A 72,089-nucleotide genomic window follows, 5' to 3' on the forward strand; every position below is an offset into this window, starting at 1 on the left:
TTCCATTGTGCTAATTTAGACAGACTGACATCAAAATATTAGCTTGCGCGAAGCTAAAACTCACAATATGAGAAGTGACCACAGCAGCTCATTTATAATGACATTGTTATATTGTGGACAAGTAAACAATATTTGGTGTTAAAGGTGGCAATCCTCCTACATAAATTGTAACTAATTAATCTTATTGACATTTTCTCCAGACTTCTATTTCATGTTTTTTTGCTGATGTTTTGTGCCCAGTATCCAACAAACCACAATTTGTCCCATAATCACAAAGATTGCCCTGTAGATTTTGAATGTTTGAATGTATCATTGCATTCTCTTACAAGTGTACTAATTACAGGAATTGGATGGTGCAGTGGGCTAGGCACTAGTCTTTCACCTCTCAGACCCAGGTACAAATCTAACCTAGGTTCTGTTGGCTGTAAGGTTCATATGTAAAATAGAATGGGGCAGTCTCAATTCAGCACCAAGTAAACATGGGCCTGCACTATAAACCGGTCTCCAATTTGGCATTCATTTGCAATCTCAGTCACTGGATGGCTGGTGTGGGAAATGTGCTGGTTCAATAGGAGTGCTTTTCTCTGGGGTTGGAGCTGAGGCAAAGTAGAGAGAGTTTTTGTGTGCATGTTATACCTGACTTGGGACAGCCTGATGCTGACACTGGGGCCAGAGTTTACTAACCTTGGCGGGTCCATGGCGGGCGACATCAGTGGCAGGTTCTGACCCTGCTGCTGGCTCCAGCTCGCTTTGTAGAACGACTTTCCGTTAATGGGGCTTGTTAAGCCCGCCTAGCGCGTTTCCCGGTCCAATTAGAGGAAGCGGGTCTGGTGACGTCATTTGATGACTCGTCGTCAACCAGTTTCCTTAAAGGGACCATGTCCAAATTGACTTTGACAGTTGTGCTGTCAGTGTTCTACAGCATTGAGGTGCTGCAAACACTGACAAGCACTGCACAAAGACACAGGGCTGCACCCAGGCTCTCCCATGAATCCTTCCATATGCTTATGGAGGGAGTCACAGCACACAAGGAGGTTCTCTTCCCTTCCCATGGGCACAAGAGACCTCCCCAGGAGATCAACACAGCCTGGTTGCACATTGCACAGCAGGGCACAAGTAGGGATGTAGTCAGGAGGACCTGGGTGCAGAGCTGTAAATGTTTCAATGATTTCAGTAGATCACAAAATGTTAGTACAAAGCCAAACTCAACCTCATCCTGCTGTGCCTCTCATCACATCCCCATCACTCTGCATTCGCTACCCTACTCCTGCACATCCTTACACCAACTTACCTTGCACCTCCACCCATCCCTCTCTATCTACATTATCACATCCCCATCTCACTAGCCACCCTGCACACTCACCCTCATCCTAGTCCTATCATACCAACTAACAACACACAAGGGTAGGCACTTGGAGGCTTTATGCAATGTTTAGAGCCATGTAAAAAATGATTTTCAGCTTACCTTTTGCATTTGACAACTTGCCCACGGGGTTCACGCTGATCATGGACCACGTCTGTCAAGCTGAGGCAGGAGTTCAGTGGCCATTGAATCAGCTGATGAGTTGACAGCTTCAAATGTACAGTAAAAGCTCCGACGTTACAGAGATATCTTCCCTCAGCCACAAGCTCTTCCCCGCTGCATTTCCACAACAGATACACCATGCTGCAAGTCTTTACACAAGTCTCTATCCAGTCTGACCTCATTACCTATCTCACCATTGACAGATCGCTTCTGTCATCTCAACCTCACCTGCCATCTAATACATCAGCATCGGTGCCCTTGAAAAAGTCTCACCTTGGTCCTCAGAATCCCACCACAATCAACCCCCAACACCAGCAGCAGCAGGCACATCAGCAGCATCAACAACAACATAAACCTTCTCCGCAATCAGCTGGTGCTGCACAGGACACAGGGCATCAGCACCTGAGCACATTGCTGCTCGGGACACCAGGGATGGCCTCACCATGGCCAGATTTACTTCACTTGGTGCTGTACACCCTGACTGCCACAAGATGTGCCAGGTTGGCACCACCCCACACCAACACCATAAAGCATCCCTACAATGCCCAAGCCATTCCTTTCACACTCATCAGTATTGCAGGGGTACCGTTATGTCTCACCATTCACTGCAACTCACTAAGCCACTTCCAAAGATGCACACGAATCTGTCCTAGAATGCAAAGTGTTGAAAATAAAGATTTCAATGTTTGACAGCACATTAACAGAAACTTCACAAGAACATTGGCTAAAACACCCAAGTGCCTACCCTTGTGTGTTGTTAGTTGATATGATTGGACTAGGATGAGGGCGAGTGTGAGGGGTGGCTAGTGAGATGGGGAAGTGATAATGTAGATAGAGAGGGTTGGGTGGAAGTGCAAGGTAAGTTGGTGTGGTAAGGATGTGCAGGAGTAGGGTAGGGAAGGCAGAGTGATAGGGATGTGATGGATGACAGCAGGATGAGGTTGAGTGTGGCTTTGCAGTAATGTTTCGTGATCTACTGGGATCATTGAAAGGTTTCCTCCACTGCAGCCTGGTCATCCTAACGACATCCCTGCTTATGTCATCCTGCGCAATGTGCAACCAGGCTGCGTTGATCTCCTGGGGAGATCTCTTCCACCCATGGGAAGGGAAAAGGGCCTCCCTGCGTGCTGAGTCATGTGAGAGCCTGGGTGCAGCCGTGCAACTCTTTGCTGTGTTTGCGGCAGCTCAATGCTGTAGAACACTAACAGCGGAACTATCAAAATGAATTTGCGCATGGTGCCTTTAAGGAAACCGGCTGATGATGTGTCATCAAGTGACATCATCAGATCCGCTTCCTTCAATTGGCCGAGAAACCCGCTGGGCGGGCTTAACAAGCCCAGTCAGTGTAAAATTAATTTCACAGAGCGGGCTGGAGCCAGCAGTGGGGTCGCACCCCACCACTGACCCCGGCCAAACCGGACTTGCCTCGGTCGGTGAAATCGCAGCCAGCGTGTTTATCAGTTTGTTGGGTGATCCCTCCAGTGGCCTCTTCTATTGTATACTAGTCCCAATCTGGGTAGCAAGATTTTCTTTTCAATAGTATTTTGACATTCAATAAGATGCATCTTGCTGTCTTTCCATAACACCTTTGTTATGAGTGTGGTAGAGTCTGAGGGGCTGAAATTGGTCTTGGCCAATATTATTGACATCAACGGAAGAGAAAATCGGGCGGGTGTAGATTCATAGAAAGTTACAGCATGGAAGGAGGCCATTTTGGCCCATCGTGTCCGCGCCGGCCAACAAAGAGCTATCCAGCCTAATCCCACTTCCCAGCTCTTGGTCCGTAGCCCTGCAGGTTAGAGCATCCCAAGTGCACATCCAAGTACTTTTTAAATGTGGTTAGGGTTCCTGCCTCTACCACCCTTTCAGGCAGTGAGTTCCAGACCCCCACAACCCTCTGGGTGAAGACATTTCCCCTCAAATCCCCTCTAAACCTTCCACCAATTACTTTAAATCTGTGCCCCCTGGTTTTTGACCCCTCTGCTAAGGGAAATAGGTCCTTTCTATCCACTTTATCTAGGCCCCTCATAATTTTATACATCTCAATAAGGTCTCCCCTCAGCCTCCTCTGTTCCAAGGAAAACAGACCCAGCCTATCCAGTCTTTCCTCATAGCTAAGATTCTCTACTCCCGGCAACATCCTTGTTAATCTCCTCTGTACCCTCTCTAGTGCAATCACATCTTTCCTGTAATGTGGTGACCAGAACTGCTCGCAGTATTCTAGCTGAGGCCTAGCTAGTGTTTTATACAGTTGAAGCATAACCCTCCTGCTCTTGTATTCTATGCCATGGCTAATAAAGGCAAGCATTCCGTATGCCTACTTAACCACCTGATCTACTTGGCCTGCTACCTTCAGGGATCTGTGGACATGCACTCCAATGTCCCTTTGTTCCTCTACACTACTCCGTGTCCTACCATTTAATGTGTATTCCCTTTCCTTGTTAGTCCTCCCCAAATGCATTACCTCACACTTCTCCGGATTGAATTTCATTTGCCACTGTTCTGCCCACCTGACCAATTTATTGATATCTTCCTGCAGTCTACAACTTCCTTCTTCAGTAACAACCACACAGCCGATTTTAGTATCATCTGCAAACTTCTTAATCATACCCCCTATATTCAAGTCAAGATCGTTGATATATACCACAAAAAGCAAGGGACCTAATACTGAGCCCTGCGGAATCCCACTGGAAACAGCCTTCCAGTCACAAAAACACCCATCAACCATTACCCTCTGCTTCCTGTCTCCGAGCCAGTTTTGAATCCAGCTTGACACTTTGCCCTGGATCCCATGGACTTTTAACTTCGTGACCAGTCTGCCATGTAAAACCTTGCGACCAATTCGCTATCGCCCAGTATGCACCTCTACCCAAGACCACTTTTGACCCCTGGTATTTGCGTGGTTCCCAGGAAATTTATGCAAAGCACTTTGTTTTTATTCAAATGATATGTGTTTTCCTTTGTTATTTCTCTCCTACCCTTTCTCTCCTGAAGATCTCCTGCTGGGGTTTGGTTACACAGTGGTGGAGGCCCTCAAGTATAAATATGCTATTTAAACTGGAAATAACTCTCTTTGAGAAATAGTTCATAGACGCTGATGTTCTGCATTAAGAGCAACTTGTAAGCGGTGTTAATCTCTACAATTCTCAAAAAATAAATAATTCAAACACAGTCATCCATCCAAATCTTTAGATAGAGGCATGCTTTGAGCAAAGCTCACACTTTGACACAGATTCTTGGGTCATGAGATACATGTGGAATTAGTTACACGGACTCTTTTCTCATGTGGTGCAATACATTTTGATGTTACTTCACAGAATGGCTGAGTTAAATAATAGTTAGATAAACACTGACACTTGAGCAAATTGAATCTTTTAGTACTTTATCTGGAAGTTGAACTTGTTTCGATAAGAATTGTCTTATTTTAACATTAGTTATTTAAAAAAATGTTTTAAAAGATGTGAACTGAGCTTGAGATAATAATAAAGTAATTCAAAGTAAGGAAAAACATGTATATTGTACCGGACATAAAGCTTCACAGTGAGTTGGAATATTATCCTTTCTGTCAAGGGATAGGACTTAAAGTTTAGTTTAAATTACTGATAGTCTATTGTCTCTGTAAGGGTTGCCTCTAAGGATCATGCATGAAATGAGTTTGGACAGTCCCAACACAGTTAATAATGAGTGTTTGTCTACAGCACAAAAAGGCCTATAATTTGACATTAAATCAGTGCTCATTCAGAGGTACCACGAAGGTAACTGGAGCAGGAAATGGAGCTGCCATGCTGATGCAGCTGGGAGCGTCTCTTTTTAGTCAGAGTCCAGGTGAGTAGCTGGGGTAGAATACAGGGAGCATTACCCTACATCTAACCTTGCTATATTTAATCTGCAGCACTGCCAACACTCATTACTCTCAAAGCGAGTCTAACACAGTATCTAGCCAGGAATCTCAAGGTGGTGCGGAAGTAGAGCCAAGGGGAAACATGAATGACCCCTTTGGGATTACCTTGAGACTCCTGGTTGGTTGCTGCATCAAGACGTCTTTCATAATCACGAGTATTGGCAGCATTGAGTAGAAAAGTTGAAATGTGTTGCATTCCTAAGTACCGGAATCCTATCCTGATGAGCACACAAAGGGGGAGACATTCAGTATCACCCCATTTGAGGCGCTAACTTTTGAAAGCTGGGAAACATAGCGCTAGGCGCTAATGATTCCCAGCTTTTTCAAAATTTAGTGTTTGTGCTCCAGGAAGGAACTGGAGCACTAAATCAAGCACTCCACTTCCTTCCTGGAGTGCTAAAGGATGCAGGCGGGGCGGTCGTGGTGCGGCGCTGCACAATGCCCCATGCAGCACTGCCGAGATCCGAGGCACCTTCCCTCTCTGCATTGGGACCAGTGAGCTGGTCCCCAACGGCAGCCGCGATCCAGCCCGATCAGCCCCATGCACTCCAGCAGAGTGCCGGGCTGATTGATCGCGGCCCAAGAGCAATCGAAAAAAATCACGTTGTTAAAACTTTTCTCCTACCCGCGCCAACATCCCTTTTTATTTGCGCCCCTGAAGCGCCCGGCCTCCCGAACAACGCCTCCTGCAGCTGTCGGCGTCATCGCCCGGCGATGCTGCGGGGGGCGGAACCGAAGATCGGGTCCGGGGCGCTACCAGGGCGATGCGCACGGCAATGACGTCACGATTTCCGGGGGCAGGAGTTCGTGGTGCAATGTGTTACTGCCGCCGCAAACCTCTCGGCCAATATAGCGGGAGTCGCTCGTTTCGCCGCGCCCGGTCGGTAAGTCGTTAGCCCCCTAGAGACGATAACGGGAGGTGCTAAGGTACCGAAATTCACCCGCAAAATGTTCTAATGAAAAAAAATGTCCTGCATGGTGAAAGCAAGTGAAAAAGATACTGTGAAATCATGGGCAACAATTCCCATAGTGTTTACACTGATGCATTAGTGTTTGCATAGATTATATTGGGCCAGAATTTGCAGTCGGAGGCGTACCTCCAGAGTACGCCTCCGACATGATTAAAAAAATCTGCACCTACCTTCTGGCTCCCGGGCTTCAGAGACTTCAGGTCCTGGGCCTGCTTATGCCTGCGCAGAGGCCCAGTCCTCCAATCAAAAAGGATTCCTAAGGATTCCATTTACAAATGGAATCCCCATAAGCACAAGAGGAATCCTGAAATAATTAAATCATTTATACAACTGGAATAAAAATAAACGTTGCCATTTTCAAATAAAAGTCCCTTCAATATGGTGGCACGGTGGCATAGTGGTTAGCACTGTTGCCTCACAGTGCCAGGGACCCGGGTTCGAATCCGGCCTCGGGCGACTGTCTGTGTGGAGTTTGCACATTCTCCCCGTGTTTGCGTGGGTTTCCTCCGGGTGCTCCGGTTTCCTCCCACAGTCCAAAGATGTGCGGGTTAGGTTGATTGGCGATGATAAATTGACCCTTAGTGTTAGGGGGATTAAATACGTGGGGTTACGGGGATAGGGTGGGATATGTGTTGGTGTAGGGGTTACGGGAATCGGGTGGGATATGTGTCGGTGCAGGCTCGATGGGCAGAAATGGCCTCTATCTGCACTGTGGGGTTTCTGTGTGATTTCTGTGTGAATATAGCATTTACAATAAAAATTTAATTTTTTGAAAAATACTTTTAATCCAGGCCAAAATTTACATAAACTAATTTTAAATGTTTGTGCAAGGTATTTTATTTTGAAATTTCTAATTTAAGATTTATATTAACCCTTACGCTGGTGAAAGCAGGCCCTGCTTTTACCAGGCGTAAGGGTTTTGTGGGCATTTGCTGGGCAGTAGTTGGGCAAATAGCCCAACTCTGCGCTAACGAAAGTGATTTTTTCGGTCGGTTCGGTAGCTCTGTCGAGGCGAACCTTGACAGATCGCAGGTTCTGGGTTTCCACGTGCGCTGCACATACAGAAACCCGGAACTTGCGGGGCCTTTCAGAAGGCTTACGGTGGCGTATGCTGAGCATACGTCGTCGTGGGGAACGCAAAATCTGGGCCAAGCATTATGGTGCATGGGTGTGTCTTCTACCACAGTGAAGAAATGGCCCAAGAGTCTATCATTTATTTAATACTTGATGTTCAGCTCAATTCCTACAGACTGGCTGGGTTTGTTCCTATTATCTCACACATCAAATTGTAGCATCCATAAATAAGCCAGAGATATAGTCAGGCAGTGAGAGTTAGAAAGATCGAAAAGCATTTCTATAGCGCCTTTCACATCCTCAAGACATCCCAAACCGCTTTACCACCAATGAAGTACTTTTGAAGTGTAGTCACGGTTGTAATGTAGAAAACGTGGCAGCCAATTTGTGCACAGCAGGGTCCCACAAACAGCAATGTGATAACGACAAGATAATCTGTTTTAGTGATATTAGTTGAAGGATAAATATTGGCCAGACACCGGGGAGAACGCTCCTGCTCTTTTCAAAATAGTGTCATGGGAACCTTATGCCCATCTGAGAGAGCGGACTGGGCCTTGGTTTAACAGCACCTCCGACAGTGCTGTACTCCCTCGGGACTGCACTGAAGTGGCAGCCTCGATTTTGTGCTCAAGTGCCTGGAGTGAGACTTAGAACCCACCGCCTTCTGGTTCAGAGGTGAGAGTGCTGCCCACTGAGCCATGGCTGAGTGTGTTGAGTGTCTGATTTTGTACTGAACTTGCATTCTCATCTCAAAGAACATGCAATTGCAGCTGTAAATACAATTTCAGATTCTGTGCTTGCCTTGGGTACATGTGTTGGATTTAAATTATATATGATAGCAATAACAGCTTACATTTTATATGGCGCCTTCCATAATGTGATGAAATATGTCATTCATCAGACTCTGTATTTAACTACATATATTGTATTGCCTGCTCCGGTGTTTTACCTTGTATTGTATATAGTGCACCGCCCCCTTTCTCCCCATTGGGTGTGTCGGCTCCGCCCATACCTGGCCCTACTTAAGACAAGCCCAGGCTTGTCTTGCAGCAGAACAGCAGAATGCTAGGTGAAGCTAGGTGAAGACACAGGCATCTTTCTTTGCTAATAAAAGCCTTGTTTTATCCAGTTAACTTTGAGCCTTGAAGTTATTGAGGCGCATCACATGTAACAACGAAATCCCAGGGTGTTTCACACGGTGAGTGGTAGACACCAAGCGGGAAGGTTGAGCATGCCTAAGTACTGATATTTCAACATGGGGAGGTGACTGAAAGCACAGTTGAAGAGGTAAGTTTTGAGGAGGCTTTTGGATAAGAGAGAGAGAGCAAGGCAAAGAGACTTAGGAAGAGAGTATCCGAGCACAGAGCTCTTTCACTGATGGTATCAGACAACGGGAAGCACAGGAGACCAGAATTGGAACAGCGGAGATAAAAATCAGAAAATGCAGGTCAGGCAGCATCTGTGGAGACAGACACGTTTGAGGCCGATGACCTTTCATCAGAGTAGCAGAAGTTGCATGTGGAGAATATTGCAGGGGCTGGGTGGAGCAAGGCAGCGAAAGGCATAAACGAGGAGGACGAGAACTCTGAAGTTGTTGTGCTGAGGGAGTCAGAGTCTGTGGCGATTGGCCAGGATATGGGCGGGTAGGGTAATATAGGATGTGTGCTGCAGAGTTGTGAATGAGTTGGAATTTGTATACAGCGGAGCTGGGAAGGCAGTCTAGGAGAGTACTGGAGAAATCAAGCTTTGAGGCTGCAAAGGCATCTGTAAAGATGGCCTTCAGTGCTGACCTCAAACCTCATTTCCTCCGCAGCATTAGACAGGAATGACTGAGGAACCATCCCAGTAAGTTAAGATGCCATTGCCCGCTCCTGTTCTAAAACAAAAGCAAAATACTGTGGATGCTGGAAATCGGAATTAAAAGCAGAAAATGCTGGAATCACTCAGCAGGTCAGGCAGCATCTGTGGAGAGAGAAGACAGCGTTAGTGTTTGCATTAACGCTAGCAAAAGTGTAACATCCCCACCGACACCTGGGAACCCCTGGCCCAAGACTGCACAAAGTGGAGGAGAGGCATCCGGGAAGGCACCGAACACCTCGAGTCTCTTCGCCGGGAGCAAGCGGAAGCCAAGCGCAGGCAGCGCAAGGAGCGCACGTCAACCCAAGCACCCCACCCACTCACCCCTTCAACCACCGTCTGCCTCACCTGTGACAGAGACTGTAGGTCCCGCATTGGACTCATTAGTCACCTGCGCACCCATTTTTAATGTGGAAGCAAGTCATCCTCAGTTCCGAGGGACTGCCTAAGAGAAGATTAACTCGGTTTCTCTCTCCACAGATGCTGCCTGACCTGCTGAGTGATTCCAACATTTTCTACTTTTATTTGTCTTTATGTTGTTTCATTAACAAACTTATTTTTCCTCCCATTGAACTGTGAATGTTGTCAAATGTGCACGGATGCATAATTATGGATTAATGGTCTTGGGCATTGGAAGCTGGCAGATGACTATCAAGAGACAATATAAATGAGGTGTGAGTGTTTACTGATGTACAGTATGCTTTGTAGCCATTGTCGATGATGAAGATGAACAAATGGAACCCTTGATTTAAAAATTACCTTTTGTTCATTATTATGCTATTACTAAGTATTCTGACTGGGCACACTGCCCCTTTGGACTTATCATCTGATGACATTTGGCATTTTTGGAATATTTTAGGAAGTTTAAAAATGTTAATATTGTTACAGGAGTTACATTAAGCTAAAAAGAACACAACCCGATTAACCATAGCATTTTTTAAATGTTGGCTTATTCATATCAAAGTATACTTTTTAACTGGTATTATCTATTTAACTTTATGGAAAGTTTTTTAAAAAATAAGCAGATAAAACGTCTGAGACAGAAACGCGCATTATCTTAAAGGCTCAACAAGACGTGTCTGTCTGTGGTAGGTCCTGGTACAGACCCCCTTGTTAGCCCCTGAAAAACAGCCACAGTAAAATGATTAGAAAATGGAAGCAAGGTCTGTTCTGTGTTAGGATATACAAGGGTGCAACCTTGGATGTACAGACCAAACCCTTCCTTTTAAATGTGAGACCGTTTCTAATAGTCGCTGTACATTAACACACTAAAAGTTACAAAAAAGGAAAATGGTCTCTGGAGTGACAGAGGAGATGAATGGGAAATCCCTGTTTACTGTGGCAGTTTTCCTGACATCTGTGATGTTTATAAGCAGCTGTCTCTGCTAATGACATACCGATAACTGACACTCCTCAGCGCACCGAAGGAACTGGAGTCCCTCAAAGTTCTGCTAACTGTGCAAAGTTGGAATGTTTTGTTGCTTTGTGTGTATTGTGATACCTTACAACTGTCAAATTGGTCCTTCAGGAATTCTGCATGGGAAACATATATTCCTCACAGTGTCCTGTAATTCTATGTGTCAGGAATCCTTTTCATTTTGTGGACCCAGCTAAAGATGAAAAGGATCCAGCGATTGTAAAGCAAAGAAAAGTCTACTTTTTAAAAAAGTAGAATTTACTAAGGAAACACCGAGGGTTGATGGAATTTTTCAGTTTCTGCAGAATATTTTTTTCCTTTAATTGTTTGCGTAACAAGGATATAACACATAGAAACCTCTACCACATACTCTAAAGGAAAAATGTAAATGTCTGGTGTTTTATTATTTCAAGATCATGCTTGAACACACAAGGCTATAGCACTCGACAAAGGGGCAAAACACGAGACAAGGACTGGCAAAGGATTCATATCATTGATGCCAATTGGCATCACTACAGATCTTTGATACTTAGTGCCATAGTTGCTAACTGTTGTCAAAGAGCTTGCAAGTGGCACTAGTTCATTGCCAGGGCTACAAAGTACCAGAAAAAGTTATTTTGATAAATTCTCCCTGAAGAGATTGCATGGAATCCTTTTCAAAAGTTATACATAGTTTAATCTCCATAATGATCGACTTAAACCTCAAAATTTGAAGAAATAAAGAACTAACAACTTATTAGTAGCTAAAGGTATTTAGGATCAGCTACTTGCTTTGCACAGCATATGTTAGCAGTGGCCTGACAAAGCAGGTATATACTGCTGTAAAAGCTATTTTACAGAATTTTTAGGCAAAATAGCCTGTTGATGCTTGATAGTTTAAATAGTTCTAAAATACAATCCTGCTAAGACAAGCACAGTGGAACTGCATCTTAAAGGTTACCTTTCTTAGTGCACGACTTTGTAACAGAAGGAATTCATAGGGTAATCTTAGGCAAGTGTGGCTTGTAATCAAGCGATGGTATTATCGTTCAGAGGACAAAGAGTTATCAGTTCAGGCATGTAAGCTTCTCTTGAAGTGTAAACACCATGTGATGTGACAAGTGCATGCCCAGAGTTTGTATTAAAGTCTTCTGTTTCCAAAATATACTTGGAATGCTGAGTTCACATTTCATTGAATCTAGAAAGTAATTGACTTGCTTTTTATTGATCAACATTTTAAAAAAATTGCAGGAACAAAGCTGTAATATCCACAACTTTTAAAATAAAACCTAAATATTACTTATTCAATAGTTAAATTGGAACTGTTGTTTTATTGGAGATTTGTTTTGGTCTGCACGGCAACAGCCTGTTCAGTCGTGTCAGCATTGCTTAGGTCTCAATGAGTTACACCACCTCCAAAAGAAATTCTAGCCCAATAATGTTAGATAGGCCACGGGACATGCTGCACTTGTATCACAAGTTAGTTTTGGATACAGGTGTGAAGAGTTTCAGGAACAGTGGACTTATGGTTGCTGAGAAGTCATTTTGTGATGCCCCCTATATGAAGCCTCACTGGATAGCAACAGGGCTCAGACATAGGGCTATAACACTATAGCTCCGAACCTCTGGCCCCGTACTTCCATCTAGTGAGACTCCATGTCGGGAGTGGAACCTCACAAAATTACCGCTATGGACTATTCAGCACAACCATGGCTGCTGGCATGTCTGCAGAACTCCTGCACCTGAGCAAAGAACCAATACAACAAGGCACATAGCAAACTTGGTACCCTCATTTGGCGTGCTGAAGCAATGCGTTTGATGTTTGAACTGATCAGGAGGGTGGGGACCTTATGATATATCTGCAGAATTATAGCAGCATGTTGTACAATATTGCCATGGATTGAGTCCTCACTATGGAACTGACTGAGAAACAGCTAAAAGCCATGGAAGACTAAGGGGTTGATGAAGCATAGCAGCAGATCATCCACTGCTGGCTGGATAACAGATGCATTGAGATCCTTGCTGCCAAATTCTTCCAGTGAGTTTTGCAATGGGGACTGTTACTTTGTCTTGGACATGTTTCCAATCATTGAACTGCTTACTGCCACCCCTGTTCAGCTCATGGCATATTCTTTCATTTTTCTGGACAACTGCTGCTTCACTTTCTTCACAAAAGAATGAGAGATTGCAAGATTTAATTAAATGAACTGTGAAACGATTATGGTGTATGTGATAAACAGTTTTACTCCTCTGTGTGCCCCTTTTGTTTGTCTTGAAATTCCTCTGGGGGTAATTTTAGGAATAGGAAACATGTAGCAGTAAGGCACACCCACAATCAACACAGATTGGGGGTAACTTAAACCCAACCCGCCCAGTAGAAAACTAATGAGATCGGATCAGCCACCTGTTTTACAACCCACACAATTTAACTTTAACTTCAAGATTGGGCAGGGTGAGAAATAGTCAGCCAGTCCTATCACGTCATTTTCCCACTGAACGGGCTTGGTTAAAATGACCCCCAGTCTGTGTTGATTGTGGATGTGCTTTACTGCTACATGCTTTCCTAGTTGAAGGAGTAGCACTGATAGATGGATTCATAACCAACTCTGGCACTCTAAGGGAAACAGAAGGTTCTAATTGTGATATCTTGAGGCACAGCATATATATACAACAGCACAACATGGCTTCCGGTAAGAACTGTACTGCACATGGCTTTATTATTATATACATCAATAGTCCACCAGGTGGCTCTATTACATTTTCCCCTCCTTATTGAAGAAGTTAATCATACCAACTAATCATTGTACATGACTTGTATGGTATACACAACTCTTGATATACATTTCTCAAATGGAACTCATTTTATGTTTCCAAATTCTACTACAGAATTCTGTAACACAAACAAAAGCTATGAACTTATTTTCCATATTTGCAGATTAAACTTAACCACTGGTTTTCTGTTTTGAAGAGGTTACGTTCTTTCTTGAAGAGAACTTTCAGATCTTGTTGTAGGACTTTGACTCATTCTAGGCTGAGCCTGCGGAGAATTTTTCTCCAAGGGCTGACCTTGATCTACATTAGGACTCTCTACACTTTCAGACTGTTTGTCTGCCTGACTTGGGCTCAGACTTAAATTCTGACTTTGTCTTGGGCTTTTTTCTGGTACGTCTGATGTAGGATTTGCTACTGGTACTCTACTTGTAACAAGACTATCTGACTCATGAGAATAAATTGAATCATCCCAGCTTTCAACGCCTTCCATATCTGTAGGTAAGATATGATCAATGTGAACAAACCTAACCTTTCCATGATCAAACATCTTGACCAAATATGTGCGAGGGCCACACATCTTCACTACTCTTCCTGGTAACCACTTTCCACTTTAACCATTTATGGTGATGGTGCTTCACTCTAACCTTCTGGTTCAACTTCACACTTCTTTCTCTAACTCTACCTTTATCATGACTCTCTTTCTGCCTTGATTGTTTCTCTTCTACGGACTGTGCCAAGTTTAGCTTTAACAACGAGAACCTGGTTCGTGGCTGTCGTTTGAGAAACAATTCTGCTGGTTTTCTACCAGTAGTAGTATGAGGAGTATTCCGATAGGTAATCAGAAAATTTGTCAGTTTGTGGTCCAATGACAACCGACATTTCTTTGGATTTGGATCCAACATTTGCTTGTTGAGGGCACATTTGACAGTTTGTACTGTGCGCTCTGCTGCTCCATTTGAAGCTGGGTGGTACGGTGGAACTTTGATATGTTTCACACCGTTTCTGCTCATGAACTTTGTGAACTCTTCTGAACAAAATTGTGGCCCGTTATCAGACACAATTTCTTCTGGGAGGCCATATGAAGAAAACAATCTTCACAAATTGTCTAGTGTTTTGCTTGTTATTATCTGCATCGGAAACACCTCTACCCACTTCGAGTGACTATTTATCATTATGAACAATTGCTGTCCTTCTAGCTCAGCAAAATCTACATGTAACCTTTGCCACACTCTGGGAGGCCATTTCCATGGTTGTAATGGTACTGATGGTGATTTCTTGCTCACCGATTGACATGTTATACACTGACTGACTATGTACTCTATCTCTTTATCTAAACCTGGCCACCATAAGTAACTGCATGTAAAGCTCTTGGTCAAGCACATTCTCAGGTGCTGGTCATGAAGATATCCTAACAATTTAGACCTGAACCTATTTGGGATAACCACTCTTGCTCCCCACATGATACAATCTTTATCCACTGACAATTCATTCCTACGAACGAAGTATGAATGGATAGCTTCCTCTGATACCTGGTTTGGCCATCCATTTGCTATGTAATCATACATCTTTGACATAATTGGGTTGCGTTTGGTTACTCGACCAATCTCTTCAGCTGTGACTGGCAGCTCATCAATGTATGAGAAATAGAACACTTCTTCCTTATTGGGTGTAACTTGTGATGGGGATGGCAACCTGGACATAGCATCAGCATTGCTGTGATCAGCAAATCGTCTGTACTCAATGTCATACGTATATGCTGACAAAATCAAAGCCATCTCTGCATTCAGGCTGCAGCTAAGGATGGAAAGAGGGACTTTGGACGGAGGATTGCTATCAGGGGCTGATGGTCAGTAACTATGGTAAACTTACAACCAAACAATTATTTGTCAAACTTCTTGACCCCAAAAATCAATGACAAAGCTTCCCTTTCGACCTGCGCACAATTCCACTCACTGGCACAGGGAGTGCGTGAAGCAAAAGCAATTGGTCTCTCCTCCCCACTATCCAGTACATGAGAGATCACTGCCCCAACTCTGTACGGAGAGGCATCACACACTAACTTGATCTCCTTAGATACATCATAGTGAACTAACATGGTACTCTCTACTAACTGGCTTTTACACTCTTTGAATGCTGTGTCGCATTCTTTTGACCACTTCCAAGGGACCTGTTTTCTCAACAGCTCATTCAGTGGATGTAACAGTGTAGCCAAGTTTCGGAGGAACTTTCCGTAATAATTCAAAAGACCCAAAAATGATCGAAGTTCAGAGACACTCTTGGAAGTGGGTGCATTTCTGCTTGCATTCAGCTTTCCCTTGGTTGGATGTAAACCATCTTTGTCTACTCTGTGCCCTAAGTACTCCACTGAGTTTTGACACAACTCACACTTGTGAGCCGTCACTCATACTCCGTGCTCCTCTAGCCGTTTGAGCACTTCATTCAACACCTCATCATGGATTTGCCTGTTTGGTGCTGAAATGAGTATGTCATCCAAATAACACACTACCCTTTCAATCCCTTGCAAAATTTGGTTCATCACCCCCTGGAATATGTTGGGGGCAGAAGACACTCCAAATGGTAGCCTATTGAACTGATATAGGCCTCGTGAGTATTTATAGTCAAGCATGACTTGGACTCTTACATAGGATTACGTAGGATATATGGCACAGAAACAGGTCATTTGGCCCAACCAGTCCATGCCGGCATTTATGCTCCACTCGAGCCTCCTCCTGTATTTCCTCATCTAAATTTATCAGCATAACCCTCTATTGCCTTCTCCTTCATATGCTTGTCCAGCCTCCCCTTAAATGCATCTATACTATTCGCTTCAACCACTCCCTGTGGTAGCGAGTTCCACATTCTCACCACTCTTTGGGTAAAGAAGTTTCTTCTGAATTCCCTATTGGATTTCTTGGTGACTATCTTATATTGATGGCCTCTAGTTAGGCTCTTCCCCACAAGTGGAAACATTCTCTCTGTATCCACTCTATCAAACCTTTCATCATTTTATAGACCTCTAATCGGTCACCCCTCAGCCTTTTTTCAAGAGAAAAGAGACCCAGCCTGTTCATCCTTTCCTGATATGCATACCCTCACATTTCTGGTGTCATCCTTGTAAATCTTCTCTGCACCCTCTCCAGTGCCTCTATATCCTTTTTATAATATGCACGCAGTACTCCAAGTGTGGCCTAACCAAGGTTCGATACAGGTTTAGCATAACTTCCCTACTTTTCAATTCTATACTTCTAGAAATAAACCCTAGTGCTTGGTTTGCATTTTTAATGGCTTTGCTAACCTGTGGCACAACTTTTAGTGATTTATGCATTTGTACTCTGAGATCCCTATGTTCCTCTACCCCACCTAGACTCGCACCCTCCAAGTGATAAGTGACCTCCCTATTCTTCCTACCAAAATGTAATACCTCACATTTGTCTGTGTTGAACTTCATTTGCCAACTATATGCCCATTCTGCAAGTTCATTAATGTCCTCCTGTAATTTGTTGCAGTCCTGCTCAGTATTGACTATCCCCCCCCAATTTGGTATCATCCGCAAATTTAGAAATTGTGTTTTTGATTCCAAAGTCTAAATCATTAATGTAAATTGAGAACAGCAGTGGTCCCAGTGATCCTTGTCTGACTTGAAGCCAGCCAACAATCCATTCTGCTACTTGTCCCCTGACTCCACATTCGCTGACCTTATTTATCAGTCTATTATGGGGTACCTTATGGAAGGCTTTTTGAAAATCTAGATAAATTACATCTACTGCATTACCATTGTCTACTCTCTCTGTTACCTCTTCAAAATATTCAATAAGGTTGGTTAAGCAAGATTTTGCACTTTGAAATCTATGCTGACTATTCTTTATTATAGTTTTCATTTCTAGATGTTCTTCTATTCTCTCCTTTAGTATGGATTCCATTATTTTTCCTACCACCGATGTTAAGCTGACTGGTTTATAATTCACTGGACATGTTATAGCCCCCTTCTTAAATATAGGTATTACATTAGCTATCCGCCAGTCCTCTGGCACTACCTTTTTCTAACGAATTATTAAATATGTGTAGTAATGCCTCTGCTATCTCTTCCCTAGATTCTTTTAAAATGTGTGGATGCAATCCACCCGGACCAGGGTTTTATCCTCTTTGAGTTTGATCAATTTATTTAATATATCCCCTTTTTTAATTTTAAATGCACTTATCTCATTACTCATCTCATCATCCAATGTCATGTCCACCTGTTCTATCTCCCTGGTAAATACCGAAGTGAAATAATTATTTAATATTTCTGCCATCTCCCAATTGTTACCTGTGGTATTTTCCTGTACATCCCTGAATGGCCCTATTCCCATCGCAACCTTCCTTTTTTTATTGATGTGCCTGTAAAATATTTTACTATTTTGGTTTATCTTCCTTGATAATTTAATTTCATAGTTCCTCTTTGCCTTCCTAATTGTTTCTTTTTTAGTTCTCTCCTAATCCCTTCATATCCTCTCTTATCATGCACTCCTCTGCTGTCTATGTACTTAATATATGCCTCTTTCCTTACCCTCAATTGTTTCCTTATGTCTTTATTCATCCATGGAGTCTCATTAGTGTTTAGTTTGCTCTTTCCTTTTAGCGGAATATATTTTTCCTGCACTCTGTTGAACACCATTTTAAATGTTTCCCATTGTCACTCTACATCATTGTTTGCCAATATTGTTGCCCATTTTATCTTCCCAAGTTCTATTCTCAGCCTCTCAAAATCAACTTTTCTCCAATCTATTAACTTGTTTTTTGTCATTCTTATGTCCTTCTCTATTGTCATGTTAAAGCGTATTATATTATGGTCACTGTTGCCGATATGTTCCCCTACTTTTACTATGTACTTAATGTAGGACTCTTCATCTAACTCAAGTTGTAGGTAGGCATTTCTAACTTTGAAAAGATCTGGCCACCTGTCAGCAATGTGAACAAATCTTCCACATTTGGCAATGTATTGGGTAGATTACACTCTAGAACCTAGATTACATTTACCTTATAATCACCACGCAACCTTACCCTACCACCTGACTTAGGTACAACAACAATGGGTGTAACCCAATTACTCAGATCTACCTTGGAGATAATGTTCTCAGTTTCTAGTCTTTTGAGTTCTTGCTCAACTTTCTCCTTGAGTGCGTATGGCATGGGACATGGCTTGCAATAAACTGCGCTTGCGTCCTTCTGCACGCGGACCCTCACCTTAACGTCTTGGATTGAACTGCCCGTTTCAATGAACACCTTCAAATACCGCTGATGCCATCATCTTTCGATGCAAATTTCGCTTCCACATGAAAAATCTCATTCCAATCCAGCTTCAGTGATCCCAACCAATTTCTACCTATCAAGGCAGGCTTGTCTCCTGCCACTACTATGAGAGGCAACCTCTGACACTGATCCTTGTATTTCACTGGTATGGTGACACTTCCTACTACAGGGATTTGCTCTCCTGAGTAGCCTCGCAGCTCTACCTTCGATTTCTCTAGTCGATAATCATGCAACTTGTCGCGATATAGTGATTCCGGTACTACGCTCACGGATGCACCAGTGTCGATTTCCATGGGTATCCTGGTTCCTGCGACATCTACTTGGATGACGATACCTCGCGAATCGCTGTTAGATACCTTTGTGTTCTGATGACGTGAATATCCAGAAACTGCTCCTCCTGCTGCTTCTCTTCAACGGTATGTAGTGTCTGCCGATTTCTACTTCTAGCATTGCCAGTCAGTTTACTTTTCTGTTGGCACGCTTTCACAGAATGCCCAGTTTTCTTGCAATAGAAATGCTCTGCCTTTGCATATGGACAGCTTTGAGCGATGTGTTGTCCCAGACACCGATAGCACGACTTCAATGCACTGTTACCTTGGCCAGTTGCTGAGGCCTTGGGGCCCAACTGCCTTTTACTTTTAACCTGCAGCCGATTCACCTCAGTTGTCTGACGACTGGAAATGGCGCAGAACTCTCAGGTGTATTGGGTCGGCCATATCCATCGACATAGCTGTCTCACAAGCGAAGTCAAAAGTCAAGTTAGCGGTTGTCAACAATTTACTTCTGATACGTTCATTTTCAACCCAGAAACAAAGCGGTCATGCAAAGCTCGGTCCTGAAAGTTTCCGAAACGACAGTGAATGGATAGCTTTTTTACAGCTACAATGTACTCACTGATACCCTCGTCATTTAATTGATCACATGTTCCAAAACAGTAACTTTCAGAAATTTCCAGGGGCTCAGGACTGTAGTGCTGTTCTTACTTGGTTAGGATCTCCTTCAGTGGCATGTCCTTCGGCTTGGCAGGAACAAGCACAGTTTTCAGGGTTTCATCCACCTCGGGACCTGCTTCAGTCAAAAAATAGCCCGTTTCATTTCTAAAACCGCCCGGTTATGGTTTACATCATCGGGGACTTTGACGATACTATTCGCAGTGAAAAACATTTCTAGCCACTCCACATACGCTCCGAAGGTCTCTCGGTCACGATGGAACTCACCCAAGCACCCTATTATTCCCATAGGCATGGCCATCTGGACTCTGGCAACATCAGCAGTTCAGCCACGTGTGCTCGAAATTTACCTCGGATTTTTAATTTTTTTCTGCAAAATGAAGAACTTCTAACAGTCCCTCTAATGGTTGGCAGGATTATCCTCCAACAAAAATTTTAGCTAGGGAATTCGCAATCGCATCCTCATCGCCAATTCTGTGATATCTTGAGACACAGTATATATACACACAACAGCACAACATGGCTTTCGGTAAGAACTGTACTGCATATGGCTTTATTATTATATACATCAGTTGTCCACCAGGTGGCTCTATTACACTAATGGACCAGTGTCAGTGGTTCAATGATACAGTCTTTGTGGGCAGTGCCTATTGTCATTTGTGCAGGCAGCAATGATGGCACAGAATTGCCACTAATGTGAGTGCCAATTGGCTGCTTCTGTACTACTCCACACAAGCCACCAGTGGAGTTAATCTTATGATCCCCAATGATTGTGCGTGGGTATAGAATATTGGGCACTATCAAAGAGGAGGCCAATTATTGGGCTGTTGGCTCAGGCCTACAGCTACAGATCCCTTTCGCTTCATCCAGGTCTGCCACTTCTTAATCCCATGCCCTACAGTCTTGTGCTTCCCCATCTTCAGTACCTTCTGCAGTGTGAGATCACAGGGGAGGGGGAGGGAGTGAGGGGGAAGTAAGATGATGGGGGGTAGACAGATTATGGGTGGGGGAAGAGAGATGACAGGGGGCGGGGAGATGAGTTGACGAGGTGGGAAGAGAGCTGACGGAGGGAGGTAAGAGAGATGATGGAGGGAGGGAAGAAAGATAATGGAGGGAGGGAAGAGAGATGACGGAGGGAGGGAAAAGAGAGATCACAGTGGGGAGGTCAGGTTTGCTTGAGGAGTTGGGGGAAGCTCCTCCTCTCCAGAAGCAATGCTGGAAAAGCAATTACCTGCTGCCGCCGGCAGTTCTCGACGCCCTTTAGCTGCCGGGTTTCCCGAGTGCTGGGAAACCCAGCACACAACTGTTAAATTTAAATTAATGACATAATCTGAGGAACGGAGCCTCATTTAACTATATAATTACTGACCCAGCTCTCCAGAGCAGATTACTTGACACCCAAAATGGTCCTGGTTAAACCGGGAAGTAGGCGTGGTAGGGTCGGGTTTTCCAAATTTAACCCACCCTCTCCCACCTGTCATGGGGGTGGGGGGTTAAATATCGGAACCAGTGTCTTCCAAGTGTCCTCCCAAATAATTCTACAAATTTTCCATCGTGAAAAATTTGTTTAAGTGTTCCGTACCTGTTATGCAATGTGCTCATCCATAATTTACTATTTATTTCCCTTTAAAGATAAAAGTAATGGAGATTGAGACACGGTGAGTTGGCCCATGGAAATGTTTTCTGAACTACATTCGCTCTTCTAACAGGGCATGTGGTGTATAATTTGTTTGGGATTAGCCCTGCAGTTTTCACTTCTCAAATCTTGCTTGTTATATTCCCGCTAACATTTCTCTGCATTGCTAGTTTTTTGTTGGGTTTATCAACCTGGAGCTTCCTCATGGACACAACCCAGAGCTTGCCCCCAAAATTGCACCCATTTTGCCACTGCCGGAAAAACACGCAAGTATCCTCCCAATCTCATTAGAATTCGCCCAAACTCAAAATGGGCACAAATTGGCATAAATCGGTGGAAACAATCAGGGCCCCAACGTATCGTGGAACAAACACCAGTATAGTTCATTTTTGAATCTTAAAATTTAAAGTTTCAATTCATTTAACCATCATTCATGCACATCAGGCACAGCTTGTTTAAGAACCTGCAATCGGGGCAGCTTTATAATTTTTTATATTACTTATACTTTGTCATAAAAATGCATTCAAATAAATAGATAATACAGAGCAGGTTTCACGGAGGATAAATTTTTAAAAAAGCACATGAAAAAAAATGCAATTAAAAGGACCAGAAAAAATGTCTCTGTTTCCTGTAGGATTGATGGCCAATGCCACTATTTCTTAAAAGTGGTGGTAAAACATGCTTTTCCGATGGTTTTCTGTCCTGAATAGAGGAATCTCAGCCCTCTGGACTCCAATGCAAAGGCACCAACACAATATGCGCCAATGCAATGATCTGGAAATAGCTTTGCTAGATGTAAAACTCTAAAGATATGAGAAACTTAAAATGCTGATGTTCATAACCCGGTCTCAGGAGAAATCTAAGTGAAGGATATAAATGTTTATAACTGCTCTGGTTGTAGTCAGGAAAGCTGATAATGTGCTCTATAATCCCTAAACCCTGTAATTTTAAAACAAACAGAATCTGTTTCCCAGCCAATGATGGTTATTGGGAAAGACATTAGGTCCTAATTGGTAAGATTGCCAACCCATCCGGGAAAAGAGGTAGGCCTAGAAATTCAGTAGGCCTAGCGCCCCATTTGGGGCGCTGGAGGGCCTAGCGCCGGAGTTATGGCCAGTTTAAAAATTCCCTGGGGCCCTGGAATCGGCGGTAGACCGGTAGCGCTGCGCCGGCACCGATGATGTCATCGGTGTGCGCAGTGTCCCGGTTGCCATGCCGACGGGCCCCAGCGCCGAAATTCAGTTGCGGCCGCCTCGCCCGTGGCAGCCGCAACTAAGACTCTGGCAACAGAGTCTTACACGACTTTGCGCCGGCGCATAAAGGTGGAGCGGCGGCCGGCCGCTTTCCCGCCGGCCGCCTGCCCGCACCTCCCTCCCCGGACTCCCCCACCCACCCCCCCCCGCGGAACAGATGCTTCTCGGCTGCGAGCCCGGCACTGCCCCGAGGTGCCGGGCTCATTTTTGTGGCGATTTTACCGGCCAGCGGGCGGGTGCAGGCAGCTCCTCCTTAACTGAAGGAGGAGGCCTGCACTTCCCGAGCCTGCCGCACCGCATCGGGCGCCGCAGCGCCGGAATAGCGCCAGTTTTCAGGCGCAAACACCCTTCAGTAGCGCCGGCAGCCGTTTGGGCGCGGCGCTACTGAATTTTTGGCGCGCGCAGGGGGACTTAGCGCCGGCGCTAACTTTCCGGCGCTAAAGCCCTGGCGCGGCGCCAACTGAATTTCTAGGCCGTAGTTCTGTAAAACATCTCCCTTCCTTGATCAAAAATGAAGCTGTAAAGTCTGTGGGTTGTTTAGTTAATTAATACACAGACTCCAAGAGTAACTTAAAACAGGACTTTACTATTCGAAGGTCAGGGCGAATCTGCCCAATAACTCCTGGCACAACACTTATATACTGGTGTGGTCACCGTCGGTATTACCGTATACAGAAGCCAAACAAAGTAGTGCCACACCTAAAATAGTTCTCTTAAAGGTGAACGGTTACATACAATAGTTCTCTTAAAGGTAGATGGGTACATACACTACAATCCTCCCTTTTTAGCTTACAACATACTTATTCCCCATTAAACATAACATATAATCAACTTCATGTAAAACAATTCACAGATATAGTCTCTGCGGGAAACAGTTCACAGATTCAGTCTCTGCGGGAACAGTTCACAGATTCAGTCTCTGGTCTTGACTCGGTCCGAACAACATTTCTGTGGTGTAGCCGGTTCACATTTCTAGCGTGACTCATCCAATAGTCTTTTCCTTGGCTTAACAGCTTGAACTTCCGTCCTGCTGAACCAGCAGTGCTGACTTTTACAAACAGCTGGACTGCCTTGGTAATTTTTCCTACTTGCCAACTGATTTGGCTCCCTTCGTAGGGCCCACGTACATGATCTGGTAGAAGTGATAATGATTTAGATGGTTATCACTTTCTGCTTTGTCTTTTTCTTTTCTGCTTCTTGGAGACTCTCGGGGCTCCCTTATCAGCTGCCAGCTGTAGCGCCACCATCTTCCTATGTTCCTTAGACTTTAAGTGCTTCATCCTGATTTCTGCACTTTGGGAGTTTTCATCACAAGCTGGGCAGACCAAGTCCTCGTAATATTCCGTGTCACTCAACAGGTCATGGTAATATTCGGTGTTGTCCTGAGCTAGTCTAGCGAGAGGGCCTGCTACTTCTTCCGTACCCAACTGGACGTTAGCCGACTGTTGTTCCCTCCCTAGACATCTTTCCTGAAGAGACTCCTTCATGCGTTCATATTCATCCCGCTCTTCCTGGGTTTCCTGTAAATCCTTCACTAATGACCTCGTTTGTGATTTCAATACTTCCCCTTCCCTCGGGGATTGATTGATCAGGCTATTCAATCCTTCTACTGGAGCAGCTGTTTCAACATTCTGCTGTTCACATTGACGTGATTCAGCGTACTTTTGGCATCCCTGTAAAATCTGTGTTGCAACCTCAGCTATTTCCATAACTTTTGAGAGCTCCGAACTCCTTCCCTTTGAAGATTGAAGCTCGTGTTCAGATTGTTCCCATGGTAGAGTCTTGTCCTTCAGCATATGAAGGAGTTGGCTGACCGTTAACTCTTCCACGGGAACACTGTGGGTCAGAGTCTTCTCCATTTCATCCACCTTTTCCTCCAATGCTTTCACCTTCTTTTCCTCTTGTACTTTGGCTTCCAGCGCTCGGAGAAGTTGCGCATTGATGCTCTCTAGCTCATGTTCAGAGGCCATTCTTACAGTCTCTGTGTTTCTTACAGTTCCCTTTTCTTCCACTGAAACTAGCTTTTCGGAGGTTGCCGAGTTAACCCCTTCCAGAATTGTAGCCTGGGCCTGTTCATACTGTTCTTTCAACTTCTCACACTCTGCTTGTAAGGAGTCGTAGAGAAGAACTGGAATAAAATCCTGGCTTCCTGAAGATTCCTCTTCATTTGCTTCTTCCTGCAAATATTCTAACTCCTGAACAGCATAAGGGAGATGTGATCGGTAATTGGTCACGATGGCTGTATGGTCGCTCTCTGCTTGAGCTAGCTGCTTCTGTTGTCTTTCCAGATTCTCCCATTCGGTGTCATAGAACTTTTTCATTGTTTTCATCTCTTGTACGAGACGGTAACTCAATTGTTCTAATTGTTGTCGTAATTTGAAATAAGTTTGAGTCCGAGCTCGGTGTTCTTCCGTCATGGATATGTCCGTAACTTGAACAGGCTCAGAATTTTCTGTCAAACTAGGTTGTCGTTGTTCGGTGGAGTTCTGCTCTGAAACTTTGTTCTTCTCTGGAGTATAAGCCTTTATGCATGCCTTCGTTTTTCCAACCTTCGTCGGCAAGTCCATTTCAGCCTTGTCTTTCATATTTGGGTTGGTCTTATCGTCATCCGTTTCAGAATCTGAGCTGATTGTCTGCACCAAGTCCTCACTCGTTATGGCTTTTAGATAGTGCCATTCCATGTCTATTTTCTTGATCCACTCCCGTCCTAGATGTGGTGGTCCTCCCTCATGTAGTACGTATAAGTTCATTCTTGGGTGTTCTTTACCCCTATCTCTCACTTTGACTCTTATCTTTCCCATGGGGTATACTTTATGCCCCGTGTATGTCTGCAATACGAACTTGGTATCTCTTAAGGGTATATGTGAGAATAGCCGGTGGTAATCCCTTCGATTTATGACTGATAGAGCTGATCCAGTGTCCAACTCCATTTTCACTTGGATTCCAGCTATTTTTAGCATGACCCAGATAGTTTGTAGGTCAGCTTCCTTACTCACATTGTGAATTCTCAGACTACCCAGCTCCTGGCCGTTTGGGTCTGAGTCTGAATTCTGTTCGTCTGAACTCTTCTCAGCCACCTTGTGTACCTTGTTGTACTTTTCCTGTGATGGCTTCCTTTGGTTGTTGGTTCTTTGGTTGTTGGTCTTCTTCCCTGACCAGCATACCTTAGCTATGTGACCCAGTTTGCCACATTTCCTACATTCCTGGTTCTTAAACCAGCATTGGTTCTGGTTGTGTGTTGTCTTCCCACAACGATAGCATTTTGTTGTTGTCGAGGTAATTTGATCCACACTTAGTGCTGCTGTCTTTAGCTGCATTTCCGCAGTTCCCTTCGCTGCGGCTTCGTGTGATGCTGCAATAAGGACAGCCCTGTCAAGTGTAAGGTCGTTCTCTTCGAGTAGTCGCTTTTGCGTTCCTTCCTTTGCCAACCCGCACACGAACTTGTCTCGCAATGCCTCTGTCAGATTCCCTCCAAACTGACAGTATTTCGCTAGTCTACGCAGTTCGACCAAGTATTCTGCGTTGCTTTCGTCTTTCCGTTGCGTTCTCGCATAGAATTTGAATCGTTCCGCCAACATCAACGGTGTGGGGTTCAAGTGATCCTTCAGAACAGCCACAATATCATCGAAAGTCTGATCCGCCGGTTTAGCTGGTGATAGTAGATGCTTCAAGAGCCCGTATGTCTTCGCGCCCATCGAGTTTAGCAAGGTTATAGCTTTGTCATCTTCTTCTATTTTATTGGCCTCACAATAGATCTCGATGCGTTCCACGTACGTGGCCCAGTCTTCTACCTCAGCATTAAAATCGTTGATGTTACCACGCTTAGGCATCTTCCTCTCTTTCTGATAACACCCCGAATTATTTCTTTAACTTATTTTCTTTTCTAAGATGGCGGTTTTCCCGCGAAAATGGCGGTTTCCCGCGCTTATCTTCTCTCCCCGCCCACTTCAATGGCGGTTTCCCGCTTCTGTCTTCTTCCCCGCCTAATGGCGGCTTCCCGCATTTCTTCCCTAGCGGGAGGGGTACACTTTCCCCCACAGGCGACGGCCGCTGGCTTCGGTCGCTGCCCGGCCTTTTTCGCCGGTCGCGGTCTAGCTGTCTCACGACGCCGTTGCGTCCCCCAGCCTGTCTGTACCGCGGCTTCCTTGCTCCACACTGCCCCAGTCTCAGCGCCTCTGGACCCGACTTCTGTCCGGCTCCTTTCCCCCTCGACCGTGGTCGAGTGCACCGCCCTTATCCTCCGGTTATTCTTTTTACTTTCCCTTACTCACAGTCACCGTGGCCGCCTTGCTTCTCGTGCTGATCGGCTCACTCCTCACCATGGCAGAAGGGACAGTCAGTGCCTGTTGCTGATGGAAGTCTTTGTCTCTAAATTCTTCCTCCTTTCTAGTTCTGCAGCCTCGAGTTTTCTCCCAGCAGAACGACGAGGGCGGTTGCCTCTTCTCGACGCTCGTTAACTGCTTCGGACGTATTGTTGCCGCAGGTGAACGGTTACATACAATAGTTCTCTTAAAGGTAGACGGGTACATACACTACAGAAGCAACTATTGTTCTTCAGATCAGAACCATAATTCCCTGAACTGGAAGTTAAACGGCCACTCCCATTTTGAAAATTCCCTTTTCTTTTCTCACCCTCACTCCAGAGACTTCAGCATATAATTTGGGCTGACACTCCAGCGCTGTCCTCAGAGAGTGCTGAACTGTCGGAGTTCCCGTCTTTTGGATGAGATGGTAAACTGAGATCCCGTCTGCTCTCTCAGGTGGACGTAAAAGATTCCATGGCACTATGGGAAGTAGAGCAGCCAAGTTCTTCCTGTGCCCTGGCCAACACTTATCCCTCAATCAACATCACTAAAAGGCAGTTAACTTGGTCATTGCTGTTTATGGGACCTTGCTGTGGGTAAAGTCAGGAGTGTGATGGAATACTCTCCACTTACCTGGATGAGTGCAGCTCCAACAACACTCAAGAAGCTCAACACCATCCAAGACAAATGCAGCCCACTTGATTGGCACCCCATCCACCACCGGCGTACCGTGGCTGCAGTGTGTACCATCTACAAGATGTACTGCAGCAACTCACCAAGGCTTATTCGGCAGCACCTCCCAAACCCACGACCTCTACCACCTAGAAGGACAAGGGCAGCAGGCACATGGGAACACCACCACCTCCAAGTTCCCCTTTAAGTCACACACCATCCTGACTTGGAAGTATATCGCCGTTCCTTCATCGTCGCTGGGTCAAAATCCTGGAACTCCCTCCCTAACAGCACTGTGGGAGTACCATCACCACACGGACTGCAGCGGTTCAAGAAGACGGCTCCCCACCACCTTCTCGAGGGCAATTAGGGATGGGCAATAAATGCTGGCCTTGCCAGCGACGCCCACATCCCATAAACGAATATTTAAAAAAAAATTACTGTTGCATTTCTCTACATTACAACAGTGGCTATACTTCAAAAGGGCTTCATTGGCTATGAAGTCCTTTGGGACATCCTAAGGTTGTGAAAGGCGCTATATAAATGCAAGTTATTTTTATTCTTCCCCCACCATTCCTCTCCATCTTCCTTCTCTTGTCTCTTTTTCAACTATTATCTATGGTCAAATCCTTCGGCAGAACTCATGCTTGAGCATTCAGTGACACCACCTGCTGTTGGCGAAACCAGCCCATTTATACCATGCCCGGTTTCACCAATAGAAAAACATGCCCGCTGCTGCCAGCTTATCTGCCTCCCGCTGTCAGTGTGAGCAGTTTTAATGGCATTCGAATCAGTGTCATTTTCCTTTCATTGTGCCGTGCCGTTGAAAAGAATGCACATCCGCAAACATTAGCATAGCATGTAACATATCAGTATTCGGACATCTCGAGAAAAACATTCACTTGTTGTCAGTTCAATCTTACAGTAGTAAGAAGAGTTTGATTTATGCTATGTCCCATTAAAACCATTTACAGAGAGCTGAGGCAGCAATGGGAGGCTGGAGAAGGGTAGAATTTTTTTTATATGGGCGAGAACAGCACATTTAGAACATTGAGAAGAAATGAAACTTAAGGTGGGCTACATTAATTCCAAATCGGTTAAAATCACCATGGTTACAGTCATACGCATGAGCTGAAGTGCCCATTTCCCTCCATTCATCTCCAATTTATAACTGTAAACATGATATGAACTGAATGTGATAATGTCAGGCCTAAGGCTTTGGGTGCAGGCTTGAGGATGTGAGCTGATGTGACCTGTGTATCTTCTGTAACACAGTAATATCTCTGCTAGGTAGCGTGAGATATATTGTGCATGGAAAGGGAAATTGTTGCTAGTTCATATTGCTATGTGTAAAAATATATCAAAGTGAAATCTGATGAAGGAGCCCTTTAAATCTGCTGTCATAAAGCACTTGTGTGTACGTAAATGCAGTGTTATATGTGTGGCGTCAGCTGTGGCTCAGTGGGTAGCACTCTCACCTCTGAGTCATGAAGGTTGTGGGTTCAAGTTCTACTTTAGACACTTGAGCACAAAGATTCAGCGAGGGCTGAACATACCTTGAATTAACCTCTTCTTAATATTGTAAAATTGAACTGAAAACGTGTCAATGTTTTTCTCAAGATGTCCGTATGTTGATATGAGTTTACAGAGCTTTTGCTGCACTGTTGGAGAAAGAAAGACTTGCATTTATATAGCGCCTTTCACAACCACCGGACTTCTCAAAGCGCTTTACAGCCAATGAAGTAGAGTCACTGTTGTAATGTGGGAAACGCGGCAGCCAATTTGCGCACAGCGAGGCCGCACAGCAAGGTCCCACAACAGTAATGTGATAATGACCAAGATAATCCATTTTTGTTGTGTTGGTTGAGGGATAAATATTGGCAGGACACCAGGGATAACTCCCCTGGTCTTCTTCAAAATAGTGCCATGGGATCTTTTACTCCCACCTGAGAGAGCAGACGAGGCCTCGGTTTAATATTTCATCCAAAAGATGGCAACTCCAACAGTGCAGCACTCCCTCAGCAAAGTACTGGAGTGTCAGCCTAGCTTTATGTGCTCAAGTCCCTGGAGTGGGACTATGAACCCACAACCTTCTGACTCCGAGGCGCGAGTGCTACCAATTGAGCCACAGCTGACACCTGAGGTAACATCTTTTGGATAAGATATTAAACCAAGATCCCGTCTGACTTCCGGGTAGACATAAAAGATCACATGGCACTATTCTGAAGAAAGACAGGGGGAGAAATTGGGTGGAGCCGCAAACGGGGCGCCAATCTCGCCTGGGCGCCAGATTTTGCGCTGCGATCGGAGCAGCAGCGATTGCCGGAAATTCAGCTTGAGCGCCCCAAGAGGGACACGGGACGAGGCTCGAGGCGCCCCGCGTCCCTCTTAGGGCGCTGAAACTGAATATCGCAGCGCAACGTGCCACAGTGCCACACGCTGCGGCACGGCGCGCTGCGGTACTGCAGGCCTTCCTCCCATTCTTAAGGGGGAGGGGCCTGCACCAGCGCGATGAGCGATCGCGAGTGCCGGCAAAAGAGCCCGGCACCGAGGAGAAGTGCTGGGCTCTCGGAAAACAGCCGGCAATGACACGGGGGGAGAACAGGAGGCCGGGGACGGAGGTGCTGGCAGGCGGCCGCCGAAAAAAACGGCCGCCCCGCACCTCCACCTTAATTTGCGCCACTGCCGCCACAGGTAGGCCCCATGAACCGGGCGCGATTAGCGAGCAGCGCTACAGAGGCAGTCGCTGCCAAGTATCGTGATCGGGGCGGTAGCGGGGCGCTGCGCACACCGATGATGTCATCGGTGGCGGCGCAGCGCAACAGGCTAACGCCGCCATTAGCGCCCCAGCTAATTATCGCGGGAGGCGTGGCCAGTGGCGCTAAAGCCACTGAGTGCCCTCTTTAGGCGCTAACTGGTGGCGCAGCCCACCAAATTTCTCCCCAGGATGTTCTCCCCATGTCCTGGCCAATATTTATCCCTCAACAAACATCATTATAATAGATTATCTAGTCATTATTTCCTTTTAAGGGTGAAGTCGCAGCAGAATGGGACTTCTGTCCACCTCTCCAACTCCAACCAGACCCCAACCCATTTTCCTGGGAAAGGAGTCTTTTGGGATTCACCGTAGGCTCCCAGTGGGACTTCTGCCACCAAGAGAGGACCCACCACTGGGCCCGAGAGAGGTGCACTGGAGGCCTCGGCTGAGTGCTGGGGACGCAATACAGGGGGGATGGGGAGGTCACTTCAAGACTCTCCCTCTCGATCAGGAGGCTACGGGGCCTTCCCACTGCTACGCCAGGGATTACCGCCAGGCTTCACTTGGTGGTCCCAGGAAGCAGCGAGAACAGCAGCAGACAGCAGGAAAACCCACCACGGTTCTGGGCAGTGCCTCCCCTTCGGCATTTGTATACAGTGGGTGGGAAAGGAGTGGGCAGCAAAACTCCTGGCTGGGGAGGGAATTAAATTTGGGGCGGGGAGGCAACGGTAGGCCTTGCCACCCAATTTTCACTGCTACCTCTACCATTATCCTGCCCGATTTGGGGTAAGACAGGGAAGGAAAATCCAGGCCGCAAACAGCAATGTGATAATGAGCAGGTAATCTGTTTTTTTTAAGTGACATTGGTTGAGGGATAAATATTGTCTAGGACACTAGGGAGAACTCCCCTGCTCTTCTTTGAAATAGGGCCATGGGAGATGGCCATGGCCATGTCCCCCTAAGAGGGCAGATGGGGCCTTGGTTTAATGTCTCATCCAAAAGATGGAACCTCTGACAATGCAGCACTCCCTCAGCACTGCACTGCTGTGCCAGCCTGGATTTTTGCTCAATCTTCTGATTCCAAGGTAAGAGTGCTACCTCTCTCTTAGGCAGTCCCTCGGAACCGAGGATGACTTGCTTCCACACTAAAAATGAGTTCAAGGGGCAGGTGGGTGGGGTGCTTGGGTTGACGTGTGCTCCTTGCGCTGTTTGCGCTTGGCTTCCGCTTGCTCCCGGCGAAGAGACTCGAGGTGTTCGTTGCCTTCCCGGATGCTTTTCCTCCACTTTGTGCGGTCTTGGGCCAGGGATTTCCAGGTGTCGGTGGGGGTGTTGCACTTTTTCAAGGAGGCTTTGAGGGTGTCCTTGAAGTGTTTCCTCTGCCCACCTGGGGCACTCTTGCCGTGTCGGAGCTCTGAGTAGAGCGCTTGTTTTGGGAGTCTCATATCAGGCATGCGGATGATGTGACTCGTCCATTGGAGCTGATCGAGCGTGGTCAAAGCTTCGATGCTTGGGATGTTGGCCTGAGTGAGAACACTGACGTTGGTGCGCCTATCCTGCCAATGGATTTGCAGGATCTACCAACTGAGCTACAGCTGGCATTCCCATTACTTTCTAATGTCTCAAGTTGCTTATACCAACAGATCATGGTGCTCTGAGCTCTGATTTATCAGCAAATGAGGCAACAGCACCAAGATATGCCCTTTGCAAATCATCAGGTCACAAAAGTCAAAAAGAGCATAAACAGCCAATAAGAAATAAGTGCAAATATAATTGCATTGCCTGTACTGAAAAGACCAAAATGTCAGTGGTGAAGGGTCGCACACTCTTGCTTTAAGTTAGTCAATTATTATCCAGGCGTATTTTAAAAATAAGATTTTTTGGTTTAGTGTTAAAGGAAGACTGTCTGGCATATTTCCTATACATCATATCCTGTTGAAAATAAGACCATACTCTTTGTTCTTTATAAACCTACCCCAGAGATAAGACAGTAGTATCAAAAAATAAGTGCTAGTGAATGGCGGTTCAGTCTTGTTTATCAAAACAGCAACAAGAAGCTTCCAACTGACGTCAATATCAGGAAATGGCGAATATTATAGTACAGTATAGTGCTGCACTGAGCCTATCCTATGCAGATTGTGCAGTGACTGGACAGGACAAATAGGCTGTGCATGAACCAGCACAATTACAGCCATTCGGCTAGTCATTATTCCCAAATCTACCTTCAAAAACCTCACAAAGTACTCCTCCTGCAATCCAACAAGAGTAAAGGGCTCATTAATGTGCTGCTTTCCCATTGGGCTTTATGGTGGCTGCCAGTTTATCCCCACACTGGCATGCCATGTACAAATTGAACAGCCTCAGTTACAAACAAGACAGCTGTTCTAATCAGCTGTTAACCTTCAGGACACAAATTAAAGAGCATTCTGTTGAAATTGCTTTTGTTGCATTTCTGGGAGTTTTTTAACCTACCAGTTGGGATTATTTAAGCACTGTGTTGCTGTTATATACCCAGCCTACTGCACAGAAGTCTCATTTGCATTAACTTTTGATTGAACTTTGGTGTAAAATGTCTAATGCAAAGCCTCCTTCAGTAGAATTTGCTCTCCAGCTGTTTTACTTTGGAGTGTATCCAAAGGCAATTCTTCCACTTTTTGAAGTCCACAGCTTGTATTGGAGTAATAGGGACAGCACTTTGGTGGTGGCAGTGTTGTGACTTGAGAACGTCTGTTATGTAAATGTATGGCTTTCGAGTGGCATATGCCCATTCTACTGTAAAAGCAGTGCGTCAATACAGACGTTACATCTCTCATCAAAATGAAGTTAGTTTCTAAGGAGTCCAACAGTAGAGTGTTGAGTTGGTGATCTGAAGGTGCTTTACATGGGGTGTGATGTGCCTCAATAAGTTCCGAGACTCGATGTTAGCGAAACAAAATAAGGCTTTTATTAACTTAGAAAGTAACACGTAAAAGAGAGAGATGTCTTCCTTCTGGAGGCTGAGGCCACACTGAGCCAGCTTACAAAAGGGGCCAGGTATGGGCGGAGCCCTACACACAGCACATTCCAGCACATTCCAATACATAATACAATGAGGACTGGGGGAAGGGAAATGACACTGAAACCGACCACAGTCACAGGCAGTGATGAATGGAATATATTTCATCACATTCACCCCTTCTATAGATTTAGTCTGTTCGGGGGTTTGATAGTCCTCTGCGACCGACGTGGTGCCGCGGGTGTCGGCTGGGTGTCCCCGGTAGCCTCCTGTGTCTCTGCCGGGGGTGCCGCCAGGGTTGTTGAAGGGGTAGTTGGTGGGGGTGCCGTTGGTCGATGTTCTTCCGGGGGTGATGAAAGAGTAGTGGGTGGGTAAGGGTTGCTGTGATCATTGAAAAGAGTAGTGGGTGGGTAAGAATTGCTGTGATCGTTGTCGCTGCTATTGCCGTGGTTGTTGTCGATGCCGGCTGGGGCGACGTCTTTTATGGACACGGTGTCCTCCCTTCCGTCGGCGTGCCGGACATATGCGTATTGGGGGTTGGCGTGGAGTAGGTGTACTGGCTCCACGAGAGGGTCCGTCTTGTGGCCCCTCACATGCCTTCGCACGAGTACCGGACCTGGGGTGGAGAGCCATGACGGCATGGATACACCTGAGGTGGATTTCCGGGGAAAGACAAACATACGTTCATGAGGCGTGGCATTAGTGGCCGTACACAATAGCGACGGTATCGAATGGAGCACATCCGAGAGGACTTCCTGCCAGCGGGAGATAGGGAGGCCCTTGGTCCTTAGAGCTAGAGTGACTGCTTTCCACACTGTCCCGTTCTCTCGCTCCACCTGGCCGTTACCCCGGGGGTTGTAGCTGGTGGTACGGCTCGTGGCAATCCCCTTGGACAGCATGTACTGGCGTAGCTCTTCACTCATGAAGGACGCCCCCCTATCCGTATGGATGTAGCTCGGCATACCGAACAGGCAGAACAGGCTGTTGAGGCATTTAATGACCGTGGCGCTGGTCATGTCTGGGCAGGGGAAGGCGAATGGGAACCGGGAGTATTCGTCCACAATGTTCAGGAAGTAAACATTGCGGTCGACGGACAGGAGGGGGCCCTTGAAATCTAAGCTGAGCCGCTCAAAGGGCCGTGTAGCTTTGATTAAGTGGGCTCTATCTGGGCGGTAGAACCGAGGCTTGCACTCAGCGCAAGTGCGGCAGTTCCTGGTCAGAGACCGAACTTCCTCAATCGAGTAGGGTAAGTTACGGGACTTTATGAAGTGGAACAGCCGCGTGACCCCTGGGTGGCAGAGGTCGTTGTGGAGGGTCTGTAGCCGATCCCCGGTGGCGCTGGCACACATCCCTCGTGAGAGGGCGTCAGGGGATTCGTTAAGGGCCCCTGGCCGGTAAATGATGTCGTACTCGAAGGTGGAGAGCTCGATCCGCCACCTAAGAATCTTATCATTTTTAATCTTCCCCCTCTGTTTATTGTTGAACATAAACGCTACCGACCGCTGGTCGGTAAGTAGGGTGAAGCGTTTGCCGGCTAGGTAGTGGCGCCAGTGGCGCACTGCCTCCACGATGGCTTGGGCCTCCTTTTCCACGGAGGAGTGTCTGATCTCGGGCCATTGGAGGGTCCTCGAGAAGAAGGCTACGGGCCGCCCCGCCTGGTTGAGGGTGGCCGCCAAGGCGAAGTCAGACGCATCACTTTCCACTTGAAATGGAGTGTTCTCGTCCACTGCCTGTAGTGTGGCCTGCTCAATATCCTGCTTAATGCTTTTGAAGGCGGCGTGGGCCTCAGCAGAGAGCGGAAAAGAGGATGCTTTCAAGAGGGGGCGGGCTTTGTCGGAGTAGTTGGGGACCCATTGGGAATAATAAGAAAATAACCCCAGGCACCTTTTCAGGGCTTTGGGAGTGTTGGGCAGGGGCAGCTCCCGTAGGGGGCGCAATCGGTCGGGGTCTGGTCCGATTTCCCCATTCTCCACCACGCTGCCTAGTATGCAGAGGCGCGTGGTGTTGAAAACGCACTTGTCCTCGTTGTAGGTGAGGTTGAGTTTTTGTGCGGTTTCCAGGAACCTCTCGAGGTTCGAGTCGTGATCCTGCTGATTGTGGCCGCAGATGGTGACGTTGTCGAGGTAGGGGAAGGTTGCCTGCAAGTGGTGGTCATCGACCATGCGGTCCATCTCCCTCTGAAAGACCGAGACCCCATTCGTCACCCCAAAGGGGACTCTGAGGAATTGGTAGAGGCGTCCGTTCGCCTCGAAGGCGGTGTACGGGCGGTCCTCTGGTCTGATAGGGAGCTGGTGGTACGCTGACTTGAGGTCGATGGTGGAGAACACCCGGTATTGGGCGATTTGGTTCACCATTTCTGATATGCGGGGTAGCGGGTAGGCGTCTAGTTGGGTGTACCTGTTGATCGTTTGACTATAGTCGATCACCATCCGTTTCTTCTTGCTACCCCTTACCACTACCACTTGGGCGCGCCACGGGCTGTTGCTGCGTTCAATAATGCGCTCTTTCAGGAGCCTGTCTACCTCGGTCGCGATAAACCGCCTGTCCTCCCAGCTGTACCTCCTGCTTTTGGTCGCTATTGGCCGGCAGTTAGGGGTAAGGTTCGCGAATAGCGAAGGTGGCTTTACCTTCAGGGTAGCCAGACCGCACACTGTGAGGGGCGGCTGGGACCCACCGTACTTGAGCGTGATGCTTTGGTGGTTGCACTGGAAATCCAGGCCCAAGATCACGCTCGCACATAGGTTCTTCATGATTAACACTTTAAAATTATCGTATACAGTTCCGTTAACGCCCAATTGTACCGTGCAGTAACCCAGAATGGTCGATGTCTGGGTTTTATCAGCCATAGAGATGGTACCCTGAGTAGGGACCACCTTTAGGGAGAGTTGCTGTGCCAGTTCAGGGTGGATAAAACTCTCCGTGCTTCCACTGTCAATTAAGCATTTAACCCGGCACCCGTTTACCTCGATGTCCACCATTGATTTGGATAGCGGGTGCGGCCTGGTCTGGTCCACTGTGACCGATGCCACTGTAGGGCCCTGATCGATACAAGATGGTGTCCACGCTGTCTGCTCATAAGATGGCGGACCCCACGAGGTCGGGCAAGATGGCGTCCAAGATGGCCGCTCCCACGGCGCACACGCGGCGGTTGCGGGTTTTCCGGCGGTTGGTTTTCCGGCGGGGTTCCCTCTGCACACCTTCCCGAAGTGCCCCTTCTTACCGCACTTAAAACAGGTGGTGCCTTTCGCCGGGCACAGGTTTCTGGTGTGCTTTGGCTGCCCGCAGAAGTAGCAGTTGGGTCCCTGACGCGTCGCGGCTGTCGTAGTGCTTCTGGGGGGAGAGCTGGGCCCCGCCAGTGTCGGGCTGCCGGGCGGGGAAGATGCCTTCCAAGATGGCGGCACCCTCGGTGCGCACGTGGCGGCGTGGACGGCGCGGGCTGAAGAGTAGGCGTCCGAGTTTCTCTGGGCCACATCCAGGGACCGCGCGGTGTCCGCAGCCTGTTTCAGGTCCAACCCCGTTTTTTCCAGCAGTCTTTGCCGGATGTAAGTGGAGCTGAGGCCTGTGATAAAGGCATCACGAACAAGCTCGTCGGTGTACACTGCGGCTTTTACATCTCAGCACTTACAGTCTTTGCCAAGCATTTTCAGGATGCTTAGGAACTCCTCCACCGATTCCCCAGGTCGCTTTGCGCGAGTAGCGAGTAGATGCCTAGCATACACCTCATTCGTAGGCTGCTGGTAATGCGCCTTTAAGATGTCGCAGGCGGCCAGGTACGTATCGGCGTCTTGGATGAGGGGGTAAACCCGGTGGCTTGCCCAATTCCGCAGAATTCCGAGTCTCATCCTCGCAGCGTCCGTAGCGTCTTTGACGGCTGCGGAATTGTCCAGGAAGAATTCCATACACTCAAACCAGTGTCCGAAGCGTGCTGATGCGTCCGGAGCATGTTGATCCAAATCCAAACGTTCGGGTTTCAGGAGTTGGTCCATAGTGTTGAAAAATAAGTTAATAAAATTGATGTGCCTCAATAAGTTCCGAGACTCGATGTTAGCGAAACAAAATAAGGCTTTTATTAACTTAGAAAGTAACACGTAAAAGAGAGAGATGTCTTCCTTCTGGAGGCTGAGGCCACACTGAGCCAGCTTACAAAAGGGGCCAGGTATGGGCGGAGCCCTACACACAGCACATTCCAATACATAATACAATGAGGACTGGGGGAAGGGAAATGACACTGAAACCGACCACAGTCGCAGGCAGTGATGAATGGAATATATTTCATCACAGGGTGCTTCTGTAGTCCTCGGGGGGGCTATGAATCTGCCATCGGAGAAATGAAGGCACTTCTAGCACTGCAAGTTTACTCAGAGTGGTGAGAATGTGGAACTCACTAACGCGTGGAGTGGTTGAGGCGAAGAGCATTGATGCACTTAAGGGGAAGCCAAATAAACAGATGAGGAAGAAAGGACTAGAAGGATATGTTGATGGGGTGAGATGAAGTAAGGTGAAAAGAGGCTCGTGCGGAACATAAGCACCGCCACAGACCTGTTGGGCTGAATGGCCTGTTTCTGTGCTGTTAATTCTATGTAAGTTCAGGGAGCTGACCCACGGATAGCACCCTCCCGTTACCTGAACAGTAAAAGCACCATGAGAGTCAAGAGATCAACGTCCAATTTGCTGATAATCAAAACACTCCTCTCCTCCGATGAATGCAAGAAGGTAGAACTGAATAAAGATCCACTTACCCCCTTTTGGTTCATTCAGTTTTTCTGGTCTATGTACAGGACTCACTCAAGTACTTTTTTATCTCCTTTCTATATTGGTGTCAAGCCCGTATTCCTCTTGCTTCTTGGTGAATCAGGAATCTCTCCATTTTTTTGGATGCTTCAATCTAGTATATAGGTTATACCATGTGGCAGCCTGTGGTAACAAGACTTAAGAGTGAAGTGATTACTCCTGCCAATTGTGGCACACTGTGGCCTCCTTACTTAGAATCACACTGGCTGGTTCTCTTGTTTAGCAAAAAGGAATATTCACCTTGATTCCGTGCAGAATTTTCATACCTTGGATTTTGTCTCTCCTAAAGTTGGTTTCCCCCACCGAGTTCAATTCAACTCCCACTCTCCATAGCTCATCACTTTAAGATCTTCCTTAATCAAACAAAATCTTGTTTTCAACAACTTAGCTCAATAGTTTTCAGTTTGCCCATGAGATAGCACTTTACTTTCAAAATGAAATGGTTAATACGAATGTATCTCAGATATTAATGTTAATAAAAATTAAGACATCTGATTAAATAAGATTTCCTACATAAATGTAGTTGGTTTAATGTGAATGTCTCTAATATTACAATGAGCAATTAAAAGGATTAGTTTTGTTAATAATTTAGGAGGATTTTTAATGTAATAAAGGCCCAATAGACAGTCAACAGATGAACCTTGCACCTCCTTATACTTTCGTACTGGATTTCACACGGAGCTATAGCTCTTTCAAAGCTGAGCTGATATTAAATACATAAATTATATTTTACTTTGTTAGGGCATTACTTGAGCAATTTTTCTTTTAACTCAGGTACTTGCCGCAATCTACAGTAGTTTCCCCAGAGGAGGTGGGAGGATTCCGGAAGGTACTTTGAGATGAAGGGAGTGGTGGGGGGAAAAAAAGAGACAAAGCTAAAGCGAGCCATGCTAACAATGGGGCAGGAGCTGCACTTTGCAACAGAGCAAGTAGGTGATGCCTTTCGAAAAGGGCAGGGTGCAAAAACTAAGCAGGCATGAAAACAGGAAATCACTTGCATATAATGCTTGAGAGAAAACGATTCATGAGAAGCTTAAATCATCAGCATACCCCCAGGTGACATCAGTGATGTTAGGAATCATAAATAAAGATATGCAACACATTTTTGTCAGTTCTGACTTGTTCCTCTAGTTTAGTTTATTAAAGTACTTCATTCCAGATCACTTTGCAAAAAAGTCAGCTTGGCTGGGCATTTGTTTAAACTGCGGTCGATTTACTGCTGAAAGTGGACGCATTAAAGTTACAAATACAGCAATTCAAGACAGAAGGTAAAATAAGTCACAAAAATATATACATTTTTCTCCTCCCCTTTTTAGGTGCATCTTCCTGCGATCAGTCCACAGTGAGTCAGGGCTCCTGCCATGCTTGGCAGATGTTTAAATCCCTACTTAATATATTTTTAAAAACTGCATGATAGTGAGACTTCCAGACCTGCCGTGCAGCTTGCATTATCATTCTTCTGATGTAAACGTGTGGAGGAATTCTCAGCCTTGTGAAGTGAATCCATCACATAGCACCTTTAATGGGCCGAGGGTAGTGCATGGCCCACATGGTATTTTCACACATACATATTTATTTTCACTATCAATGTAGCGTAAATATATTGAGTAGTATGTCATGGGTATTTATGGCACTTGGGGCAGGAAGATTAACAGCTTTTCTGAGTCATCATTTCATCTTATTACAGGATGTTCTGCTTAATTATAGTGCTTAGTTTTAATAATCAAGAACAATGATTTTGAGTGTGCTTGTGTAATATTATAGTATGATAATGATGACTAATACCTCAGACTACAGAGCCCTGCCGACATAGTTAGACTGTTGGAAAAATTAACAAGATAGCAAAGAGAGTTGCTAAGATTCGTGAGGCTAAAGCCACTGAGGATCTAATCTGATGTTTACACACTAAAGCTACTTCTGCCTTGACATCACATTGAGCACAAAGGAATTTCTTCTGGATGTGGCAATGTGTCCATTACAAATATTACACGGTGTGATTTCAAGGCGGTTGACTGCTAACCTCTGCGGTGGTTCTTCCTTTGTGGCCTTCCTAACAGGATTTGTGGCGTTCTCACCCTCTCCAAAGATGGTTCCTCGGTAGAGCCATGAAATCTCCTTTCGGCTAATGCGCAGCACAATAGCAGACCTGCCATTTTGGCTTTGTTAATGCTGGTACTTTATTTTTAAAGTCTTTCAGCTATTGCTGTGCCACAGACTGGGTTGTTTCAGTGAGTTGTTACAGCATCAGCTGCCCGTGGAAATTGGAGCTGGCAGATGTGCAGCAAGCCTAGCAGTTCCCCTAATCGTTGCAGTGTTCTCTATATCCTGCAACCCTCTGGCTGCGCTTCACATTTTGAAAGCAGTACCTTCAGAATCTTTGATAATAGTGGCTGTGCCCTCCCCCAAAAAGCTGTTGGTCAATTGAAAATTTCAAAACTAAGATTGATAGATTTTTGTTAGGCAAGGGTTTTAAGGGTTACGTGGGTAGATGGAGTTAATTGAATCATAGAACAGGCTCGAGGGGCTGAATAGCCTACTCCTATTCCTATGGAACAGAACTTGGATGCAAGTTAGCCTTAGAGATTGTTGTTCTTGTGTAGAATATAATAGCTATTTAGGGCAAATCGATTAATAAAGGATCCACAATTTACAACCTTTGCCTTGCACCTCTACATGCAAGGTGCTGTTTATGCATCTGTCTCTGGATTGAAACTAAGACTGGAAGTTTCCATGATTTGGCGCAGGTTGAGGGGATCGTAGACATAGGCTTTAAGTCTAGACTTTGAGCAGTACCCTGTAAGTGTTTTGATTGCCACTTCTGATGCACCAGTGAAACTAGTTCTTCTAGCGGATGACCTAGCAGCAATACTGTCCGTTTAGGCTGGGTTGGATGCATTGGCTGCTCTGGTTCATTGAAAACATACTGTTAAAACGTATGTGCTGTCATCATCTGAATCCTCGGGTTGGACCTGATTTATAGAGTGCTGGATGGTCTTGTGCTTTTCTTTGGTTGGATGTCATTGGATCGTCCAACTTTTGCAGGCTGGCAGAACGCACCCTTGGCCAGGCAAACAGAGGTGTGTAACTATTCACCACCACAGTTACAGTAAATGGCTTTAGACTCGACAGTGAATCTGCACATCTGGTTTAGTTTTGATAGGACAGTGCAGGCATCAGCCATGAAGCCAACAGTCCACAGCCTTGAATGGTACACGTCTACACTTGCCCCAGTTTGTTGCTGCACCTTCCTGAATATATAGATTTCCAAGTCACAATTTTTCTTGGTGGGGGGAGTAAATGATTTGTGAGTGCTGCTTTGTTTTGATTGTAGCTTAACCTTCCCCTGTGTCTGGATGTGTGTTAAAACTATTCTGGTTTTGCTCACCTCTATATTAGAGTTTCAAGGCCTGGTTTTTTGTCATTTTTTACATCTTGTAACAAGCTGAATCAGGCCCAGGACCCAGTGGTCTACTAGACACACAGACTGGAGCTTAATGTTCAAAACAAGTGAGGTTTATTCACCCATGGCAGTTGTGCCTTTAAGTGCAGAGACAAACAAAATAGCAACAGGGATTACCTTCTAGCATATAGAGTCTCACTCTTAACTCCTTCCTCTCCAGCCTCTTTCCAATGGAACCATTTCCCTGCCTTTTATTCTTCCAAGCTGGGAGTCATTCCTGATTGACTTTAGTTGTCTTCAAAGATTTCTTAAAGCTATACTGCCTTGCCTTGGCCATTCTGACATTTTATACAATTTCTTAAAGTTGCACCCCTACAGCGGATACAGAGCTCTCAAAAGCCTATGGCTAACGTATCGTCCCTCTCTCACTCTGTTACAATCCTTTACCCCTTAATAAGGTATTAAGGCCTAGAAATTGAGTGGGCTTAGCGCCCAATTAGTGGCGCTAGAGGGCCTTGCGCCGGGCTTATAGCCGTTTTGCAAATTGACTTGGGCCTTACCATCGGCGTTAGCCGGTAGCGCTGCGCCGGCACCGATGACGTCATCGGTGTGCGCAGCGTCCCGGTTGCCGTGGTAACCTGGCCCCAAGCCCAAATTCAGTTGCGCCCGCCTCGCCCGTGGCAGGCGCAACTAACGAATGTGAAAAGTGTTCTTACACGCCTTTGCGCCGGCGCATAAAGGTGGAGCGGCGGCCGGCCGCGTTCCCGGCGGCCGCCTGCCCGCACCTCCCTTCCCGGACTCCTGCATCACCCCCCCCGCGGCCCTGATGAGTGTGTGCTGCGAACCCGGCACTTCCCCGAGGTGCCGGGCTCAGATGTCAGGGGAATCCGCCGGACAGTTGTCGGCTGCAGGCAGCTCCTCCTTAACAGAAGGAGGAGGCCTGCAGTTCCCCAGCCTGCCGCACCGCATCGGGTGCCGCAGCGGGGGATTAGCGCCGGGAAACCCAATTCAACGCCCGTTTTCAGGCGCTAAAACCCTCCTTTAGCACCCGCCGCCCTCTGGGGCCGGCGCAACCGAATTTTCGTCGGGCGCTGCCGCATTAACGCTGGCGCAAAATTTCTGGCGCTACAGCCCTGGCGAGCCCACAACCCAATTTCTAGGCCTAAATATCCTTCTCAACTTTCCCCATCATGGTTTGAGTGTGTTGTAGGAGAAAAGGAAGGAAGTGGGTCAGGAAAAGGCATTGCAGCTCACCACAGCAGATTTTCATGGAATAAGATCCATTTTCCTCTTGTTTTTGTTTCCTTGTGATGTTCTCCCGGCTGATAAGCTGCAACATTTCAGGTTCCCATTCTCGTTGCCATCGCAATGTTCCTTCAGCTGCCATTATACTACACTACCAGCCTGTACAGGCATTTGTAGAGTGTGATGAGTTACACTGTGGCCTGCACCTTACTCTTTGTTCGCCAGTAGACATATGCGTGTAGATGCTACATGCATTTTTTAACGTGGGGAGGGTGCGAGTGACGGCGTCCACTTTCTCATTCTATTAAAAGACCTCATTACTAAGTGTGTCGATATCTCTTTAAGATAGTAGGCGTAGTGAGATATGTCATAAAGAGTACCAATGTTTTATTTAGGTATATAAAATAACAAATAAACTCACAGTAGTTTCAGGAGCTATATAGCCTGCTACTTTCCAGATCAAAACCCAGAGGCAAGAGAGAGGAAAAAAACAAAGGAATCTTCTTCTCTTCTTAGGCAGTCCCTCAGAACCGAGGATGACTTGCTTCCACATTAAAAATGAGTTTGCAGGTGACTGATGAGTCCAATGCAGGACCTACAGTCTCTGTCACAAGTGGGGCAGAAGGTGGTTGAAGGGGTGGGTGGGTGGGGTGCTTGGGTTGATGTGCGCTCCTTGCGCTGCCTGCGCTTGGCTTCCGCTTGCTCCCGGCGAAGAGACTCGAGGTGTTCGGCACCTTCCCGGATGCTTCTCCTCCACTTTGTGCGGTCTTGGGCCAGGGATTCCCAGGTGTCGGTGGGGTGTTGTACTTTTTCAAGGAGGCTTTGAGGGTGTCCTTGAAGCATTTCCTCTGCCCACCTGGGGCTCTCTTGATGTGCCAGAGCTCCGAGTAGAGCGCTTGTTTTGGGAGTCTCGTATTGGGCATGCGGACAATGTGACCTGTCCATCGGAGCTGATCGAGCGTGGTCAAAGCTTCGACGCTGGGGATGTTGGCCTGAGCGAGAACACTGAATCACCTGATGAGTCACATGACGAATTCCATGACGCAGATGCCATGCACTTACAGCCAATGTGTGTCTCGTGTCACACTAAGTTTATAAAGTGTCCAGGAAATCCGGTGGAGAGCTTGATCCCATTTCAGCCTGGCTCATACCACACTGTAATGATGAGCTTTTATAGAGTTTCCTTACTTTAGTAAGAATCTATATTTCACCTCAGTTTGAGTATGTAAGTCTGAGATGTTACATTAACAGTCAATATCTGGCAATGTTGAAATTAAGCAGTCAATTTGAAGTAGTCTGCATGGGGCAGAGTACAACAAGATGAAGTTTGCTAGCAGAGGCCAAGCTGTTGTTTAGAATGTCTTCATTCAATGTTGGATTACAAAGAGCCTTCAATAAAGTTGAAAGTGAGACTGTAGATATACTGGGCCAGGTGTGAAATCCAAGCGGTGAGAGATGGCCTCCTGGAGGAGTTTCACAGCCATTGGCTTTAGTGTGCTCTGGTGGAAGTAACTCTTAAGTTATTTTGCCACTTTTGTGTCAATGCACAGTCAAAACAGCTTTGGATCAATGCGAAAGTGGCAGTATAGCTCCAGCCATATTCCGTACTAATAAAGTAAATGACACAGAGGCTGGAAATTTTGCAATTGGCATCCATCACTTCATAGAAAAAAAAAACTTAGTAAAATAGGAGCAGGAGTAGGCCATTCGGCCCTTCGAGCCTGCTCCGCCATTCAGTATGATCATGGCTGATCCTCGATCTCAATACCATATTCCCGCTCTCTCCCCATACCCCTTGATGCTTCCGCACGAACTTGCCTTCTCTTTCCCCAAGGAACTATACATGCCTGAACCAGGGAGGAGCTCTCAACATTTCAAAGTAACAATATGCTTAACATTACACCGGAGAATCTGTGGGATTTTTTATGCTGTACAGGAGAGTTTGAGTTCTACAGTGTATACTTTTTTTCTAATCAAGTATTTCATTGTGAAAATTATAATTCTAGAAATTTACAGAGCACAATTCGACCCAACTTATCTATGCTGGCTCTTTGCTGGAGCAATCCAAAACTAATTCCACTGCCCTCCTCTTTCTCCATAGCCCTGTATTGTCCTTGGTTTCAAATATCTATCTAATTTTCCTTTAAAAAATGCAGTGGTCTCTGCCTCAATCACTCCATGTAACAAAGCTCCAGTTATTTTGGTATATGTTGGACCGGCCCAGAAATTCCGTTCGCAGGCCTCCCGCGGGCGGAGGGCTGCGATCTGGAAAAATCTGCGGCTGGACCGAAGGGCTCCCGGGAGGCGCAGAGTTCCGTTGCTGGGCCTCTCCAAACTGCCGGTGCGCAGGGCCCAGGGATCCCAGAGGCACAAGCGGTTCGCAGCGTCCCCGGGATCACATGGGCCATGGGGAGCCAATCAGAGAAGGGAATCTCCATTCATACATTTGACAGGAAGACCTGTCAAATATATGAATGGAGATCACCCCAAAACATTGTAAAACTTCAAATAAATTTTTTTAAATCACATTTTTAAAATGACTAAATTACATAAATTAAGTATTTTAAACAAAAATTTTATTTTTTGAAAAAAAATTTAAAGTTTTTAACGGGGCTAAAAATAAACTTACCTTTCTTTAAAGTATTTTTAAATGATAAATCAGTGGACTTTTTGTAACTTTTTTCAACTCTTATCCTGGTAAAAGCAGGCCTTACGCCGCTGCTTTTACCAGGCGCAAGAATTGTAAGTGTTTTCTGCGGGCGGAGGGTCTCCAAAAAACGGAACTCTCCCCCCGCAGAGGCCCTGCTCCAGCGCAGCCGGAGAATCTGTCAAGAGCTTTCTTGACAGATCGGAAATGCCGGTTTCCAGCGCATGCGCAGTGCATGCCTAAAACCGGCATTTCCGTTGGCCCTACGGGTGAGTACACAGCGCGTACCCACCCGTAGGGATCGGAATTTCTGCCCCATTATGTTTCTTAATATTTAGGCTGTGCCATTTCTTTGAGGTTAATCTAGGTATATCAGAGTATTTAAGGAGCTCCAGTTAACATCTGCTTTAGAAACTGTGTATAAGAGGCCTCACTTGGAGTGACTGTGCACTGCGGTTATTGGAGACGTTTTAAAATTGGTTGTATGCCTGATGTCCAGGACATGTTTAGTGATTTGAGAGCCAAGGATATTTGTGCACCACATTTGTATGCTGGTCTAATCTGATGCATATCTTGCATTCTGTTTCCTCTATGTATATAGTTTGACAGTCTACACATGTTTTATACGCACAATTGCCTTTCAGTCTTTCATTGAATTTCTGATGACTGATTATAATTTGTGTATGTGACCCAATTTTACAACTGTGCTCTCAATTTCCCCTTCTAGGCTTCTTTTTTCACTAGTTAGTTAATCCCTTGAATGAATAGAAAGATAAGCATCAGGGATGAATAAAGTTCTGTATGTGATAATGTTAGCTTGATGCATTGGGCTTGATTGCCTTTGAGGGTCAAGAGAAAACCTGCAAAATTTTGCCTCCCTCAGGAGATTAAATAAATTAGAAAGAGTCAGTGACAAGGCCAATTGTACACGTTTTTTCTTTGGAAGGTTAGTCTCGGTGATCTAAAAGAACTTCCTGAGTTTGCGATGCAGACGGGGAGTCTTGCCTGTTGGCCACGCATGCTACAAAACTGTGGCTGGAAAATAGTGGGTATTATGCCAGTATGCATGTCGGTATGTGTGGTTGGCAGGCAAGGTTCTGTGCCAGCAGTGTGAACTCAGAAAACTGTCCCTAATGTGCCAGTAGCCAGGAGATTCGTGAAAGAGTTGCCTCTGTTTTGGGTGTTAATGTTGCCATTTTTGGGGGGAGGGGAGGGGGTGGAGACAAGGGTACATTTCTCCTCAGGAAATTGGATGTAATTTGGAAGCTCAGTGTTTTATTGGGCCAGATGACAAGTCGAACAAATTCAGCAAGAATGCAAAAATTTACCTTAATAAACTCCTTGGTGTTTTAATTAATAAATAGTTTTCTTGCTTTACAAGTATATATTGATATTTCCATTCTCCTCATCACACACCAAAGGAAAGGGAGGTGTCCACCTATTTCTTCCTCAGTTGTGAATTTAATTGTGAATCTGTCATTAGCAGTTCTGTGGAAATGGTTTATATCATCAGGATGAATGGCTACATACGTGCCATCCTCACACAACTGCCAGCTTTTTGGTTTAATGGGAATAGTTTTCCGGATATTTTCAAAGTGCTGGAGACAGTTGAGCTTGGCGAGCCCATCCCTAAAGCATTAAGTTTGTTCATAACTGTCATTGTTAAATGAGATGTGATTAGTAGACAGGCAAAGGCTTTACAGTGGCACTGAGAGGGAAGTGAGCGTTTGTTGGAAGTCCTGTGTCTGTTTTCAGTATTGCTTCTATCACTGAAATGGTTTCCTGTGCTGGATTGTTTACATATATGGATGTAATATCAAAAGAGATTATTGCTTCATCCTCTCCAATACTTAAGCTTGTGATGTGTTCAGCAAAGCGGGAGGAAACTGCGGCCATGCTTTTACTTCCTGACAATATGGTCTGAGAATCAATGTAAGACATTTGGCAGCAATGTAGGAGGCTGTGCCAGCACATGAAATGATGGATCAAGCTGGAATCGTTTTTTTTTTCAATGCTACACTAACACAAAACTATCTGAAGCTAATACATATCTTAATTCGACTGCAATATAATTTACTGCAAAGACACACAAACTGCAACCTGAAAAATACAGCGTGTGAGTACATCCTTTTTATTCAGTAATAGCTCCAGAACACAGTGGTCAGAAGTTGTAGCCACAGTTGTACTTCCGCCAGTTCCAATTTCCATAGGTTGAGCGTGGGGTAACAATAACACTAAAGTGCCTCAGGGTTTGGCACAACTATTGTGTTTAATTGGAAAATAGTCTCGGTAAGTTTTCAAATCTTCATTTTTTTTCCCATTAACAACAACTGACATTTATACAATGTTACTTGCATGCAGAAGATGTCTCAGAACATTCAGCAACAGGGTGGAAAGGCACATATTGGACCCTGAGAATGGGGAGAGGGGAGGGGATTGGAGATGTTAAGATGGCGAACTGAATGGATGAGCTAAAGTGTGGGTTTAAGGAGATTATTGAAAGCAGGGATGTGAGGAGGTGGAGTGAACTGGTAGAGGATTCCAGAGAGCAGGAATGTAATGGCTGAACCCAGTGGGGTGGAGGGAGCTAGGGATGAGAAGTAAAGTGTTAGAGGAGCAATAGATATGAACAAGGCTATGAGTACAGTCAGAAGAGATCACTAAGGTAGGGTGAAAAGAAGCCAAAATGATTTGAAAACTAAAATGTTTGAAATTGAAAGTTTAGGGTGTGGGAAGCCAGTGGAGCTCGGAGAGGACTCGGGTGAAGATACAGACTGCATCATTTTGAATGAATTGAAGTTTTTGGAAAGTTGATATGAGGAAGTACGGCATTGGTAAAATGAAGTCCAATATGAAATGAAGGTGTGAGTAATGTAAAACCCCCAGATATTGTGGTAACAATCTGACATCTTCCCTCCAGGGCCTAGCATTTCATACTAGTGTCCCCAGTGCAAATACTCAGCTGGCAAAATCTTTACCAGTATTTTGCTAGTCTGAGGGTTTGCTGATGTTATTTCACATTTGCCAGATAAGACATGGTTCCGGTATCCAAAGATGTTGTAATACCCATTTGGATACATTTTTTTAAATAAATGTGTAGTGTATGTGCCTTTAAGTCAGAACTACTTTTACAGCTCCTGTATACTGTAGTACCGGCAGTGACCACACCGGTATATAAGCTATGTGCATGCCTCTGTACCCCCAGTCTTGAGACTACCCTCCTCCAGTAAAGACCTGTTTATTGTTGATGTACAGCATCCGTGTGATTATTTAATAACAGCATATCCTCTGAATCACGGATCCAACAGTGGCGACGAGTGTCGATTCGAATCTACCTGCAACATAAAAAAATATATTATATATATAGTCGAGGCCAGGAACACAGGCGTCGACCACGAGCAACCGCCCAGCCGTCAGGCAGAGATTGAACTTCGCAGGAGAGCCGGGCTTGGTTCCCCAGCCATGACAAGCAGCAAGAGACTGACGACAGATCCAGCGCAGACCCTCCCCGAGCAGCAGCGGCTGGAGCCGACCGACGGCGGAGAGAAAGCCGAGCAGCGTCGACGGGGTAAGACAGAGGGTGAAGAGCGCAGGGCGCAGCCGGGGGTTGAACACCGAGCGGCGTCAAGAAAAAGAAAACAAACCGGAGAGAGAGAGGGTAAAGAAACAGCCGGGTTCTAGACTGAGCGGCGTCGAAAAATATAAAAAGAAGAACACGCAGAGCACAGCCAGGGCTGAACAGGGTCCGCGGGGCGAAGAAAGGGGAGCGCGGGAGACGCCATTGAGCCGCGGAGAAGAAGGAAGAGCGCGGGAGACGCCATTTTTAGAAGCCGCAGCGGAGAAGAAGGGCGAGCGCGGGAAAGAAGGAAAGCGCGGGAGACGCCATTTTGTGCCAGCGGAGAAGAAGGGGATTAAGAGCATAAGCATAAGAGCATAAGAAATAGGAGCAGGAGTAGGCTAATCGGCCCCTCGAGCCTGCTCCGCCATTCAATAAGATCATGGCTGATCTGATCCTAACCGCCAATCTACTGTCACAGAACCATCTCCTGAATCTAACAGAATTAGACACATGAAATAGGAGCAGGATCAGGCTACACGGCCCCTGAGCCCGCTCTGCTACCCACAGGGCCATGACCGATCCGAACCTAGACTCATGTCCAAATTCCTGCCCGCTCCCCATAATCTTTATTCCCTTTACTTCTAGGAAACTGTCTATTTCTGTTTTAAATTTATGTAATGATGTAGCTTCTACAGCTTTTTGGGGCAGCATATTCCATGGACCTACCACCCTCTGAGTGAAGTAGTTCCTCCTCATCTCAGTTTTGAAAGAGCAGCCCCTTATTCTAAGACTATGCCCCCTAGTTCTAGTTTCACCTATCATCAGGAACATCCTCCCCGCATCCACCCGATCCAACCCCTTCACAATCTTATATGTTTCTATAAGATCGCCTCTCATTCTTCTGAACTCCAATGAGTAGAGTCCCAATCTACTCAACCTCTCCTCATATGTCCATCCCCTCATCCCTGGGATTAACCGAGTGAACCTTCTTTGTACTGACTCGAGAGCAAGTATGTCTTTTCTTAAGTATGGACACCAAAACTGTAAGCACGGGAGGCACCATTTTTGAAAGTTAACTCACACCCAAGGATGCCGAAGAGTGGCAGTATCTCTACGTTCGACAATGAAGTCGAAGATTGGGCGACATATGTGGAACGTATTGAGGTGTACTGCAGGGCGAATGAAGTGCCAGATGCTAAGAAAGCACTGGTTCTGTTAAATTCCATGGGTGCAAAAACTTATGGGTTACTGCGAAATCTAATAACCCCAGAGAAGCCGGTAAACAAGAATTTTGAAAGCATAGTAGAAATCCTACAGGACCACTTAAACCCCACACCGCTGCTGATAGCAGAACGATTTAAGTTCCATAAAAGGAACCAACACAAAGATGAAAGCAATGCTGAGTACCTAACGGAACTGCGCAAGCTATCGAAACACTGCCAGTTTGGAGCGGGACTAGCAGATACGTTAAGGGACAAGTTTGTGTGTGGGCTACAGAGTGAAGGAACCCAGAAACGGCTTCTGTTGGAAAAGGATCTTACGCTGAACAAAGCTTTCAGTATGGCAGTATCACACGAAGCAGCCGCAAGGGGCGCTGCAGAGATACAACGGAGACCGCAAGAATATGGCACCAATGAAATGTCCTATGGAACAGGGAAGTGCTATCGCTGCGGCAGAACAACACATGACCAGAAAGATTGTTGGTTCAAGGACCAAGTGTGCAGACAGTGTGGGAAAGCAGGACACATAGCAAGAGTCTGCAGGTCTGGGAAGAAAACCAACAGTAAGAAATCTCCACAGGAGAAGTACAAAAAGGTACACCAGGTGATGGACAGTGGTTCAGACGAACAGAAAAGTGACACAGACTCCGGAAGCAAGGAGCTGGGTTGTCTGAAACTACATAAGGTAACCGAAATGGAGGATCGCCAGACTATCTGGGTTACACTCAAGATAGACGGAGTCCAAGTGAAAATGGAATTGGACACAGGGTCAGCTCTAACAGTCATAAATCAAAGAGACTACAAGCGACTATTTTCACACATGCACTTGAAAGCTACAGAGATTGTCTTGAAGACGTATACGGGGCAAAAAGTCTACCCCAAAGGAAAAATAAGGGTGAAGGTGACATATAAAGGCCAGGAAATACCTAAAATGGATATATATGTATTGCCAGATGGAGGACCACCACTGCTAGGACGTGAATAGATCCGGAAGATACAATTAGATTGGCATTCCATACAGGCACTGAAGGTTGAAGCCAAAAAGGATGATGACATCACACCTGGACGACTGTCAAAAATGCTAACTGACGCAAAAGAAGTGTTCCAGGAGGGACTAGGAACACTAAAAGGAATAACAGCAATGATTAAAATAGAGGAAAATGCAAGCCCAAAGTTTCTGAAGGCCAGACCAGTGCCTTATGTGATCAGACCAGCTGTTGAAGCAGAGCTGGAAGGGTTGGAACGTTCAGGAGTACTGTCCAAAGTGGACTGGAGCGTGTGGGCTACACCCATCGTTCCTGTAATGAAGAGGTCATTGAGTAATACACCTGGGGAACCAAAGAAGGTCCGCATCTGTGGGGATTTTAAGGTGACAGTGAACCCAGTCCTTCACACGGTACAATATCCGCTTCCACGAATTGAGGATATTTTCGCCTCGCTATCTGGAGGTAAACGCTTCACCAAAATTGATCTAACCCAGGCGTACTTGCAAATGGAGGTAGAAGAAGCTTCGAAACAATACCTTACGATCAACACTCATAAAGGCCTCTATCAATACAACCGGCTGGTGTTTGGAGTAGCATCAGCTCCGGCTATTTGGCAAAGGACAATGGATCAAGTCCTGCAAGGGATTCCAGGGACCCAGTGTTATTTGGACGACATCTTGGTCACGGGCGAAAATGACAGTGATCACCTCGCCAACTTGGAGAAGGTGCTCACCAGATTAAAGGAATATGGGCTATGAACTAATCGCCACAAGTGCGAGTTTTTCCAGAAACAGATCTCGTATTGTGGCCACGTCATCGATGAAGAGGGGTTACATAAGTCCCCTGACAAGATTGAGGCAGCAGTCAAGGCTCCAGCACCGGAAAATGTGTCACAACTGAGGTCGTTCCTCGGGCTGGTAAACTACTACCACAAGTTCTTACCAAATTTGTCTACGGTATTACACCCACTGAACACCCTACTGCAAACAGAGGTACCATGGAAGTGGGATGACGAACGTAGACGAGCTTTCCTGAAGTGTAAAGAATTGATCACATCAAAAGAGGTGTTGGCCCATTTCAACCCAGCACTACCAATCCGTTTGGCATGTGATGCATCACCCTATGGTATTGGAGCGGTGCTGTCGCACAAATTCCCAGACGGGTTGGAGAGGCTAGCAGCCTTTGCGTCTCGGTCACTAACCTCAGCCGAGCGCAACTATGCCCAGATTGACAGGGAGGCCCTCAGCCTAGTATGGGGAGTAAAAAAATTCAACCACTATCTGCATGGGCAGAAGTTCACCTTGCTGACTGACCACCAACCACTTGTCTCCATCTTTAATCCTAAGAAGGGCGTTCCAGTGATGACTGCACAGCGGTTACAAAGATGGTCCCTGTTTCTAGGGGCGAATCAATATGAAATAGTATATAAAGGCACGAAACAGCATGGGAACGCTGATGGGCTATCGCGCCTGCCACTGCCTACTGTGGAGGAAGCACCAGCAGTGGACCCTATCGAGATATTTTATTCATGAATAATTGAACGATTGCCAGTAAAAAACGCGGATATAGAGAAGGAGACCCGCAATGATCCGACGCTGTCGCAGGTATATGAATTGACGGTGAGGGGATGGCCAACACATGGCGACTCACTGTTGCCAGCATTCTCATCCAGAAGAGAACAGCTGTCAGTATGCCAGGGGACAGTGATGTGTGGATCCAGAGTGGTGATTCCACCCAAGTTAAGGGAAAGAGTGCTAAATGAGCTACATGAAGGTCATCTGGGGGGAGTGAAAATGAAAAGCCTTGCTGGGGCTTATGTGTGGTGGCCGGGAATCGATCAACAAATCGAAGACCTAACTAAGAGCTGCTTAGGATGCCAGAAGGTCCAAAATGCACCACCACATGCCCCTCTACACCCATGGGAGTGGCCCTCCTCTCCATGGCAACGGGTGCATATTGATTTCGCTGGTCCATTCATGGACTCAATGTTCTTAATAGCAGTGGATGCTCATTCAAAGTGGCCTGAGGTGATAAAAATGTCTTCAACCACTACCGAGAAAACGATTGCAGTCCTACGGACCATATTTGCCAGAAACGGGTTGCCAGAGCAGATTTGCTCTGATAATGGACCACAGTTTGTGTCCGACGAGTTCCAAAAATTTATGAGAAGGAATGGGGTAAGGCATTACACATCCGCCCCGTATCATCCAGCCACAAATGGATTGGCTGAGAGGTTCGTACAAACCTTTAAGAAAGCGATAAAGGCCATGTGCGATGATGAAATTCCATTACAGCATAAGATGGACAATTTCTTATTAGCCTACCGAAACGCGACACATGCAGTTACCAACCAGACCCCGGCCATGATGTTCTTTAACCGAAGATTGAGATCTCGTCTGGACTTGCTCAGACCAAATGTGCGAAGAAATGTTGAGGACAAACAATTCCAACACATCAATGAGAAGCCGACAAGGAGCTTCAATGTAGGGCAACCAGTCTTGGCCCATGACTATCGAACAGAGAAATGGCAACCCGGAACGATATGTACAAGGCAGGGACCATTAATGTACACAGTGGATGTTGGGGAGAACATTGTGAGACGCCACGTCGATCAGATCTTAGCGTCACAGGAACGCATCAACCCCATGTCTCGAGTACCTGGGGATGAACCCGACATACCGGTAGCATCTACTTCAGACCCAGTAGCAGTGGAACCCGATGAACTACCCGATAAAAAGGGGTCAGAATCGCCTCTGCACCAAGAACAAGAACCTCCGGAAAGGCGCTATCCCGAAAGGGTCAGGAAGCCGCCCCAAAGACTGAATCTATAAATGGACTTTTGTTGTTTAATGTACATGTTGAAATGTTAATTGTTATTTGAATATTAGGGGTACTACTAATCTAAAAGGGGAGGAATTGTAGTGTATGTGCCTTTAAGTCAGAACTACTTTTACAGCTCCTGTATACTGTAGTACCGGCAGTGACCACACCGGTATATAAGCTTTGCGCATGCCTCTGTACCCCCAGTCTTGAGACTACCCTCCTCCAGTAAAGGCCTGTTTATTGTTGATGTACAGCATCCGTGTGATTATTTAATAACAGCATATCCACTGAATCATGGATCCAACAAAATGCACCACCAAAATTTATGGAGCTCATTTAACAACAGACAACACTCTTCATTCTTAAGAACATAAGAACATAACATAAGACGTAGGAGCAGGAGTAGGTCATTTGGCCCCTCGAGCCTGCTCCGCCATTCAATAAGATCATGGCTGATCTGATCTTGGCCTCAACTCCACTTCCCTGCCCGCTCCCCATAACCCTTATCGTTCAAAAATCTGTCTATCTCCACCTTAAATATATTCAATGACCCAGCCTCCACAGCTCTCTGGGGAAGAGAATTCCAAAAATTCACGACCCTCTGATAAGAAAATCCTCCTCATTCCTGATTTAAAAGGGTGCCCCCTTATTTTGAAATTATGCCCCCTAGTTCTAGATTCCCCCATGAGGGGAAACATCCTCTCTGCATCTACCCTGTCACGCCCCTTCAGAATCTTATATGTTTCAATAAGATCCCCTCTCATTCTTCTAAACTCCAATGAGTATAGGCCCAACCTGCTCAACCTTTCTTCATAAGATAGCCGCTTCACCATTATTCTGGTCCACTTATTGTATCTATGTTGCACTCACTGGGAACCTCCATATCTAGCCCATAGGGAGCGTATTTCTAGTTAGTGGGATCAATATGAGGAATGTGAATACGAGAGCTGGCAAACCAGGGAGGGGTTCCTTTTGCCAGATCCCAGCAATTAACATTCAGTCTTCCAGATGCCCCTTTAGGTCAGGCTAAAGTGCTCTGACACAAAGGGGGTCATTTTAACCTAACTCGGTGGGCAGAAAACCCATGGGATCGGGTGGAACGGTGGCTATACATCCTGCCTAATATTACACCTCAATGGAGAGTAATGTCAGGTAGGGTGAAAAACCAGCATTGTACCCAATCGTCTCAATTTCCCAACGGCCATGTTAAGTTTAAATTGCCCCCAAAGTGTTCATTTCAATATAATAAAATATGTTAATGCTACCTGGTGTAATATCCCTACTATTCAGAATGGGATTGTGCTGATCATTGCTTACCTAACTGGAGTGGGCAACACGGAAACTTAATGTGTAATGGAGGCACTTGTGTTTTTACTTTCATTTCCATTTTCCTAGTACACATTTAGTTTCTTTTTGATCTTTTTAACTTTTTCTGGTTTCTGTGTGAATTTTTTGGAGAAAAAAATTTAGTATCAGAACGTATACATTTTTTTAAGGCAAAATGAAAATAGCTGAATATTGTCTGAAAAATGGAAATTCAGTTGCAATTGAAGCATTGACTAGAGTTCGAAAGAAGATGAAGGGCTGAATAAAAGAGGGCACGCACAATGCAAACTTCAACAGCAGCTCACGTGTGCAACAGGCTTTCGTGTCTTGCAGCAGTTGTTCAGTGAAGTTATAATTAATGGTAGGTGGAGTCTTCAAAGTGCCCCAAATGGAGTTGGTTGAAGTGACACAAGATAAAAGAAGGGATACTAGGGAGAACAGTAGGCCACAGAACCAGACCACCTGCACTTATCATTGCACCACCAACCATATTTGCGGTTCCTAGCACATCTACCAGCTGATGACTGGGGTCAAGTGTCACCACAAGCTCCGGATCAGTGTGGAGCCAGTCGCAGAGCTCTGACGCCTGCTCGAAGGAAACCTGTAGTCAATCTGCACTATAGAAGTAGCATTGACAATGTCAGTGAAGGTCACCAGGGTAAAATTGGACACGAAAGGGGACACAAAACAAGTGGTATCACGTTGGCCACCTGTTATATGCTCCACCCGATATTCAGTTTGGTTGACTTTGGCAGAACTGAATATCGAGCGTGTCGTATAACGCGCGGCAAATGTGATTCCGCCTGTTTTGCATTCCCGCCCATGTTCAATCTCACCCCCTCCCATCACTTCCCTGAACTTTTCTGCATCTGCCTCTGGTTCCTTCCTGGATAGCGCAGGGATCAGTCAAATGTGCTGTCCATATTTGTATAAAGCAAGTGACTGATGCATATGCCAGCAAGGCCAGCACTTTTGCTTTTCATTTCCTCTTTTCCCATTGAGTAGCATCAGCATCATAACACAACCTTCCCAATTTCATCACATTGCTGCATTTTCCAAGATACAGGGAGTCAGATATACAGATATGGTCCAGCATAGTAGGTTGACAGGCAGCACTTTGCGGCATGCATATTTGAGTCATCTACTTAGTATATGGTGTGATTGCGTAGGTTTCTTAAGGTCTGCTATCTGTCCCCATGTCACAGAATTAACTTGGGCTGCTATCTCCTGTCAGGCATGTAGCTTTGCTGTTTTCTGGGGTGGGGGCACCAGTGTGTCAAAAAGGACCAGCATTTAGCACTTACCTTGTGCAGCAGCACCCCCATTTCACCAGCCATCAAACAGGGGATTAAGATGCTGTGCTGCTCCATTATTAGGCCACAGACTCAGTTTCCCATCTTTACATTTATTTTGCCATTGACTGGCTTCCGTCAGTCATTTCCTTTGCTCCACCCAGCCTTTGGAACAGCTTCCAAAAAAGTGTTGTCCTTACATGCGACTACTTGCCTTTAAGTGGCCAGATCCCTTTAAATCTCTGCCACAGCCCTTTAAGGGCTTCTAATGCGACAGATATTCCATCATCCGTTACCCTATCCCTTGGCAAGCCCACTCCACACTAGGAGCTCACTATGCTTATCAGACCGACTCAGAATATTTGGCAGTAATTTGCGGGAGTGCGGGACAATGGTCCAGCAGCTCAAATGCTGGGGACTGGAAAAGTCACCTTGGCACAGATCCCTTGCACACTTGCCATCAGTCTCCTCAGGAGAGAGAACAGCTCTACTTTCGATGTAGAGTAAAAGCAGCTAAATTGATGAGCAGAGAGAAGTGAGCAATCTCACATCAGCTACATAGTGTAGACGAGATGAGTGTGACATTCAGCCTCTTCCTGAGAGAGAAAATAGGACGCATCCCAAAACTTTAGCTTGAAGACACTTTTGCTTGTTCAATTAAATCGGGTTGAATAAAAAACTTACAACAGGTGACTGTCACTGTTATTTGCAAACTTGCAGAAAGTGCCTATGAATAATAAATTGGCAGTTTTCGAGAAGAGATTTAAGAAAGCAGTAGGAGGTTGAACCTAATGTTGTATAGATCGCATTGCAAATGTCATCTTGTTAAATATATTGCAAAAAGCTGACTTATCTGTTTAACAGTGGAGTTTGCAACTGAACAAGCTGTGTCTTGTCAACATGTCTACCTGTCAATGTTTCTTTAAACTGGCAGGAGTCCATATTGCTGTGTTCTCATCTTGTCCATTTTCTCTTGAGTTTGTAATTTAACAGCTGTGCTGTAATGAAAAAATAAATGGGGAAAAAAAGTTGAAAGTAGATAAATGTGAGTTCAATTGCTGCATATGCCGACCTTCTCCCACTTTTACAATAAAACTTCGGAGTCCCAGGATAGGGCTGAACAGGCCGTGCAGGGTAGGCCCAACCCTGCACATCAGAGTGATGCAGACAATTGGACAAATCTCCCAGCATGCCATGGTCCAGATCCAGAACGCTGTCTCCCAGATCTCCCCATTGTGACTCCAATAAACATTTTGACAAGCTTTTAATCTATTTTCCATAGCAGAAGTACACTTGTTTCATATTAATTCTCAGGATGTGGATGTCACCGGTAAGACTATGCATTGCCCTGAAAAGGTGGTGATGGGCCTTCTGTACGATTGCATTTATAACTGAATGGTTTGAAAGGCCACTTCACGGGGCATTAAAAAGAATATACATAGTGTGGACTAAACTCATGTGTAGGCCAGACTGGGTAAGGACAGCAGGACATTAGTGAACCAGTTGTGTTTTTACAACACTCCGGTTTCTGATGGCAGCATGGCTCTTGTTGTCGGCCATCTCTGCAGTTGTGCCCGGGTTCCTGGCAAGGAGTCATGAGCCATGTCTGGAGGGGATACCCCTTGTAACCCAGTAGCCAACCTGTGATCTGATGGCCTAGTTGGAATAAAGGCACAGAGGGCTGGCAAGGGATGAATGAATTATGACTGCTGCCAGGAAACCAGGCATAGACATGCTTGATGCACTGCCTGTGGTCACAAGCAAACTGGACGTTGAGGGCATGGTGTGTTAATTCAGGATGGTGATGGGGAGCACGCAAGGCAATGTGGGTGCAGTCTTTGGCACCTTATACCCTGGGGGAGCCTGCAATGCAGGCGAAGCCGAGTGCTCATTCACCCTGCTTCATTCTGTCCATTGGTAAAGAGATGTAGGTGTTCCTCCTGACATAAATTCCTGGTGGTGACCTTCCTGATACAATGGTGGACTGCAAACTGGGAGATGTTGCGGATGCCTCATGCTGCATCCTGGAAGGAGCCGATTGCATAAAAGTTAAGGGCCACGGTAACCATGACAACCATAGGCAATGTTGTCCATGACCTGGTTCAAGGCTCGAGTTGAGGCTGCAGCAGGTGACATAGCTTGGTGATAACCTCCTTTGTAAAGTGAAGCTGCCTGAGACATTGCTCCTCAGTGAAGTTCAGGTAGGAGAAGTGCTCCCTGAAGACCAGCTGTGGATATGGCCTCCTGTGCACTGCCCTCCTAATGCCTCTTCTCCCTACTGCTCCTGCTCTCTCCTGTTTTCTTTGGTGTTCTCCCTCACCCTCCAGCCCTAAAAGACCACCCGCAACTGCCGTAAAACTGTTTTGAAGGCAGCCAAAAGCAGTCTGGAACCACCAAAACCTCTCATCGGAAGTCAGAAGTCTGAAAATAGGCCTAATAATGCCCAGAGGTTAACGCCCAGCAACCTAAAAGGACAAGCTAGCAACTAACATGTATGTAGTGGAGGAGCCCTTTAAATAGCACAGCTGAGGGGTCCATGCTACCTGTTAGCACCATGAGTTGCTGAGTGAGTTTATCACATGGCGAGTCAGGCGCTGGGGCAGACCATTTCACAGAGGGTCCTACAACCAGCTTAGGACCCTTATTTAAATATTATAATGAGCTTCCTGAATATGGTCAGCCACCATGTTGGATGCTTGGACGCCCATTTTACACTTGTAAAACAAGCCCCGCACCAACAAATTTCTAGGGCAAGATGTTTTCAACCGTTGCCATGGGAAATCACAATGAAGTCTAACCGAAGCTGCCCGATTGTCCAAGTGGCACCTATTGCTATGTATTATGTGCCAAAAGGCATTATATACAGGAAACTTTTTTTTATCCGGCATCGATGTGGTGCCGGTTCATCAAAAATTCTGGATAACCAAACGCTATAGTAAAAGATACGGAGAGCTGAGAGCTCCGTATAAAGCAACAAACCCTGTTGCTTAGCAACAGGTTCAGAACAATGGCCACAAGTTCCAAGCGTCTCTGTAGCTTAGCAACAGCTGCAGCCACACCCTTGCACAGCAACAGATCAAGGAAGGCAAGTACAATATGAAGTAAAACTTACCTGAAACTACTCCTGAATTTTGCCGGTTAACTGAGATTTCCGGTTATTTAGGTGCCGGTAAATCGAAAGTTTCCTGTATTTGGTTAGATTTTTTTTGACAGTGTAACTCCATGTATAACAATGTATAGCTTTCTTGATATGGAACTACACAAAAATGTTTGAAAAATGAAATGAAGACAGGGAAGCAAGCTATTTTTATTCATTGTTTTCTAATTTATGTTCTGCCTTTTTTTACATGTTTTGTTTGAACAATGGTGACTCCTGTCGACAAATAAATGTATCTATTTTCTTCTGCCCCTTGTCAAATATTCAATCAAGTGTGTAAATTAGCACTGGATGGGGCATGCACTTTGTGCCGCATGTGTTTCAGGAATTTAATACAGTCAATACCCAGCCTGGATATAAGCTATTTTATCTGATACAGCATCAGAAAATTCCATACAAATAGAGTGCGAGGTCTTTGCATCATCAGTACCACTTAATACGAGATAATAGACCATTAGAGCTCCTGTATGATTGTTAGATCACAAAGCTGTTAGACAATATTGCAAGCTTGCAGCTGTAACATAATGGAGATCAAAATCCGTTCACACTTATCATTATTAAAAGAGGTGTGAAATTATTCAAATATTAGGAGAGATGTTTTAGCTTCTGGAGAATTATTCATCCATCCTGAGTAAATCGTGTGTGATATATTCCTAAACTGCCTGAGAGAAAGATTTTCAAAACTAGTTGGATGCCATCAAATTTGTCTAAATGTAACAAAGAAGACTGTTTGAAATTAGTCCATATAGGAAATGGAAAGTAAATGCAGTTTGACTTGTTCTACCTGTAGTAAAGTGATGGGACAACCCTCAGAATTACATTGCTGAACTGATTTTTTTCCATGCATGGAAATGGAGGTAATTTTAATCAAACCTGACGGGTGGGAATTGGGCGAGTTTAGGTCGGACACCCATTTTACACCCTGCCCAATTTTACTCTCAATTGACTTCAATGGAAGTCCAGCAGGTTAGAACATAAGAATTAGGAGTAGGCCATATGGCCCCTCGAGCCTGCTCCGCCATTCAATAAGATCATGGCTAATCTTCAACCTCAACTCCACTTTCCCGCCCGATCCCCATATCCCTTGATTCCCCTAGAGTCCAAAGATCTATCTCTCTCAGCCTTGAATATACTCAACAATTTAGCATCCACAGTTCTCTGAGGTAGAGATTTCAAAAGATTCACAACCCTCTGAGTGAAGAAATTCCTCCTCATCTCAGTTTTAAATGGGCGATACTTTATCCTGAGGCTATGCCCTCTAGTTCTAGACTCTCCAGCCAGGGGAAACAACCTCTCAGCATCTACCCTGTCAATCCCCCTCAGAATCTTATATGTTTCAATGAGATCACCTCTAATTCTTCTAAACTCCAGAGAGTATAGGCCCAATCTACTCAATTATGTCCAAAGATAATTTTGCTGCCCAGCTCATTAAATCATTGAATGATGAGCCTTAATCTGGAGCCTTTTAACATTTTAGAAAAGGGAACAGGAAGCATCACGCCATAATATCCTCCTCTCTACATCTCTTCGTTCTACCACTGACTGCTGCTTTACACCCCCATGCTACACCCTTTCCCCTGATGCCCCATCCTGTGCTATGTGCTCGCTGACCTACATTGGCTCCCGGTTAAGCAGCGCCTCGATTTCAAAATTCTCATCCTTGTTTTCAAATCCCTCCATGGCCCTCGCCCCTTCCTATCTCTGTAATCTCCTCCAGCCCCACAACCCCCCGAGATATCTGCGCTCCTCTAATTCTGCCCTCTTGAGCATCCCTGATTATAATCGCTCCACCATTGGTGGCTGTGCCTTCTGTTGCCTAGGTCCTAAGCTCTGGAATTCCCTGCCTAAACCTCTCCACCTCGCTACCTCTCTTTCCTCCTTTAAGACGCTCCTTAAAGCCTTTAACCAAGGTCACCTGCCCTAATGCATCCTTATGTGGATCGGTGTCAATTTTTTTGTCTTAAAATACTCCTGTGAAGCGCCTTGGGACGTTTTACTATGTTAAAGGCGCTATATAAATACAAGTTGTTGTTGTTGCATAATTCTATTTTCTTTTGTTTTTCCAGCTGTCTAACTGAGCTACCCTGCCATAAAACCAGCAATCAATATACAAAAATGTCAGAAATCATTGCCTTTATCTATGGAGTATTTAATGATTTTGACACATATACACAACGAATAGCGAACTGAGCCTCAGTCAATAGTTCAGTATTAAATCTTTCTCAGACATTTATGATCTTCTGCTGAACCGCTTGCGAATGCACAAGTGTTGGAAAATGACAAATTGAATGTTTCACCATTGATGGTACATTACTGGCATTATTTTTGTGGTGTATGTGCCTTTAAGAGCAATTATGGTGTATGTGCCTTTAAGAGCCCCAGGTGTGCGTAATGCCGGTAATTGCCACTTGGGCTATATAAGCCTGTGTATTGTGTATATCCTTTAGAAACCCCCCCCCCAGACTTGCTTAGTAAATACCTATGAACCAACTCCTGTCTTCAGTGTCTTTATCTACACACGGACACTACAGTGGCGACGAAGTGGAAACGGACTTACCTGCAATTCGGCAGCACCTCAAGGACATCGATTCCTCCAGCGTCCAGAAGACTCAAGGAAGTAAGAGAAACTGTGGTTTCACCAGCTGGCCAAGCTGGTGACAGGTACTGCGCTAATCCTTCCTGGGCGTCAGGCTGGAGCTCCAGCGGCGGGCTCTACAGCTGAGACAGGCAGCAAAATCGGAGGCAAGCAATAACGGACTGGGAGGGTGCACTCGAGAGATGGCCGGCGCGGCAAGCAGGTCAGCATTTAGACCTCCGTCGGGAACGAGTCTCCAACAGTGAATAAACGGAAACCACAGTAAAACAGCGTTGTTATCGGTAGCAGCGGCGGGAAAGCGCGGGAAGCGCCATATCGTTGCTACAGAGAGAAAAAAAAAAGCGCGGGAAGCGCCATATCTTTTCTGAAATGCCTAAATCTGGTAATATTGAGGCTTTTGATGGCGAAATAGAAGATTGGACCACATACGTGGAAAGAGTAGAGGTTTATTGCACTGCAAATGGAATAACAGATGAAAAAAAAGCTTCAGTACTTCTGAACTTAATGGGCGCGAAGACATACGGACTGTTACGAAATTTAATCACTCCAGCCAAATCAAAGGACAAGACTTTTAAAGAAATTGTTGATACCCTGCAGGAGCATTTAAACCCAACACCGCTGCTGATAGCGGAACGATTCAAGTTCTTCAAGAAAAATCAACACAAGAATGAAAGTAACGCTGATTACCTAACTGAATTAAGAAAGCTATCAAAGTACTGCCAATTCGGAGCAGGACTATCGGATTATCTTCGAGACAAATTTGTTTGCGGTCTCAAGTGAAGGAACACAAAAAAGACTGCTTTCTGAAAAAGATTTAACATTGGACAAAGCTTTCAGTATGGCTGTATCATACGAAGCAGCAGCAAAAGGAGCTGCAGAGATACAACAAGAGACACAAGACTTCGGCACCCATAAAATGACACAGGAGTTCGGACGATGTTATCGCTGCGGCAGATCCACCCATAACCAGAGGGACTGCTGGTTCAAGGGCAAAGCATGCAGGCAATGTGGTAAGATTGGACACATTGCACGGGTATGCCAATCTGGACAAAATAAATCCACTGACAGAAAACAAAAAATCAATAAAGAAAAGTACAGGAGGGTACAAATGATGACGGACAATAGCTCCGAAGACCAGAATAGCGATAGCGACTCCGGAAACAAGAGACTAAGCTGTCTCAAATTACATAATGTACTTGCCAAAGAGGATTACCAAACCATTTGGGTTACCCTCACAATAGCAGGGTCCCCAGTTAAAATGGAGCTAGATACAGGATCAGCTCTAACCGTAATAAATCGACGAGATTACGAGAGGCTATTTTCGCATATACCTCTAAAAGACACATCCATTATCTTAAAAACATATACTGGGCAGAAAGTCTACCCCAAAGGAAAAATAAGGGTGCCTGTGGTATACAACGGCAAAGAAATACAAAAGTTGTATTTATACATTCTACAAGATGGTGGTCCACCGTTGTTGGGACGTGAATGGATAAGGAAGATACGTTTAGACTGGCACTCCATTCAGGCACTGACGGTGACCAGTAAGGAAAAAAACAATGATGACATCATACCTGAACGATTAGAAGACATCTTGGCCAACGCCAAAGAAGTGTTTCAAGAGGAACTAGGAACCTTGAAAGGCATCACCGCCTCAATAAAAGTGGAAGATACAGCAATTCCAAAAATTTTTAAGGCAAGACCGGTGCCATACGCAATACGTCCGGCAGTCGAGGCAGAGCTGAAGAATTTGGAAAAGGCAGGCGTATTATCCAAAATAGATTGGAGCGAATGGGCAACACCCATCGTTCCAGTCATGAAAAAAACATTGAAAAATAACTCTGAGGAACAGAAAAAAATTTGCATCTGTGGGGACTTTAAGGTGACTGTAAACCCGGTCCTTCACACGGTACAGTATCCTCTTCCGAGGATAGAAGATATTTTCGCCTCACTATCCGGAGGGAAACGTTGCACAAAAATTGACTTGGCACAGGCATATCTACAGATGGAGGTTGAGGAGACCTCTAAAAAGTATCTCACAATAAACACACACAAAGGCCTGTACCAGTACAATCGACTGGTTTTTGGAATAGCATCAGCTCCAGCTATCTGGCAAAGAGCTATGGAGCAAGTCCTGCAAGGGATTCCGGGGACTCAATGCTACCTAGACGACATCCTTATAACAGGAGAAAACGACAACGAGCACCTTGCCAATTTGGAGCAGGTGCTCACTAGGCTGAAAGAACGGGGCCTACGAGCAAATCGCCCCAAGTGCGAATTTTTCCAAAATCAGATATCATATTGTGGCCACATAATTAATAAGGAAGGGTTGCATAAGTCACCTGAAAAAATTGAAGCAGTTATTAAAGCCCCAGCACCTGAAAATGTTTCACAATTAAGGTCATTCCTGGGATTAATAAATTACTATCATAAATTTTTACCGAACTTATCAACTATTCTACACCCTCTTAATGATCTTCTACAGACAGGAGTGATTTGGAAATGGAACGAAGACTGTAAATGTGCCTTCCATAAATGTAAAGACTTAATCACATCCGAGAAAATTTTGGCTCATTACAACCCATCACTACCAATCAGACTGGCGTGCGATGCATCCCCTTACGGCATAGGAGCGGTATTGTCCCATAGATTCCCTGATGGCTCGGAACGGCCGATAGCTTTTGCGTCACGCTCATTGAACTCAGCTGAGCGTAACTATGCCCAGATAGACAGGGAAGCACTCAGCCTGGTATGGGGAGTGAAGAAATTCAACCATTACCTACACGGACAAAAATTTACCTTGCTGACTGACCATCAACCCCTCATCTCCATATTCAACCCTAAAAAAGGTGTCCCCATTATGATGGCACAAAGACTACAGAGGTGGTCCCTTTTTCTAGGGGCACACCAATACAACATTGAATACAAAGGGTCAAAACAGCATGGGAATGCTGACGGTTTATCACGCCTACCGTTGCCAACGATAGAAGAGGTACCTACAGTAGACCCAGTAGAGATATTCCACTCTACCATAGTGGAATGTCTACCGGTGACAAATTTTGCCATTGAAAGGGAGACAAGAAATTACCCTACTCTCTCACGGGTCTACGATTTAACAGTGAAAGGATGGCCAGCACATGGCGAACCACTGTTGCCAGCATTCTCGCAAAGAAGAGAACAGCTGTCAGTGTGCCGAGGAACCTTGATGTGTGGATCCAGAGTGGTGATTCCACCCAAACTCCAGGGTAAAGTGCTAAAGGAGCTTCACGAGGGGCATCTGGGTGGAGTGAAAATGAAGAACCTAGCTAGGGCGTTTGTATGGTGGCCAGGTATCGATGGAGACATCGAAGACATGACCAAGAGCTGCCTAGGATGCCAGAAGGTCCAAAATGCTCCGCCACAGGCCCCTCTACATCCATGGGAGTGGCCCTCATCTCCCTGGCAAAGGGTGCACATCGACTTTGCTGGTCCATTTATGGACTCAATGTTCTTAATCGCAGTTGATGCACACTCCAAGTGGCCGGAGGTAATAAAGATGCCCTCCACCACCACGGAAAAAACCATCACAGTATTAAGGACCATATTTGCCAGGAATGGGTTGCCGGAGCAGATATGTTCTGATAATGGACCGCAATTTGTGTCCGAAGAATTCAGAAAGTTCTTAAAGGACAATGGAGTAAAGCACTACACGTCCGCCCCATACCATCCCGCCACCAATGGATTGGCTGAAAGGTTTGTCCAGACCTTCAAGAAGGCCATCAAGGCCATGGGTAATGAAGACATAAAACTTCAGCACAAGGTGGATAACTTCTTATTTGCATATAGGAATGCAACGCATATGGTTACTAACCAAACTCCCGCCATGATGTTCTACAATAGAAACCTAAGATGCCGGCTGGATTTGGTCAAGCCCAACATCCGAAGGGACGTGGAGAACCGGCAGTTTCAGGGCATGAATGAAAGGCCAACTAGGGCCTTCCAGATAGGCCAACCGGTTTTGGCCTGGGACTACCGTACCGAGAAATGGCAGCCTGGAACTATCTGCACACGATTAGGACCACTGATGTATACCATGGACATCGGAGACAGCATAATAAGGCGCCATGCTGACCAAATCATCAAGTCATCCGAAAAGGGACAACCTACACCACCACTCTATACATCTAACGATGAAGTAGAGATACCCATATCTACCTCCGATCCGGTGATACTGGAGCCCGATGAACCCGACACTGGCCTTCAAGCCGAATCAGCCTTGCCAGAAGAACCTACTACACCACCAGAAACTACTACACCCCCGAGGCGTTATCCGGACCGAGTCAGGAAGCCTCCTGAGAGACTAACTTATAATTAATTAATACAGCAATGTATATTATTTTGCATATAACATGTAATTAATAATTACTTAAAATATGATGTACTAGTTAGCTAGAAGGGGAGGAATTGTGGTGTATGTGCCTTTAAGAGCAATTGTGGTGTATGTGCCTTTAAGAGCCCCAGGTGTGCGTAATGCCGGTAATTGCCACTTGGGCTCTATAAGCCTGTGTATTGTGTATATCCTTTAGAAACCCCCACCCCCCAGACTTGCTTAGTAAATACCTATGAACCAACTCCTGTCTTCAGTGTCTTTATCTACACACGGACACTACAATTTTCACACCTGTGTTACTGGTGCAAAATTATAGAGCTGTTTCACCCACAACAAAGAGTAATAATCACTGCCATTGTTGATGGAGTTCAAAGATTGTACTAGGGAGCAGCAGATTCACTGCTTTTACAAGGCCACATGCCCTCAGTAGATTATTTGTGATATTCCACAGGGTAAATTTCAATAGTTTTCTTTCAATCAAGCCTTCTGCCAAATGTAATGAAGCATGGAGAGATTGTTACATTTTCTTATGAGCCAACATTTTGTGAGACGTTATTCAATTTGGCTACAGAAGGAAAAATGGTCATTGTGTGACCACATTACCCAGAGTGCGTTCGAGAAGAGGAAGCAAAGCTATCTCTCAATGGCAAAAACCCTTTCATGTTACAAATTGAAATCCTTCCCAGCACTTGAATCAGAAAATGTCACAAGGTATTTTGTTTGTATGTTAATAATTGAAATACATTTAAAAAAAAATCCCTATTCATTTTATATGGTAAATACATTTGTTCTTTAGCTTTTGAATTTGAATCATGTTTTCTTCAAATATCATTAAATTCCCAGACTAAGTATTGCTTCCCAACTAGGTTCTTATCCCTCTGGTTATCATTATCATGATTTATCCTCCCTCCCTCCTGAAGACTTTGATTCCTCACTGAGGTACAGTTCCATGGGTGCCAACCACCATCTGATACCTGGTCCATGTGCCTATTATTCAAGTGTGAGCCCCTGGCAGTAAGCATTGGCAAGCTAGTCTATCATGGGGAATCATAGCCAAACCTGATCCTGTCTTCAACCGATCTCCACTCAGAGGCACTTCAGCCAGGCAGCGCTGGATAGGTGCGGAGACCCTGCCAATCATTCCTCTCCCAGAGCCAATTGTAGTATCCTTACTGCTGTCTCAGCTTAGATTGGCTGACTTAGTACCGAGCAAGTATTGAACGTGGGTCCTTCCTGGTCTGTACAGCTCAGCTAATCATTGAGCTATCAGAGGAAAAGAAGAAAGACTTGCATTTATATAGCGCCTTTCACAACCTCAGGATATCCTAAAGTGCTTTACAGCCAATGAAGTATGTTTGAAGTGCAGTCACTGTTGTAATGTAAGGAAATGCAGCAGCCAATTTGCGCACAGCAAGCTCCCACAAACAGCAATGTGATAATGACCAGATAATCTGTTTTAGTGATGTTAATTGAGGGATAAATATTGGCCAGGACATCGGGGAGAACTCCCCTGTCCTTCTTCAAAATAATGCCATGGGATCTTTTACATCCATCTGAGAGAGCAGACGGATCCTTGGTTTAACATCTCATCCGAAAGACAGCACCTCCAGCAGCACAGCATTCCCCCCAGTACTGGAGACTGGCGTGCCAGCTTAGATTTTGTGCTGGAGTGGGACTTGAACCGACAAACCTTCTAGCTTAGAAGATGAGAGTGCTACCAATTGTGCCAAGGCTGACACCTAACTACCAGGTACTCCTATGTAGCGTCAGCTTAATTGGTAGATGTCAGAAAATTGCAGGTTTAAGGCACAAGGCAAATCTTGGGAGCATAATGTAGGCTGACACACTAGTGCCAAGGGTTGCTGCATCATCAGAGGTGCCGTCCATCAGATGAGGTGTGACGCTGCAACCCCTACAGCCTGTTGCAGTAGTTCAGGTAGGAAGAGGTGTTACAGGATCGCTTGGTGCTGCACAGGAAGAGCGGGGAATTCTCCTGTCCTGTGCAGCATTTTTTCCTCAACCAACACCACCAAAAGCAGATGAAATAGTCACTCATCTCATTGCTGTTTGTGGGGCACTGCTGGTGCAGAAGGAAAGAACTAACTTTTATTTGTATAGTGCCTTTTATGACCTCAGGACGTCCAAAAGCGCTTTACAGCCTATGAAGTACTTTTGAAGTGCAGTCACTGTTGTAACGTATGGCGTGCTTTCCCACATTAAGACAGTCACTGTTGTGTTGGTGTAAGGGAAAGTTCCCACTAAAGTACCAGTCTTTCAGAGACATTGCTTCACCTTCAGCTGCTGAGGCCCTAAGCTCTGGAATTCCTTCCCTTAACCTCTCCGCCTCGCTACCTCTCTCTCCTCCTTTAGGATGCTCTTTAAAAATGACCTCTTTGACCAATCTGTCCTAATATCTCCGTATGTGGCTCTGTGTCAAAAATTTTGTTTGATAAAGGTCCTGTGAAGCACCTTGGGATGTTTTACTACATTAAAGGAACTATATAAATGAAGGTTATTGTTGCTGTTGTTGTTTTGGGATCGGAATTAATTTTTAGCTCAAGTAATTTACAGTAGCAGCCACATTGGCTATGCTGTGGCAGAACCACTGAATGACTCTGGCTAACTGTATATAATTCCCTTTAACGATGTTCTAACACCAGCCTAAACCTGTACCATTGTGTTAGGCATCACTGTGTTTTGTATATAGAGTTTGCATGTACGGGGCGTGGCCCCTTTAAGAGCGCGGGAAAACGCGGGCAAACGCGATGACATCACGTCGCAAACCACGGGACTGCCCAGTCAGTCCTCGTGGCAGCTCCGTTGAGTAAAGACCTGTTTGATTATTCTCTTGTGTCGATCTCCGTTATTCATAGGAATTCGTTAATTCCTACAATGCAATGAAAACTGTATCAGATTGTGCTACCCTGCTTAAAATACCATTAAGGTACTTGACAAGATATATTACCAATGACAATGCCCCTTTTAAGAGTTTGGATGATTGTTGCACTAATCAGGTTTAACAATCAAGAGATTAGCATTTGCAGTACTTGAAATAGGGTGATGTCCTGGAAATCACTGGACACTCAAAAGAATTTTTATCATTTATAAATTGCATAATTGTGCAGAACAAGGGGTTCATTTTCGGAAGAACATTTAAGAGGGTTCTATGATCTTCTCAGAGAGTTTTGCTTGTCAGCTCAGAGCCTAAACAGTGAAGACGAGTCTGCCTCACAAAGCTTTCATTTTAGTCTGTGGAAGGAAGTTTGCTGCAGCAGATGCTCCGTTTGTTCCGGCATAATCCTTTCCCAAGTGTTTTTTCTCCAAAATCTGTTTTCATCATAATTAGATTTTGAAAAATGATCCTCATTTGCACAGTTGGTGACACAATTACATCATTCCAGGCAGCCTGACATGACCACGGCATTTTAGCACGATGACAGTACCCCTTTAAGTCAGCTGCAAGCTAAACTGAAACCAAATCAAAGTTTAATAACTCACACAGTTATCGATAAGGTAGTCTGTTCCTTAGATCTTCTACTGGAAGCTTTTATCTTTTCAATGTTATTCCTAGTGATGAAAACTAGTTAGTAAAATTAAGGTTCGTAATCATGATTTACAGCTGATGATGATGCTTTGAGGTCAGTCACATCTGTGCATTTCAGTCATATTTATTCCTGGAACACAGCCTGATTAGTGTAATTACATTCTTTAGCTACTATTTTAACCACAGACAAGGCTAAAGTTCATCCCTTTGCTGTTAACCAATGTGAGACTCTGCCAAAGCTTGAACTAATCACTGAATTGGATTACCGGTTGGGAGTGCAGAAAACGCCACATGTCAGGGCTAAAAGCTCCCAGCAGTCCGCACTCTTCCTGATAAACACTTAGCAGGTGATGTCACCCTGACTTCATCCATCCAAAACCACAGGTTCTAAAAAAGCAATGATGGTTTCTGATTATGAAAAGGAGCAGCATAGTACACAGGTTGGCCAATACAGAGCATCATTGTTCATGGCTGTGTCACCTGTGGAATTCAGTTAGTCACATTTGAATAGTGTGCTTTAAGGTTTAATTAATATCCCAAGATTTGATTGAATTACCTTTTGGCATAACGAATTTTCTTCGTGCTTTTACTGCTAGTTGTCTTCCTTAGAAAACAAGAGGGTTGAATACAGACCACGACCGTTTAAACTGTATGGAACAGGCTTGCTGGGAAGCAGAGCATTTTCTATTTCCACACCTAGGGGGAAAAATCTGGCACCTTAGCACCTCCCGTTAGCGCCAGCAGATGGTGCTAACGGGGCTCTAGAGCATTATCACCGGGGTGAGGTGAAGCCAACGTCGTATGCCAAATCCCACTCCCCCCCCCGCCCCACCGCAGCGCCACCGGTAACAATTATTGCCGGGAGCCTCGACGCCAGGTGGATCGTGACCACCCGATCTGTGAAATTGATCGTCGCCACCTACTTTAACGCCTGGAAGAAACAGCAACAGGGAGAGCTGACGTGAAGCAACAGGAAGCCGGCTCCAGGGACGTTATTTAAAGGGATCATCAGTAATGAGTCGCTGCTGTTGGTTAGTGGAGTTTAAGTGCTTTCTTTTCAGTTTCACAGTGTAACAGTCTCATTCCGTAATTTCAAAATTATTTAGTAGCAGGAGACTTGGGGCAACTAAAAGTAGCTACATTTATTCTTAAAAAAATCAAAGTGCTACACTTGGTTACATTAATGGGCGCTGTACTGGCAGTCGACCTCGCTCTCCAGGATCTACAGCAGAAGGAGCGGAGGCAGCGAGAAAGACTGGAACATGTGGCCAGATGGAGGAGAAGGGCCATCAGACCGAGGGTATTCTGAGAGCACTTCTCCTACCTCCATTTAAGCGAGGAGCAGTGTATTAGAAGGCTCCGCTTCAGCAAGGAGGTGGTCACTGAACTCTGCCACCTCCTGCAACCAGACCTCGAGCCTCAGATCAGGGCGACCGCAGCTCTCTCAGTGGCAGTCAAGGTCACTGTCGCCCTCAATTCTTCACCAGCAAATCCTTCCAGTCTACAACAGGAGACATAGCGATCATCTCACAGTTCGCCATCCATCACTGCATCCAGGAGGTCACAGGGGCTCTCTACAGTAGGAGAAGGGACTACATTTCCTTCCCCATTACCAGAGAGAAGCAGGACGAGCGTGCATGTGGCTTTGCCAGGATAGCGGGATTCCCCATGGTGCAGGGCATCATTGACTGCACCCACATGGCTTTGCGGGCACCGCATAACAATCCTGAGGTCTTCGGTAACTGCAAAGGCTACCACTCACTTAATGTGCAGTTGGTGTGCAA

Source organism: Somniosus microcephalus, chromosome 27, assembly GCF_052327205.1.
Source record: "Somniosus microcephalus isolate GS21.2 chromosome 27, FLI_Smic_1.0, whole genome shotgun sequence".
Classification (NCBI taxonomy): domain Eukaryota; kingdom Metazoa; phylum Chordata; class Chondrichthyes; order Squaliformes; family Somniosidae; genus Somniosus; species Somniosus microcephalus.